Source organism: Papaver somniferum, chromosome 8, assembly GCF_003573695.1.
Source record: "Papaver somniferum cultivar HN1 chromosome 8, ASM357369v1, whole genome shotgun sequence".
NCBI lineage: Eukaryota > Viridiplantae > Streptophyta > Magnoliopsida > Ranunculales > Papaveraceae > Papaver > Papaver somniferum.
This window is the reverse complement of record NC_039365.1, coordinates 162,186,438-162,258,526: the sequence shown is the minus strand read 5'-3', so window position 1 is coordinate 162,258,526 and position 72,089 is coordinate 162,186,438. Positions and strand designations below refer to the sequence as shown.

The window sequence follows — 72,089 nt, the reverse complement described above, 5'->3', positions numbered from 1 at the left end:
CCATAAAATACGATTGTGTTTTCATGCCACCGAAGAATCGGTCTTTATTGTTGCCAACATAAACCGATTAAAGACATGTAAAAAATTTGAATTTTCACCGACAGTAATCGGTTTATATAAATGCACATGTGATCCGATTCTAGCTTGAAAAAAGATACAGAAAAAATAGCATTTCTAAGGCATGAAGAATCAGATTATATTGACCCCACACATAAACGGATTCCCTTATGGACCCTAGATAATCGGTTTATGTAAACATACCGAGTAGAACGATTGTTGGCATGTGTTTGGGTAACAGAATTATTGAGCATACATAAACTTGTTTACGATACACATAATTATAATTAAAACTTTAAGTGCATTAAGTTCAAACCAGGATCATCCAAATTATAAACCTTAACCATCCAAAAGATTGTTAAAAACTTAAACAACCAAGTATTAAAACTTTAAACTTTTAATACCTAAAACTTAAACTTATAAATCATGGAGCACCAACATCAGGAGCAACAACACCAGGAGCACTTGCATCAGGAGCATCAACAGCACCACCAACACCAGCATCAAGAGCATGAACTTCTGCATCATCCATGGATTAATATTCAACCATTTCTTCAAACATACCTTCCAAATGTATATGGTGATCCCTCTCAGCTGAAATCAAATACAGGAATGTCAATGACAACCTCCTGAAGGAGATTATATCATGTTTTGTTGTGATGGTGCTTCATTTGGCAACCCATGAGCTGCTGGATTTGGTGTTTGTATTAGAAATCGTACATGTCAGGTCTTGGGAACCTTATCTGTGGGGACTGGAATAGCAACAAACTACATGGAAGAGATATATGCAGTGGTAAGTGATATTAAATTGGCAGTCATGTGGAAAATTAAGAATATCATTGTCTCAGATTCCAAAACTGTTATAAATGATTTTTCCAGAGGAACAATGCGTTGGATAGTAAGAGTCAGATGGAACAATGCAGTGAAAAAACTGACAGATATTAAGTTCAAACATTGTTTCAGAGAAGTAAATTTCTCTGCAGACAACATTGCAAAGAAGGGAGCAACTTTAATGGAAGGAGAAAGACATATCCATGTTGGAAGAGGGTTTTTACCAAGAATAGAAATGCCCAATATGAAGTATTTCAGATTTTGTTAAACTTGTAGTTTGTTTGGGCCTTGTTTAGCCTCTATCTTTTATTCTTTCTAAATTTTCTCTTGTAACCTCTTTTCTCTAATATCAATAAAAATGGTGTGATTCAGGGAAAAAAAAACTGAAATCAAATCTCTCATTCACCTCGCAAACCTGATGACCTCATGGAGCTCTTCCAATGCAAGATTTTCCACCAGTGCCAGGGCTTCCTCCAGACACCATATGCAAGCTTGGATAGGCTTCTTTGTGGCATGGGTTGTGGTTCCCTATAAATGTCCTCATAGGTGAGATCTCGAGAGTAAAATGCAAGGTGGCCGAATTCCATATCTACAAAAAAAAAACCAATTTAACAATCGGTACATAACTAAATATACGTAATCCGATTCTCAACAACAAAACACAGATGAATGTTAAACATAACTAAAATAAGTCTTAGAAAGTCTAGGAATGTTGAGACATACAAATATTACTCCGAACACCTGAAAAATGCGTAGAAGAAGCGAACTACAACGATAACATCATCCCTCCACTTGAGGTTAGTAATACTGGCTTGAACTTGTTTCATTCCTAACATATCTTTCAAGTAGTGCATATTGAAAACATAACTACGAAGCTGTATATACTGTACATATTGTATAATACTCTAGTGATGTGACATGATCATACTACTATGATCATAGTATTAGGGAATTAGACTACGAAGTATAACGCTTATCCTTTGAACTTCATAGATATGACATCGACATAATCTTGTATATATTGTTATGATTATCTGTATAGGTTATGGTGAAGATTTCATCATAGGAAACAATATTTTATATTTTTTTAAAGGAAGTACATTCATGAACTTGTTTCGTGAATCGAATGGAAAATCATTAGGCTTTTTGGTCCGGCTATTTATTGCAAATATTTGGATGACCAATATGTGTGAGATGGTAAAACCTATCTTACCTTAGGTTTTGTATCTTGGTATAACTAATCACAGTGCCTGGTTTATGATTTGGTATGACTAACTTTTATTAATTGGTGTAACCGATCCTCAGTAATCACCATGTGATGGTATGATCGATTCTTGTAATTAGTGTGACTGATCCTAGTAATTGGTGTGACTGATCATGAGTGTGTGTGTGTGTAATAGATCCTTGTAATTGGTGTAACAGGTCCTGGTAACTGGTGTGACCGATCACAAGTAATACCATGTGTATATGGAACCGATCCTTGTAATGGGTGTAACTGATCCTAGTTTCTGGTGTGACCGGTCACAAGTGTTTCCATATTTAGGTATAGCTGATCCTAGTGATTGGTAGGACCGATTGAAACCATGTATGTGATTTGGTATTTGATAAATCACAGAGTAGTCTTGGAAAACTTCCCAACCAATTCTAAACTTGTTTGGAAGTGTGGTATAACCGATTCCAAGAATGCAAATCCATGTAAATATGAAATAAGTATTTGCAGTGAAAAGATGTCAACATACTTTGAACACGAGCAATAACTCTTATCATTTATTGTTCAAATATATTCCTTAGTACTCAAGGTGATCTTGTGCCGAAATAAACTAAGAATCTTTTAATTAAGGTTTTTGATTTTATATACATTAATTACCAGCAATTAACGTATAGCTCTAGAAAATAAAAATTAGTAATGTGCATTTACTAGTTGGATATTTTCTATTGAGAGATTTCAGAAATATTGGACAAGCATTTATTGGAATTATGAAAACCGAATTTTGCTACTAATTGCTATCTTGAGAATATATTCGGTTTTGGAAATTCATTGGTGTCCAAAAATGCTTGGTATATAAATACCTAAGTTTGCATTTCTAGCAAACTATCCTAAGAGCCAAACAAACTTCATTTCTTGTTGTTTTTGTTCGAACCGTCTATTCGGAGAAGAAAGTATCCTAATTAGGTGAAATCTCTTACGACCGCTCGTTTAAAGACTTCGGTGGAATCAAGAATCTCTACGAGTACCGTTGGTGGGAAACTAAATAATTGCAGTGTTATTAGTTTTCAATTGATTTGATTGAATAACGGTTGTTGAAACTTTGATTGCACCTAGTTTGTTTATGCTTGAGAATCTTCTGATATAAGATTCACTCAAACTAGATCAGAGTATTGACGGGATATTTAGAACTATTTGTAGATATAAAGACATCTTGTGATAATCCGTTGTTAACAGACTTCGTTCTGCGCGTGATTGATCACAAGAGATTCAATTGGTGTTGTGCAGGTTATTGAAGATTAAAGAAGATCTGGAGATGAATAATATTTCTTATTAGTTTTCGTATCTTGTGAATTGTGTGCACAAACCTTGATCGACTGGGATCCAATTAGAATCATATTTATTCGATTAATTAGTTGCATGAGATTGGCATTATCTATAGTTTCTCTTTGAGATCTATATCAATTGAGTGTGAATATAAACTTGACTATGTCAGTAGTTATTGGTTAGATTGACCCTCCAGACAAAGGAGTTTATTAGATTAAACATAAGAGCCCTTGTCAACGACTCATCTTATCTTTAGAAAAATTGATTAGAGTGGTTACCAAACAGATTCTTCGTTTGTTGTTTGGAATACAATCCAAAGGACTTGTTATTCACGTGCGTGACTCTAGAAGTCGAAGGCGCATGGATACTGAGGGAACTAAGTAGATAGGGGTAGTATACTTGATCTCAACTATACGAAGTTGGTATTTTATTTTGTATTGCGTCTTAATTCTGAGAGTATTCAAAATTGGACTAAATCCCTGGGTTTTTCTGCATTTGGAGTTTCCTCGTTAACAAAATCTTGCTGTGTCTTTTACTTTGTTTTCCTACAGAGTATCGGTTTTCCGAACCTATTATCAAGTACATACTTTGTTGTCGTATCGTCTCGATCTTGTATCCATAGTAAATCACACAAGTGACCTTGTTGTTGTATTGTCTCGATCTGGTATCCATAGAAGATCACACAAAGTGTGAACCGAGTTGTCACATATTGTCTCGACTCTTCCCATAGACAATCACATTCGGTAGAGGACTTGTAGGTTAATACGAAAAGATTGTGGTGTATTTGGGTACCCTCGTCTTTTCAAGTTGGAGTATCCACTTCTTCATCAACCTGATGAGGAGGTTAACGCAAGGATGGAAGATTTAGTTGGTCTGGTTGGATCTCCTCCCACATTAAACAATAATTCGTGCTTTGTAAGCTTTCAAAATGCAACCAGTTACACACCAAAAGAAGGTTATGGATGGCTAATGCAACAAAAGCAAATTGAAACTGAAGACGACTTCAAGTTTATATAGAAAAAAGAGGTTCCTCCAAAAGCTCAATTATTCATATGGCTTGTTGTTTATAATGAAATTTCCACAATTGATAATTTGAACAACAGAGGTTGTCAAATCTAGGAAACAAGATGCTGTTTCTGCAATAGGGATGATGAGGATATAAATCACATTCTGTTGCAATGTCAACTCTCTAAAGACATATGAAATCACTTCCCCAACATCATGGAATCGACTTGGACTCATAAAGTTGATATTAAAAACCAACTCCAACTTTGGCTTACAAATAAGGGGAAAAAGATAGCCAAGAAAGTCTGATGCATATTACCTTTTGCAATTACTTGGACATTATGGAGGAGAGATACATGAGAGTGATGGCAAAACATATACGAAAAGAATAAAATTAAAATAAATGCTAGTCATTGAAGTCAACATACTAGTTTTCAATGGGGATCACCGCATTCTTAGTTCATATTCTATAACTTCAGAGATCTCACTCAAAACTGGAAAAACACTCTAGATATCCATTAAAATTGTTTTGGCTGGTTAGCTTGAGCTGCCATTTTTGGCTGTAATTAGGATTGGTTTCATCAGGCCTAGATATTTTTTCTCATTGGGTGGCTAGTGGCTAATGAAGGAAAAAATAATGTAAAATTAGGTCTATGAAACAAATAAAATTGTAACCTTGATTTTTTTTGATTTATAATCCATTCCAAATCTCTTTCTCTGCAATTCAATTTCAGCAAAAATCCAAAAAATAAAAACCTTGATTGTTTTTTGATTTATAATCCATTCCATATAATCATACACACAAAAAACAGAAGATCAAAAGCATTCAGAACATAGAAAAACAAAATGCATACCTGATTAGGATTAAAAAAAGGAGTTGGCAGTGGAGATCGCATGAGTTAATTAGGTTTACGTGAGATCAAATATATTAGGATGATACAGATGTGTATATGGTGGAGAAGAAGGTGGAGGCGGAGCTAGATCGAATAATAATGGAAGAGGGGTTTTGTTTTTGGTTTACACGAGGTATTTATTTATTTTTCTGGCTGGAAAGACTGTTTTTAAGGAAAAAACGATTAATTATTTTATTTTGTGAGCGAAAGCCTTGTTTTTCTCTCCTTTGAAGAAAAGTGGAATGGAGCAATTTTAAGAGTGCGTGAGGGTTCCCGTTGAAGGATGAGGGAGGTATTTCCACCATTCAATGTGGGGGTTTATATGAGTTAGGATTTTAAAGGAGTTAGATGATTAAACAATAATTAATCATCCTTTCACCAACTGCTCTGCAAAGGAGTTTGGTAAATGCTCAGTCTAGCATCTGGGTACAACATGGTAGATCCATCACCCATGTATCCGTCCCTCTCCCGTCAATTGGTTGTCATCCATTGATCATAATTAGGGTTTTGAACTGAATGTTATATCTAGCATAATTCTAAATAGGTTCAAACACCAATATTTTAATATTGATCTAACAATCAATATTTTGATTAATTAATTATTTAATATTTAGTTCGGCTACCAATATTTTTAATAATATTTTATTTGGCATCATTGCCAATATTCATGGATCTAGCAGTATTTGCTCTAACTAGCAATACTTGCTCTGATCATCAATAATCAATCTGGCAATGCCCTAATTGCTTCAGCTAGCAGTGGGTCACGGCCAACAAGGTTCAGAACTACCATTTCTGGCAATATTGATTCAATTATCAATATTTCTCTTACTGATCCATCTATCAGTATTTAATTGGTTCATCAACCAACATTTGGTTAGTCAGTCGACCATTATTACAATCTCTCATCGTCATTCGACTGACTCATGACACATGGATCGATAAAGATTCATAAATGACTATTCTCATAAGTTCTCAGTGCATGGTTTATGATTGATCCATCAATCTCATAAAACCATCACCAAGTCTTTTGACTATCATTACTACTTCAATTAGAATAATGACATGTTATGACCTAATTCAATGTTTGTAGAGCATGTTGTTATTCCAACATTCCATGCTTCATTCATCATAACCATTGAACTTCAATTGATAAGACTCATAGTCTTAGGCCAAAGGTTGACTATTCACGTCTGCAAAGAAGACTCACACATGAGACATCAATTCATGTCACATGTGGGGATATCACTAGTGTTTTGGTATGGCGACATATAACACGTGCGATGTGAGGGACATCCACAATGAGAGTTGTGGTAAGTCGTTCTGGCAGTTAAAGGAGAAATTGGAAAGTGGATGACCGATAAACCAAGTCTTCCATGCAACGTGGAAGTGGTTTCTGCATGATCTCCCACTTCCCCATTCTTCCACTACCTTCAAATGTCACCACTTATAGGAGATTGATGTGCTGCAATAAATAGGTTTCTGAATCTACGCTTTAATAAGAGAAGATGAACGAGACTCAACGTAAGCAATAACCTACATCAGTCAAAAATTAATTATCAAACATTTTCAGAAGATTTCTCTTGTCTACACATAGAATCACCTTTATAGCAGTTCAATACATCACATCACCAACAGATCAATTTCCATTGATCTCTACACAATCTCAGCTTCTCCCTACAAACTGACCCTTATCCTCCTCTTGTGACCGAATTTTAGGCCAGGTCCTACAGATTAGTCTGTGAAACTCAAAGTATCCCCATGCAGTACAATGTTTTAAAGGTTTAGACGATTTGGTTCATCGAGTACCTGCTTCAGCAAGCACTTGCCTCCTCCACCACTTTTTTCCGAAACCCTCGCATGTCGTTTTTACCCGCAAACAACATGTTATACTAGTAATATTAGAAATGGAAGGTGTTAGATCATTGCTCGGTCGAACTCGCAAGCGTTATTATCTCAAGCTTGTTTGTCAAATTTAGTTGTCAACACTATATGTCTTGATTTCTAGTCTACTTATAGCTTAAGTCTCGGACTAGGATAGTTAAGTGTAGTTGATCTCCAGAGTCCACCATGATCATCATATGAAGACGAAGAACTACTCAAGGAACGAATGGAACTTCATCGACTAAAATATACGTGGAGACTTGAACTTATCTATCACTCAAAATTCTATCTAATATATCTCCTACTCTTGAGACAAAAGTCGTATAAGTATATAGATTTCAATTATACACATTTGTAATTTTGAGCCGAGTTTAACTCGCCTATCTATTTCTCAAAATATGTGTTGGTAAGCATTCGATTTGGCCAAGTTCATCTTTACGCGTGACGAAAGTCATGTTGACATTTCAATACCTTGAAAATCGCTTTGATGAAAAATAGTTTTTGAATAACAACTATATAACATCCTCTAAGAATGTTTCAATGATTGAAGTGTAGAGTTGAGATTATGTAACCATCTTTGGATATCAGCATATATAGTGTGTTCGCACATTAGTGTATAAATCCATGAACCGGGAACCAAGTGTATGCACGTGTGTGTACGAAATTGGTGAAGGAGACAGGTTAAGTATGCGTACGGGTACGCATACTAGCGGAAGTTCACTTCCGTGAATATCTGTTGAGTTTGGGAATTGACAAACTCTTAACCAGTCACCTTAAGTATGCATACTCGTACGCATACTGACTGAAGTTTTCTACCCGAGAATTTCTGTTGAGGTTGGAAACCAAAACCAACTCAAATACGGTTGCTTAGGTACGCATACCCGTATGCATACTTAAGCTGATTACTTTATCAAATCGGTCAGTTCATGAACTTAAACATTTAAATGATAAGGAATGCAATCTTTACAAACCGTGGCTATAATGTTCATGAATCGATTCAAGTGAATCAAACCGATTTTGTTTCAGTTGTGTCTTCCAAAAGATCTAAGCAATTGGACAACTCTTTAACTAGTTCATTTGAGTCATTTGAACTAGTTGTGGTAAAGAATAATATGGTTGATATGAAAGTGCTCATATGGCTAACCATTTGGTTAACTGTTGTGAACCAACTAAGTGTACATGTTTAGGTATGATTACTCAAACCTAAATGAAATACATTTCATTTGTGTATAACAAGCTAAGATTCAATCTAACGGTTGAAAGATATTAGCTTGAATCTAATCAGGTTTTCATCTAACGATGGATATTGAATGCTTTGTTACTAAGCTAACATTGATTGTAAACCCTGATTTGAAAACTATATAAAGGAGAATTCTAGAAACTGGGAAACCTAATCCCCACACCTCCTGTGTGATACTAGTTGTGTTAGCTAGAGTCGATTCTCCTTTAACCTTAGGTTTCTTCCCGAGACCCTGTAGGTTAACGACTGAAAGACATCATTGGGATTGTGAAGCCAGACCGGACTACTTTTCTTGTAGTTGTGTGATATGATCTTGTTGTATGTATCGTACGAGTACAATCATAAGATTGGATTGAGATTGATATCTCTGATAGGCAAGATAGAAAAGAAGTCACAAACATCTTCGTCTCATCGTTTGTGATTCTACAATATATTGTTTCGCTAGTCGATTTAGATTATTGTGAGGTGATCGGCAATTCTAGGTTGTTCTTCGGGAATATAAGTCCGGGTTATCGATTGGTTCCTGTTCACCTTGATTTATCAAAAGACAGAACAAAACTCATAAGTATTTTTGTGGGAGACAGATTTATCTATTATCGTAGATTTTTTTGTGTGATACAAATTTGTTTATTAAAGCCTTCGACTTTGGGTCATAGCAACTCTTAGTTGTGGGCAAGATCAGCTAAGAGAATCAAGTGCGTAGTATCCTGCTGGATCAGAGACGTAAGGAGCGCATCTGTACCTTGGATCAGTGTGAGATTGATTGGGGTTCAACCACAGTCCAGACCGAAGTTAATTTGTAGTAGGCTAGTGTCTGTAATGGCTTAATACAGTGTGTGTTCAATCTGGACTAGGTCCCGGGGTTTTTCTGCATTTGAGGTTTCCTCGTTAACAAAACTTCTGGTGTTTGTGTTATTTATTTTCCGCATTATATTTTGTTGTATAATAGAAATATCACAGGTTATGCGTTGTATCGATCAATTGTGAAATCCAACCTTTGGTTGTTGATTGATCCTTGGATATGGGTCTTTGGTACCATCCAAGTTATTTCTCGTGTATTCAGTTAGACTCGCAGATTTATGTTTGCTTGAGTAAGGATTGAATCGACAAATTAAGATATATCTCTTTGATATATCTTTCTTAAGATTGAGTCTAACTGTCTAGTTGATTATCTTGAAAGTATATTGGAGTTAGTCCATACAAATTGTTAATCGAAATATTGGGTGAGGTTGTTAAACCTCCGCTTTTTCAATTGGTATCAGAGCAGGCAAACACGTTAAAAGACCTTATAAGTCTGTGTTTGTAGCGATCTGACTCTATGGACAGAAGTGCTATCTCTATAAACGTACCACCAGTCTTCGATGACTCAAATTACTTGTGGTGGGAAATTCCTATGCGTGCCTTTTTCAAGCGCGTGATTTTCAATCATGGGTATATGTTGTTAATGGATATGATGTTCCTGTTGTGGCAGTAGGAAATGCGACCGATCCTAAAGATATTGGTGCATATGACGCTGCTGAGATACTTGATGCAAAATAAAGCTTCGACGGTTTGAATGCCATCATACATGAAATTACCCCAGATCTTCAGCACCATCTCACTACGTGCACTCGGTCTAAAGATACGTGGGATATCTTAGAAATCGTATTTGAAGGAAATACCAGTGAAAAGGAAGCTAGGCTTCAAAACCTAAATTCCGATTGGGAAAACCTTTGTATGGCAGATGAAGATTCATTTGATGAGTTTAATCAAAAAGTGTCTGAAATTGTTAATGCATCTTTTGCGTTGGGTAAGACTATTCCTGAAAAGGACGTTGTGATGAAAATTCTCAGATTGCTGCCATCTAGATACGATTCTAAGAAGCATGTCATCGTTGAGGGAAATAACCTTGATGCTCTCTCCAGAAATACATTGGTTGGAAAGCTAAAGATCTTTGATCATGAGCATACATCCAAAATCGGAAAGGATGTTGCTTTCAAAGCACTGAAAAATACTAAAATACTTGATAAAAGTAAAAGTGTTTGCATCTCTTAAGATGATCTTTCTGAGACTGATTCATCAGATGAAGATCTTTACAAGTCAGTCTCGTTGATCACAAGACAGTTTATGGACCTTCTTTTGAAGAGAAGTAAACGTTTCTCCAGAGTTAAATCCAGGTCATCAGATAAACCCCATAATCGTGTTCCTCCTAAAAATAGGGATAATGATGAGACTGATGACGAGGATAAGCCTCAGTGCTTTAAGTGTAAGGGTTTTGGTCATTTTGCAAATAAGTGTCCAAATCGGATGAAATACACTGGGAACAAAGGTCTTGCTGCAACTCTTGATGAAATGTCTGACAACTATGACTCTAATGAAAACGAAAAATCAAGTCTTGCACCTCTTTGTGAAAATATTGATTTTGATAATTGTAGCACTACATACATCAATCTTGATATTCTTTCAGAAGAAAACTCAACCAATCTGGAAGGTAAAATTGACCTGTCTGTTGGAAACTCTCTGTTTAATTTTTCAGGATCAACTATGTGCCTAGAAGCTTGCACATCACAGGCGCCTGAATCATCTTATGTGTTGACAGGCTCTTACTGTTCACTCAAGTGTCATGAACTTTCAAAGTGTTTCAAGTACAAACACAAGATGAGATATGTCAACAAGCTTCAACGAAGAGCAGATCGTCTAGAAAACAAGCTTAAACTTGCTCAGAAAACCGCTGAGGTATGTAAGATTTTATCTTCTTCAAAGAAGTTAGTTTCTAAAGATAATTCTAGACCACTAGAGAAGAAAGTATGGTCTAAACATTCAAAAAGACAGGGTTCTATGGATTCCGTCCAAAGAGGTTATGGTGGACAGATTGTTGTTCACCGCAGCACAACTTGATTGTGTTGATTAGTGCATCTTGTCTCATAAGCCTGATCAAAAGAGACATGATCATGCACACCTCAGGCTTTAAGAAAAATTTGTGTTTTCTTTCTTAGCATTGTGTTTTTGGAATTCCTCCATGTCTAATTGATATTGGAAAGGACTTACGTAGTCAGTCAATAAAAGAGGTTTATTCTCGACAATTATACTCTTCATAGGGTTTTGAGTTGTGCGTGTACGAACATGTATAAAGGCTTCGAAACCCTATATTCCTTTTCCTTCTCTGATACTCTTTATATCTTAAAACGGCTTGTTGAGTTTAAATTGTGAATTCCTCTCACAAAACCGTTTGTATATGGGTACTCCAAGCAACATGTCTTCCGATAGAAAAGATGTCAATATGATTTTTAAGCCATCAATCACTAAGGAAAAAGAAAAATCTCCATTACCTCCAACTTTGAAAAGAAAAAGAAGGAACGTGAGGAAGTCAAGAGATATTCCTTCAAACTCTCAGAAGTTTTCTGATGTTCTTGAAGAGTTGAAGGAAACAAGGAAGGAGATTCAACAAATAAAGGATTTTGTGTTAAGATCACTGGAAATTCAAAAGGCCCTGATTCAACATCATCAGCCAAGAAGGTTTATTGGTATTGACTCCTTTCTCCATGAACCATATGTTCCAACGGCTGTTGACGACAAGGAGTTTGGGGACGACAAAGAATTTTTCAAAGGTCTTAATGTCTAGGAAATCTTCTTATGATAATTTTATTCTTGTGCTATTAGGAAGAATAACTAGAATTTGGAATAGCCATTATTGTGATTACACATAGCTATGTCCAACGTTTTTCATCTTCAATATTTTTAGATTTATTTGTTTAAATTCTAAAATTCGTTTGGAAGATGATTTTTGCAGTATTAACCTTTATGGTTTTATATATTGCAATTTGCTATGGGATATGTGTTTGCGTCCGTTAACTTTCATTGTCCCATACTTTGTCAAAAGTTATCTCTTTCATATGTCGATATGCATGTATTAATAAAAGATCAATGAACTTTTGACAAACAAAAATTGAACCTATTGTGTCATTATGCAAATAATTGATGGAAGATAGGATGAATTTTTGTTTATAAAGATTATGTCTATTATATGTCGTTATGCAAATAGTGATAAAAATAAAATGAATCTTTGTCTAATCCGCAGTATTGATCTTCCCTGATCCATATTTTATGTAAATACTGTGTGGATCTGTAAGTTCTCTTATGTGAGCATTTCCAACTAGATTAATCATGAATTTTTTTGTGGTTAATTTGGTTGAGTATTCGATTAAATTAATCATGGGTTTTCTTGTGGTTAGTTTAGTTGAGATTTTTGGATACAAATTCATTTCCTTTGTGATTTTTGGTGTCCAAAGAAATCCTTCTTTTCTCGTAAAAAGTAAGGTCGCTCTTGTTGTTCTTTCGGGAATGACATTTTATGGGGGAGAGTTATTTTTGAACTTGTGCTTAATTTCCATATCTTTGTGGGGAGTGCGGCAGTGGAATATTATAGGGGTTATCTTGTATCTTTATAAACTCCTTGATGAATGCATTTAGCTTCGGCTTTATGATTGCATCTAAACAAGTTGATATGTGCTTTTCTTTGGTCTTGAAGCATCTCCATGGAAATTTTATTAGGATCCCACTAGTTTTCGTACCTTTGCCAATTTTATTGACAAAAAGGGGGAGAATTAATGTGTAGTTCACACTACAAATACATATGGTTTTCGGATCATTATGTAAGGGGGAGTGGTTTTCATGTTGAGATGAAATTATTGACTAAGGGGGAGCGATACATATCACCATATTATTGTTGTAGAAGTTGTGACCCAATTGAACTTTGATGTTGTGTAATAATACTATGACACTGTGTAACAATGATTGAGAGCTTGTGTTTTCTCATTGTTATGGCTACGGATTTCCAACAACGATGATGCTGAACTTACAAAATTTGGAATCATTGGATCACTTGTAAGTGACGAAGATTTCGAGTAATGTTGAAGAACAAAGGAGATCATGCATGTGGACGAGAAGCTACAAAGTTTTACTTATTTTGTAATCCATATGGATTGATAGTTTTGTTACTAAAATTAACAAAAGGGAAGATTGTTAGAGCATTGCTCGGTCGAACTTGCAAGCGTTGATATCTCAAGCTTGTTTGTCAAATTTAGTTGTCAAAACTATATGTCTTGATTTCTAGTCTACTTATAGCTAAAGTCTCGGACTAGGATAGTTAAGTGTAGTTGAGCTCCAGACTCCATCGCGATCATCACATGAAGAAGAAGAACTACCCAATGAACCAGTGGAACTTCATCGACTAAAAGGTATGTGGAGACTTGAAGTTATCTATCACTCAAAATTTTATCTATTATATCTCCTACTCTTGAGACAAAAGTCGTATAAGTATACAGATTTCAATTATAGCCGAGTTTAACTCGCCAATCTATTTCTCGAAATATGTATTGGTAAGATTTTGCTTTATCCAAGTTCATCTTTACTCGTGACGAAAGTCATGTTGACATTTCAGTATCTCGAAAATCGCTTTGATGAAAAATAGTTTGTGAATAACAACTATATAACATCCTCTAAGAATGTTTCAATGATTGAAGTGTAGATATGAGATTATGTAACCATCTTTGGATATAAGCATGTATAGTGTGTTCGCACATCAATGTATAAATCCATGAACCGGGAACCAAGTGTATGCACATGTGTGTGTACGAAATTGGTGAAGGAGACAGGTTAAGTATGCGTACCCGTACGCATAATGGCAGAAGTTCACGTCCGTGAATATCAGCTGAGTTTGGGAATTGACAAACTCTTAACCAGTCACCTTAAGTATGCGTACCTGTACGCATACTGACAGAAGTTTTCTACCCGAGAATTTCTGCTGAGGTTGGAAACCAAAACCTACTCAAATCCGGTTGCTTAGGCACGCATACCCATACACATGCTTAAGCTGGTTACTTTATCAAATCGGTCAGTTCACGAACTTAAACATTTAAATTATAAAGAACGCAATCTTTGCAAACCGTGGCTATAATGTTCATGAATCGATTCAAGTGAATCAAACCAATTTTGTTTCAATTGTGTCTTCCAAAAGATCTAAGCAATTGAACAACTCTTTAACTAGTTCATTTGAGTCATTTGAACTAGTTGTAGTAAAGAAGAATACGGTTGATATGAAAGTGCTCACATGGCTAACCATTTGGTTAACTGTTGTGAACCAACTAAGTGTACATGTTTAGGTACGGTTACTCAAACTTAAATGAAATACATTTCATTTGTGTATAACCAGCTAAGATTCGATCTAACGGTTGAAATATATTAGATTGAAACTAATCAGGTTTTCATTTAACGGTGGATATTGAATGCTTTGTTACTAAGCTAACATTGATTGCAAACCTTGATTTGAAAACTATATAAAAGAGAACTATAGCAACTGGGAAACCTAATCACCACACCTCCTGTGTGATACTAGTTGTGTTAGTTAGAGTCGATTCTCCTTTAACATTAGTTTTCTTATCGAGACCCCTGTAGCTTAACGACTGAAATACTTCATTGGGATTGTGAAGCCAGACCGGACTACTTTTCTTGTAGTTGTGTGATCTGATCTTGTTGTATCTATCGTAAAAGTACAATCGTAATATTGGCTTATGATTGATATCTCCGATAGGAAAGATAGAAAAGAAGTCATAAACATATTCGTTTCATCGTTTGTGATTCCACAATATCTTGTTTTGCTAGTCGATTAGGATTATTGTGAGGTGCTCGATAATTCTAGGATGTTCTTCGGGAATATAAGTCTGGCTTATCGATTGGTTCCTGTTTACCTTGATTTATCAAAAGATTGAACAAAACTCGTAGGTATTTCTGTGGGAGATAGATTTATCTATTATCGTAGAATTTTCTATGTGATACGGATTTGTTTATTAAAGTCTTCGACTTTGGGTCGTAGCAACTCTTAGTTGTGAGTGAGATCAGCTAAGGGAATTGATCGATTTTTTGATAGTGGTAAGAAAGGTTGTCGTTCACTCAGACTTGTTGAGAATTTGTTTTAAGACTTAATAAAGAAAATAAGGAAAATATATTAAAAAAATGGTGACAAGATGAAGAGATGAGCGGGACTCTGGATTCCACTGCTTTTCATGTTCATGGGATTCATAAATTAATCCTAGACATTTATAGCTCAAAACAAAAGAAACAATAAATTTATTCTTTGCCAAATTAGATTTCATAAAACATTAGTTGTAAGTTGTGAGCATGACGCATCAAAAGTAATTAAAACCAAGCATGCGACATCAAACAAAATAACAAATAATTAATAGAAATCATAAAAAAATTAAATTCTATGCAAATAGTTATAAAAGAATTATTTTAATTACCACATGAACGAAACAAAGCCTCCTCCGTCGTTCCAGTGATGGATCTAGCTCTGCATAATGAAAACACACTCAAAGAAATTTTTCATTGCTCAAAAAGTGTTTACAAAGGTGAAAAATGGAGAAAATAATGAAAGAACCGAGTTTGCAACAGTGCAGGGACGTTACAAACTCGCTGTTACAAAGCAGTGTTAAGAAAACTTATAGCTCAAAACTATTGCAGTACAACAGTCGCAAGTAGTGAGAATAGATCACCCTTTATAAACGACAGATTACTAGTGTTGTCTGTTCTTCTTCTTCACTTCTCCGCTAAAGATGAACACGTCTGCAACTTCATTTTTTTCGCTCTCCTCTAACCTCTAACTATCCATCCCCCTTCTATGACCACCAAGAACCCTTTAAATACATAGCAGCACCATAAGATCTCGTCCATAACTCGAGAATCACCTTCATTACTCAAGAATAATATTCTGTCGTATTTCGGGTATTATTCCCTTTTTTCTCTCTTCCACGCGACTGCTAGTGTTTCCACGATTCAAACACGTTGAATACGTGTTTCAGGAGAAGTAAAAATCTTCCCAGGATGTTACCTCCACGTAATTTCCACAGAATAACAGCAAACAAACCCGGGATAACTTTCCTTCCCTGCCAAACCACGAATATTACTCTCGTAGACCATGTTTACGCGTCACTGTTACTGCAAACCCTCTACCTGATTGAGTCAAATCATTGGAGAATATATCTCATCCAATCCCCTTACGTATCTTCCAACAACATACCAAAAGAAACCGAGAATATCTTCCACCCCTGTTTTGTAAATCAATCGTAAAAAACCCTTTATCCTTTGAGCCAAAGTCCATTATCAAGCCTGTATCGATATCAAAGGCTATCCCAAAGCCGAATCAGCTTGAGAACCCGAGTAAATTTCATCCAAAAACTCAACCCAGGAGTACGCAGGTGGTGAAGAAATTTTCCCGCCAAAACTATACTTCAAACAGTGAAGATGGTACTCCCCCTAACCAGAGTGGGGTGCGAATAGTCATGGAGGTGCCCCTTATAACTGGGATGCCCCTTATCCAAACTGGGAATCCGAATAGTGGGTGTCCTCCGGAGGTGCCTTAGACAACATTTGAGCCGATTTTTCCAAAAATGTTTATTGGCCAAAAATACCTACAAAGACAAAAAAAAAACATAATAAGTACAAAATCGAGTACCAATAATACAGAAAATTTAGGACAACTTAGACACAAAAATGTGTCTATCAGGAATCAAGTGCGTAGTATCCTGCTGGGATCAGAGACGTAAGGAGCACAACTGTACCTTGGATCAGTGTAAGATTGATTGGGGTTCAACTACAATACAGACCGAAGTAAGTTTGTAGTAGGCTAGTATCTGTAGCGGCTTAATACAATGTGTGTTCAATCTGGACTAGGTCCCAAGGTTTTTCTACATTTGTGGTTTCCTCGTTAACAAAACTTCTGGTGCCTGTGTTATTTCTTTTTCGCATTATATTTTTTTATATAATTAAAATATCACAGGTTGTGCATTGTATCGATCAATTGTGAAATCCAACCTTTGGTTGTTGATTGTGTAGATGGTGGAAATTCGACAAGGGTTAAGATCGTAAAACCATAATTGTACATGCTCCTGATCTGGCAATCAGATGAGTATTGAGGCTCATGTTTCTCATTGAAGCATGAAAGCTCATGCCACAAAATCTCTGACTGAGAATACTGTCTCTCAGAGTATATGTAGATGTGTAGTCTCTCAGCTGAGGCACGACACATCTCATAAATACTGAGCAATTTCAGTAATTAATTCTATATATAATCGAATGATTGAACGGATCCTAGACAACTTGCCTGCTAATATAGAGCAACAATGTCTTCAGGATGCAACAATGTTTTCCCTGACTATATAAAAGAGATATGACGTTTCAACAAGCTCATATCTCTCAATTCTCAGATAATTAATGCTCCTAGACAGCATGCTTTCTAGTATAGAACCATCAATTAATTATCTCTACTTAACTGAATACTCAGCAATATTCTACGATTCTTCGTAATATTTCGTCACTTAATTTGTGGTTCTTCCCAGTAGAATTCCACGGGTTAGTGATAAATATTCAACGTGCGGGTATCTGAGCCACTATCGAGTAAACCCTGACCAAAATGGTGCAAGTGTACTCAGCAATAATACACAAACGGGCACCTGAATGCACGAACGAGCATTCCAAACACGAAGGAACGATGAACATATGCAAAATAGGAAGAAAATAATAAATAATAAAATATTAATTGAGGCGCTAGGGGACTGGGCCCACCAGCTGGCCGGTCGTGCCGTGGCCAGTCCCATGCCCAATTTTGTATTTTATCATATTTTTATTATTTTCCTTGATCTCATGAAAATCTCTTCATTTGAGCAAATATCATTCGTTTCATGAAAACTCCTTAAATTCATGAAATTTCCTTCAAGTCATGAAAAATAATATAAAATTAGGGAAACTCGTGGGACCGGGCCCTAGCCGACCAGTCATGCCTTAGCCTGTCCCACACGCCCCTTACTTTATTATTATTATTATTATTATTTATGTTTCCCTCATCTCATGGAAACTCCCTGATTTCAACAAATTCCTTGGTTTCAACAAACCTCTTGATTTTATGATATTTCCCTAAAATCATGTAAAACATTATAAAATTGGGAAAAGTGCCTTGGGATGGGCTTTTGGCCGGCCGTCCATGGCCAAGAGTGCCTTGGAATGGGCTTTTTGGCCGGCCGGCCATGCCTTGGCCATAGCCGGTCCCACACTTCATGATTCCCTATTTTATTATTATTATTTCCATAATCTCATGGAAATTCCTTAACTTCATGAAATTCCTCGGTTTCATGATATTTCCCTCACATCAGGGAAAATACATAAAATTGGGAAAGGTGCTGCGGGACCGAACTTGCTAGCTGGCCGACCATCCCCTAGTTGTGACCGGTCCCACACCTTGCAATCTCCTATTTTATTAATTATTTTTCATCATCTCATGAAGATTCCCTAGTTTCAGCGAAACCCTGAATCCTTCATATTTTCTCAAAATGTTGCTCAAACGCGCATCAGAAAATATCGAAACTCTCAGGACTGAGACACGGATATTATGTTGACACGGGCATGTCTCCTTGACCGACCAAGGCCAGCCCTAGGGCTTGCAAATATGCGGTCCCACATGTTTTAATAATTTTGACCTAATTTACTCAGTTGCTCGTATTAAGTCCAAACTCTTCTCAAACAACTGGGAGTTTGCTCAAACAACTGGGAGTTTGCTCAAACGACCATCAGCTGGTCCCACGACCACCAAGAGCCGGTTCCATGACCCCTTGGTCGGTCCCCCATCTCTCCATAATCAGGTTTTACTACCTAACGCTCACATGAGCATTATTTTAATAAATGGTTAAACCAGCATTTAATCATCCTTTCACCAACTGGTCTTCAAGAGACTTTGGTATTTTTCTCACTTGAGCATCTGGGCGTTACATGGTAGACTCGTCATCCCATGTAGCCGATCCCTCTTTCACTGTGTGATTTTCACTAAATCATCAATTGATCAAAAATTAGGGTTTCGAATCCAGAGCTCTGCGAAAATTAATTCTGAGCAGATTCAAATACTAATAATTTTATGTTGATCCTGTGATCAACACTTTTATTATTATGCTCGGCCTAGCTGCCAGTATCTTAAATTAATATTTTATTTTGGTCCTGCCACCAACAATTCATCAGATGAGCAACATTTGCTTAGATGAGCAATATTTTCTCAGACTAAGGAATATTGGTTCAACTATCAATATTCAACAATTCAGCAGCACAGTTTGCTCGTTTTAGGTTATCAACATTTATTTGACAATGATACCTTTGTCTCAATAGACATGATTCAATTCATGAGTCTCAGAACATTTGCAAATCACGTTCGACTCAACAATACAAGGACTCATCGTCCCATAAAGTCAGCAACTGACTCCACAATCACGAGATGTCACATGGGGATATTAACTAGGATTTTGGTCTGGCGGTCTACGACACGTGTGTTCATATACACGATGAGAATGTGAGCAAGTCGTGCAATCAGTTGGAGGAGTTAGCAAAGTAGTGGATGGGAAATCAACCAAGTCTCCGCACGCTGAGCAACTGGTTTTGACACGACTTTCCACTTCCCCACTCTTTGACTTCAGCAACTGTCACACTTCATGGGATCAAGGTGTTTACAATTCCAGCAGTATAAAAGGCCTCTGAATCATGATTGAAAAAGAAAAGAATTTCTCGATGAGTTCATACGGACAATCTTTCGTCTACAAGAACTCATCGTCTGAGCAATCACTCTTAACTGAGTAAATTCAATCATTCAGAACTTTCTTACGCAGAATATACAACACACCTACAATCTCGATCACCATTGATCTCACACATTTCTCAGCTTCCCTCCTACAGATTAACCCATCCTCTCTTGTGACCAAATTGACTCTGGAATAACCATTGTCTTGGTTTAGGCCGGAGTCCTACAGATTGATCTCTCGAACATAAAGCACTCCCTTCTTGCAGTGCATCTGTGTGAGGTTGAACATTTGCTCGGTTCAAGGAGTCTCCTCCGCATGGTCATCTCCTCGATTCCATAAAAACCAGAAAATCGTTTTTCCCCATCTACAAATTGAAATTGATTGATCCTTGGATATTGGTCTTTGGTACCATCCAAGTTATTTCTCGTGTGTTCAAGACTCGCAGATTTCTGTTTGCTTGAGTAAGGATTGAATCGACAAATTGAGATATTAACTCTTTGATATATCTTTCTTAAGATTGAGTCTAACTGTCTATTTGATTCTCTTGAAAGTATATTGGAGTTAGTCCATACAAATTTCTAATCGAAATATTGGGTGAGGTTGTTGGAACCCCGCTTTTTCAAAAGGCACTGTTAATAGAAATAAGAATTAGGACTTAATAAAAAAGTATTGTTAGAAATATTAGAGATATATCAACTTTCCAAGGTGAAGAACTATGTTTTTATTTACAATGTCTTTGTGTGGGGCGTCTTTCTTCTATTTTATGGTAGAAACATGAAGGTCTATAAGCACACTACTCAAACTCTAAACCAGACCACACAAGTAGCAATCCTAATTTGCAAAGAATACCAATGGGTACAGACACATTTGATCCCACTAATACCCGACACCCTATCGATACCTCAACACCATACACCCACATCCCGCAACACCATTTTGGTATACTGGCAACCACCACCACAAGATCGGATCAAAATCAACGCAGATGCAACAATAAAAGGACACCCATGCCCGACAGGAGCAGAATTATTTGTTGCAATCACAATGGACAAATTGATGCAAATTAATATTCTTTGAATAATGTTCTTATTAGTAGGAAACAAAATTGATGCAGAGATGAAGTTGTTTTGCGTAACATGATTTCCGCAGTAGAACTTTAGTGATCTTATTAATTCAGTGATTGTACTTGACCGGATAGTGAAAGGTGTAACTATGGTAGATCAAACTACTAATAACTTGCAAGATTTTATTTGGTATGTTGTCTTTACTTTTTGGTTTTGCTCTGCTGGGACAACTTGAAGAAGCTATAGCATTGTGTATATATGTTGTAATAAAATGTTTGTTTTATTTATTTACTATAAGTGTTATAAGGTCTCTTAAATTTTGGGTAGGATGGATTTTGCTAGTAGGGTTTACAAGTTAGGTGAGTCTGGGAAGATATGCCTTTTTTTGGGATGCTTTGAATGCAAAGATTTAACTCCTGGATGTAAAAAAAAAAAGATGTATTTGGTTTACTGTTGTTTGACATCATGTTGTAATGAGTGTAATTATTACGTCGACGTGCAGCGCAAGTGTTCTCAACTTGTATTAGTAAATACTTCAATTCTTATTAGTCTTCAATAAATACTTCAATTCTTATTCATTTTTGTTTTAAGGAGGGGGATTTTGGATCAAGGGAGTGGAAAACTCATTCTCGACTCACCTAATTTGACATACTCAATACTTTCCTACGAGTCGGACAAAACAACCATCACACAAAGTCCCTGTTCAAACAGAATACTAATCTACCTTTTGTACTTCTTCTTCCTATTAACTGTGATGAACAATCATAAAACCTAAAACCCAACTGATCTATTTGCAAAACCATCAAGATTTCGAATACTTCATCACCCAAACATATATATATATCTTCGGAAAAGGTACAACAACGATGTTCACATCTATCTAGAGATTCTAGAATATGAAGGTTGAGAACAATTTTCAAAGGCAAGAAAATCATATGAAACAGTTTGTGAATATGTGTTTTTAGATTTATCATAATAGTCTATTGGAAACGAAATATTCTAGGTACCCAAGTGATTAAGCAATGATTCACTCTTTTTACAATTTATCTTTATTAAAAAAAAATCAGTTTGTAAAACCTTTGTTCGTCCATATCATTAGAAGAGAAATGAAACTATCACGTTTCCAATAATGAGCGTGAATACAAAATCTCTCTATCATGTGGATGATGGTGATTCCAATAATGAGCGTGAATACCAAATATCTTAATCATGTAGATGATGGTGAAATGCAACATTTCACTACCACTTGAGTGCCGGTAAAATAGAACATTTCACTGCCATTTTAGTGATGGTGAAAATATTAATTCTAAACAGCAAAAGCCTTAATTGAAAGTTTCAATAATCGTGGGGGTTAAATCTTGGAGCACAACGATAAAACACCCATAATTGATATCAGTCTTCACCAGCACGTCACTTGGAAAAACTGGGATGAATTGTCAATCTCTTTTCGCCTTTTTTTCTTCTTCAGTTGTTAGCATTTTACGGTCCCCCCCCCCCCCCCCGCCCCACCCACCCCCAAATTTATCCATAGTTTCCACAATTTTGTTAACATAGCCATAGAAAGATGGCTCCGGTGGTAGATCGACTTAACATCCTATGCAGTTCCGGTACTTTCTGCTCTTAGATGTTGATGGTGCTAGCTCGAAATGCAATTGGTATCAGGGGCATAAACGAGTTTATTCTTTGCAAGGGAGAGTTACAAACAGTGCAAACCTAAACATTCAAATTAAGTGTAAAATTAGGAAGACTATCAATCAAAGCTAAAGGAAAACAATGGACGATGAAATATTGTATTTTACCACAACTTGACTGGAATGGAAATGTCGTATTTCAACGTAACTTGGATAAAAGTGAATTGTTGGTTTTCGCTGCCACTATCCTAGTAGAGAAACTAAGTATTCAGGTTCCAAAATGTGGACATGAATGCTTCATTTCACTATCTCTGGTTCGAACGAACCAAGATCATACATATAGATTTTATTCATCTATAGTTCATACTACATAAAAACTGTTGGGGTTTTGTTCCGTGAAGCTTCCGGAACTTACCGGAACATAACTCGGGTGTTCCCCAAGTTATGTGGTTTCCTAGTTTAGGATTTCCTAATTAAGGTGTGAGTCTATTTTTGGGAGTTTTAAAACTTGGGGAGCAAGGATTTGTCTACTATATAAGAGGGCTTATATTGTGAGTACAAATCCATTCTCTTTTAGAATCCTCCCAAGAACGAGACTGGTCGAGGGTCACAACCGTTGTTTCCTACAATGGTTGGTGATGGGGTAAAATCTACGTGAGAAGAGTGACTCGAAGTAAGAACGGGTATGAAAAAAATCTAGGGTTTCTAGGTGTTCTTCACGTTCTTTTCTAAAGTCGAAGCAACCATGGCGGTGGAAGTTTATGGAAGAAGAAGAACAAAGGAAGAGGTAAACTCTTCATAATATGTCTTGTTGTTTCTAACATTTAGCACTAGTGGGTTACATAACTAGTTGATTATACGAAGTGTGTCGATGTAATAACTTGTTATGATAATGAAAGATTTTCGGGGTGGTTATGGCCGTGGATGTAGCCTACAAAGGATATGTGAACCACGTAATCTTTGTGTCGTGTGTGATTGTCTATTATTGTATTGATCATATATTTATGCTAGTATTATCCGATCATGCTAATCTACAGATGTAAGAGACCGAATCGAGCTAAGTTATCTAAAGTAAGATGTTTCATGGAATTGACTTCTACGAAAATATGGCGGTTCGAGATGAATGTAACCTCGGCTTCCCGACAAAAACAAGAACGAATCAATACATATCTGAATACTCCCTCCCTATAACAAAAGTTTCCCTCTCCGTAGATCTGAATACTCCCTCCCTATAACAAAAGTGTGTTTATTAGTCTTAAACCACACGGTAAAATCTCTAAACTTCAATACATATGGTCGAAAAAATTAAATAGAAAACTAAACTTTTAAGGTCACAAAAAAGTCAAGGGACTGAAAGTCAAAACATAAATAGCAGACCACTGCCATTTATTGGAAGTATATAATGCAGGGCTGCAGGTGTACTCACCGACCCACACTATGGACCCTGCCATGCACGTGATAAGTACGGTGGTATCATCTTTCCGAAGTGATGGCCTTGATGGGTAGATATATCTAATCAATGGTATGCAAATTATTCTCACCAGCCATGACATATGTGGCCATGACATATGTGGCTAAATACGATCCCTTAATAATCTATTGACCACCGTAGTCTAAGATTTTTCGCAATTTTCCGATGGTATGTTAAGAATTACTAAATCACTAATAGGTTGTTTGAATAGCACATCAAAAATAGTTTTTCGATTTTTAGAAATCGAATAGTCAAAAATCAGTTTGGATGTCAGATTTCAAAACGATTTTTAGAAATCGAAAATTTATTTTTTCTTGAAACAAAATATTACCTCCGTTCTAAAAAATGTTATTTTCACTTTTCTAAAAACGAAGAAAATAGTTTCGATTTTCACTTCTATTTCTGACTTCGATTTTTAGAGAAACGGAAATCAGAAACCGATTTGTATTCAAACAAGCTATAAATGTTCTATGTAGAGCAAAATACACCGCACGGCATTGCTACTACAAATCTGATCAAAAAAAAATAAAAAAAAATAAAGACATTGCTACTACAAATTTCGAGTATATAATCTTGTGGGGAAAGGACACGCAGTTAAAATGGACTCATAAAATGTCATTATCCTTTCAATCCCTAGTGCTAATTAAGTCCTAATAAATAGAGGTAGTTGTTTGGTTGAGAACAAAGACAGAAGTTAATGAGTTGCTAACAAACATTTTTGCTTAATCACGTACGCAATAGCTGAAATGGCAACTGGAACAACCAAACAGAGAACAGACAAATTTGAGGTCCCAATACTCCAATCCTGGGGCTGACCACTTTTCGTTAAGGTGATGGACACCCACTTATTGAAAAAGGTGTCCAAGATGACAGTGTGAAAGTAAAAACACAGTGGTGCTACCTTTGCCTTTAATATTTACGGCTGTAGAGTAGATAGATTGTTAAAATTTATCAGTATATAAATGCTAGTCTACGATCAACACATCTCTTACCCCTATACACAAGTACTGTGGATAGATAGTAACAAAAACGTAAACTAGAAAGAGAAAATGAGGTAGAAGAGAAAAACGAGCAGTTCTTATTTAGCTTTTCTTTCCTTTTTTTTTCACAACTGTTACAGGTACCTACATATATATAAGAGAGGTGCTATAAGGGGATAAGCATTACTAAGGGATAAGCATCCCTATGGAAGTGACACCTCAACCTACATGTGTTATAATTTGGTGATATGTGTGGGCCTCCAAGGAATGTGGTTATCCACGAACACGGACCTTATATAACACTCCCCTTTGGATGACCATCATTACAAATAAATTATCTCACAAAAACCTTGCCAGAAAATTCGGTAGGGAAAAAACTGGTTTAACGAAAAAGAGCATAACAATGGTAACTTCGAGGTAATGACGGTTGTCACGAATTTTCTTCTCTTGTAAAAACCGCGCCAGGAAAACCATTTAGGGCAAAACCTGAACGTCGGAAGCTCTCAACAATATTGCCGATGCAGCTTGTTTGGCTTCGCGTAAAACTTATCAGGAAAAACCGTGTGCAGTAAAAACCTGACTTAAACAATACTGGCAATTATCTGATAACTGCATCTCGAAAAAATCTATGGATATATACATCTATTTAGATGATGCCCACTGTTCTAAGTTGTTATCTCATTAAAAACCTTGTCAGGAAAATCCAGAGGGAGAAAACCTGAACTTAGGAAAACATGAGTTCTCATAACAATGATAAACCCGCAGATGCTGCCTCGTTAAAACCTTTCCTGGAAAAACCCAAAGGGACAAAAACCAAGATGAAGGAAAAAGAGTACAACATTTCAAACTGCGGATGGAGGTGGACTCGCATGCCTCATTAGAACCCTGACAAGGAAAACCCAGTGGGACAAAACCTTGACCAAGGAAAAAGAGTACACGACGTAATGTCCAACATACCCAATATCCATAGCCTTCTGTGGATTTACTCCCCCTGATGGGTAGGCATCTTAGTTGATCATTATGTTCGATAGTATTGCATTGAGATCACAAACCGTCTTCTATTGTCTTCAGCGCCTTCCTTTGCTTGAGAAACTTGGTCTGATTTTACTCTGTGCAATTTCTTAATGATCATCTGGTTGTATCAGCTTTTTATTCTCCACTAGCTTTGTCTGAACAATCATAGTCGATCGGAGGATGAACAAGTATCCTCTACTACTAGACTATTAGCTAGGAAAATATTTAGCTGCTTTATCAAACCACGAAGATGAAGGAGTTTTCTTCGGACCTGTGTCTCGATACTGGTGTTGGGTAAAACCAGTCTTACATGTTACTACAAATTTAATATCAGGTACCTATAACATATCTCAGTTAATGTACCCTTAATTTACACATCCATTGTGTAATGTAAACCACAGAGTGATACATATCCTTTGTTGAGATGTAAATCGATCAATCTTAAAAATAAGAGATCGAATGATTAGCTTATCCATTTAAACATGTATAAACCTTTATGGTTGACGAAATTAAAGGACTTCTAGATACAATGCTCAATCAAATTGAGCCCTTGTTTTACCGAGATTTTCCATCTCGAACTCCTGCTTTAAGCATTTTTGTGCTTTGGAGAACTCTTCAGGAGTTCCAATAAAGCAGATGTTGCATAAACAAATCTAGTAAATGCACAATTTATGAGCATATAAGATGGTTTACATATCCCTGGATAACATAAACATTCACTTAGATGATTGATTACTTTCTTCCTTGTTGAGTAAATGTATATGACATGGTGATTCAACTGATAGTTAAAACTTTCAGGAATTTATATGCAGTTTTCTGTATCTAGTCTTTCATACAGATCCGCAGTAACCACATCCACTAGATGCACATCGAGTCCTTAAGAGACTGCCGGACAAATACCAAAAAGGTAGTTGCATCCATAACATGTAATATGTTACAAAGCAATCCATCTCAGGTTCCTGTAAAAGACTTTGTGCCATTAGTTGACTTACTTTTGTCACTATGCACATACACCCACCTGTAGCCACTAGGGGTTACATTATCGGATGTCGGAACTGCAAACACCCGTTTGTGGCCAAGAGTAGCTCACATTATCGAGTGTTCGGGCTGCAATACCAAATTTATGCATTTTTGCAAGAAACTGTTATTCTGCTTTGATCTCTCCTGGTTTAACCAATCATACCTTTGATGACATTCCCATAGAGAGTGGTTTAAACCAACAACACCTACGGTGGTATCAGTGGATACTTTGACCATGTCATCAACAATCATTGGATTAGGATCGCAAATTTCTCTATTGCATGCATGCCTTATGGAAATCCTCTCATTTTGAGGTTTTACAGCCTTTGCAGAGACATTCTCTTATTAGGAGAACTATACTCAGAGAAATTAGATCTTCCACTGATAGTCTCTTTGAGAGAACTATCTTTCAACGATTGTGACTGGTTTTTCCTTTTAAGAGGTGCAGAATATATTTCAAGTCAACTAGTCATCCACGCTCAAGGTGTGTTCTACGTGGCACACTTACTACTACATTTACAGCTTCTCAAGGAAGCAATTTGATTTGCAATCTCTGAAGATGTCAAATCTTCGGCATGTCTTTCAGCGATGAAAACATAGAGATGAGATACATCCTGGTTTATCTTTGTGCAAACCAGCATACTTCACGCCGTTTTTCAGGCGATAGCCTTTCCTCCTCCAAACGGTGGGAAGACTTTGTCATCAAATTTGCAAATCTTGTAATAGAGTAGTAACAACAGTGGAATATAGCACGTCTCAAACAGAAAAACATGACAATGGTTACATGAGTAATAAGTTCAAAGTGCACAAGAACATAAAATGTGTTCACCATCAATGCCCAAAGCATTACTAGGATGATACAACATCAACGGATGACAAACAAGAGTTTCATTTAAAATCTATATGAGTATAGATACACAGTTACCACCAGGTGAGATGTCGAGTCATTTATGACTACCAGACCATACTTCCATCAACCTAGTTAGTGTCTGCGGAAACTCACTTTCAAGGGGTGGCGCTGTATAACTAGCGACCTCAATCAGTTTTCTCACTACGCTTTCACATAAGCATTAACTAATGCTAAGACTAAGTTTCAAGAGCTTACACAAGGGAGAAAACTCTTCAATATGAACTAAGGTCCATGTCTGCCAATCATATAAACTTTGTCGATAATTCCTTTACAAAGGGGATATCTATCCACAACGATTTCAGTAGCTACTCTGAATATTATCGACAACCAGTTAACAATCAGTTAATAACGATCTCACATCCTTCTCTCGAGTAAGAGGATACTTTAATCCATTGGTACCAAATCTGAATATGCGGATATCCTTCTCCTTGAGATATCGACGCAAATTATGTGGATACGCTCCTCGTCAGGAGTTATCAACTCATCAATCAAAGAGAATATGGACGTTATCTGATTAGATTAGCATACCTCATATAAGAGGTTTTCGTCTATGCTGATAAGCATATTCTCAGACGAAACAATCGCTGCGATTCCATGGCATGCCTTGCAAGGAATTTCTTACGCCGAATCAAGCAAGCGCACTCTTGCTATATCTAGCAACAAAGTAGTCTCTAACACCTTAGGCATTTCTCGGTGTGAGAATTTAGATGAGATACAATTGGATTTAACCAATGTCGTCGACGATTCTCCCCCTGATCCTTAGGCGGGATGTCTCATCAACATAATTATGTGGATACGCTCCTCGTCAGGAGTTATCAACTCATCAATCAAAGAGAATATGGACGTTATCTGATTAGATTAGCATACCTCATATAAGAGGTTTTCGTCTATGCTGATAAGCATATTCTCAGACGAAACAATCGCTGCGATTCCATGGCATGCCTTGCAAGGAATTTCTTACGCCGAATCAAGCAAGCGCACTCTTGCTATATCTAGCAACAAAGTAGTCTCTAACACCTTAGGCATTTCTCGGTGTGAGAATTTAGATGAGATACAATTGGATTTAACCAATGTCGTCGACGATTCTCCCCCTGATCCTTAGGCGGGATGTCTCATCAACAGAACATTCAGTTCTGCATGACTCAACCTATCAAGGGAGCAACTGGGTGCAGAAAACAATAATAACACACAACCCAGGAGAGGTAACTGATCAGTTTTCATCTCTCGTTTACTGTCCAGCTGGGATAATTTTAAGAATTTACATTTCCATGTAAAATTAACAGTAAACTGTAAACGAATTTTGTGGCCATAGACATTATCTTAATATCAGTACCAATCCTGCCAAGACGACTGATAGAGATCAACAACAATGAACGGAATTTCAAATGCGCGCATCGTGTCTTTTATGTCACAACGATAGCAGAGCTCTTCCAGGCTCAAAGATGGTTATTCACTCAATCATTATGCTACCATCCCGTGTTATTCCACTTATGGTGGTACGGTGCTCATCAGGTTCTTAAACCCGAGAACTATTGTGGTTCTCATATTCAAATATACCTACCACAATTGTATTTTCCTTCTTCGCCAAAGATAAAGTTATTTGCATAGGTACTAGTGCAAATTTAATTCACCAAATTCAGGATTTTAGGTAAAGGCTCAGGCGACGAGAAGACATGATATTAACCCCAAATATCATTTAAAGAAATGCGGCACTCATTATCGCTCGACTTTTGTATATATACGAGGCACAACTAAAATTATGCAGCTCTCGTTGTTGTTGTCACAACATATACAAAGTGCAAATTGCACACTAGCTTCTTAAAGCTCGTCGATGCATATAATTGGCGCATATTATGCACGTCGTAAAGCAAGCTGGAACACATAAGGGCGCAAAATATGCGTCTCTCCTTATTGCTCACCGCAGCATTTTATACGGTGCATATATCTTCTCTAAAATCAAGCCGAACTATTTTCCACAAAAATCAATGGTGAACAAGGAAGAAAACATTCAAAAATGCAATATATACGGTTCTAGCATAATACCGACAAATCTCCAATTTCGTCCATTAGGCTCGACGAAATATTAATTTATCAAAGTTGAAATATGAACACATTTCTTAAAAGAAACGGTCTCGATATCAATTGCAGGTCATTTCAAAGACCGCTGATAGAGACTGGCTAACCATGTTAACCCGGTGTCCATTTTTCATCGCATTCCACTCCTTATGTGGAACTACTTTGAATTCTGAAGATTATTATAGCGAAGGAATATTAAAATTTTGCTATCCCCAAGGATGCAACAATTCCTTGCTCTGCCAATATATAAATCGTTAACACCATAAAATTCATTGGTGTACCAACAAAGGTGATTTTATTTTCTACGTTATCCAAAAGGACGTGTAAAAACTTTCCGTTGGTTGGCTAAGGAGGAAAATAGAAAAACTTACAAAACTCAAATATTTGGCTATATTCGGAGATCGAATAATTTCACAAATGCGAGTTGTTGCTAATACTTACCTATTTTGGATATCTCTTCATATACCGTATAATTTTTGTGCTCTAAATAGCACACACAAGGAACAACGAGATGCCTAATTTCCTTTTTAACAAGTCCTAATCAAAATAGGAAACGAAGTTAGACACTACAAAAATTTATGCATAAAACTACTCAAATAAATGAAATATGCAAGAGTCGAAGAGAATTATGCTTTTCCGTATCGTCAGCCCCACCGAGTGCCATCGAGCCGTTAAAATTTATCAGTATATAAATGCTAGTCTACGATCAACACATCTCTTACCACTACACACAGGTACAGTAGATAGATAGTAACAAAAACGTAAACTAGAAAGAGAAAATGAGGGAGAAGAGAAAAACGAGCAGCTCTTATTTAGCTTTTCTTTCCTTTTTTTTCACAACGGTTACAGGTACCTACATATATATAAGAGAGGTGCTATAAGGGGATAAGCATTACTAAGGGATAAGCATCCCTATGGAAGTGACACCTCAACCTACATGTGTTCTAATTTGGTGATTTGTGTAGGCCCCAAAGGAATGTGGTCATCCACAAACACCGACTTTATATAACAAAGATGTTTTAATTGGAATAACTGTTACTACGAAGACGCTCCAAAAATAATTGGCTAGAAAAAATACAATTTAACAGTGATGTCCTCTCCTTCTTTTTTGGTTCAGGGTTCAGTGATGAAACTTTTTCTTTGATTAATGAATTGTCCCAAATTCCCAATTGGATTTGCTTTCGGGAAAAACAATCGAATTTTTAAGGTGTCTAAAAATGGCACTCAAATTCAGACAGAAACTTGGCACCAACATAAGGGCATATACGTGCACCCAATTAGCACACCGTGTACCTGTTTTATTGTGTCTGTTTTTCCTTGAACATGCACTCCTATTGGTAAAAGTGATTTCATTTTTCATTCTCTTTAATTTAAAATTATGGGGTGTTGTTTCAATAAAGGTGGTAGCAAAGATCTTGAATCTGATTTTGGTGGTGGAGTATGAAAATGAAGTTTAAAAAAAAAAAATTAATAATAATAAAGAATTTTTTGAACCCTTCTTTTTAACATACTCCGACAACTACATTTTATTTCCTATACCAGAGGCCATAAGGCATAAGAGAAGGTGTTAATCCCTAGCCTCATGCTACAGGATGAGATATCAACCAACTTGTCAACTCAATGGTTGGTTGTTGGAGATGATTTAAAACTCTAGAAACCGACCATTTAATTGGTGGCATCTTTATACCACCACCCTCATTAGTCATGCATGGTCTAGAAAGTCAAGATTAAGTTAGTTGCAACTGTTGGATTTCATATTGGTTTTATGACTACAACCCACATTCATTACTGATGAATATACACTGAAATCAAACAAAAAAACATTCACATACAAGCTTCTAACCTAAACAACTGCTGAGGATCACTGTTTAAAACTTTAAATTTCAGTACATTTTTTGTTGTTACTCTCCCCATACAGAGTAAATGTTGTCACCAGAAGACATCAGAAGACCTACATCTGTCCATTAGGATTTACCAATATTTTCAAACACTGCATTCAATGTAGTAAGGCAGGGGGCAGTTGTGATTTTAAATAATCAAACCTTCTCTTCCTAACAAGAATCTTGTAACTTCATGGACCTAAGAATTCACTATAAATAACTCTTTATATCTCTAACACTCTTCAGTACAAGTTTACAGTTTGAAGTTGTCGGAGATATTTCAATACAGAATTTAGTAAAAATGAAGTTACATTTCATACCCATCTTTGCTTCTCTTCTTGTAAGCTTTTGGTTTCTCCATCAAAAGAATTTACTACTTCCTTTATAGTAATTTGATCTTTGTTATGTTTGTTTTCTATCAATTTTCTGTTCAGGTAGTAATGAGTTGTGATATGTTTTGCTGCAGGTTGTGGTAGTAGCGACTTTATGTGCTCAAGGAAGTTATGCAACTCATCCTTCTGAACTCTACTGGCAAAACATGTTGCCAAAAACCCCAATGCCCAAAACTGTTCAAGATCTTTTACGACCTGGTTTGTTCTCTAACCTGAGCTATGTACTTCTACTACAGTATGTATTTTACAAGGTTTCACTTGAACTGCATCTTTTTTAATTTAGACTCTAGATCCGACTTAAATGACTTCCCAGATTAGTGTATCACAGGAAGAGAACTTAGGCTCAGAGGGAGCTTCAGTAACAAAGCCAAAATTTCCAGGAAGAGAATGTGATAACAGAACTTGAGGATTTACTCTTCTTGTTCACTTCAAAAAGAAGCAAGCGTTTTGCTTCTAGTAGTTATTTTTTTACTGTTTCTGTTCATGCTTTTCGAAGTTTTTCTGTGTTTTAGTTGAAGAGCTAACTTGGAGCCAATACTGATATCTCATTTACCTAAAACCTGCAGATCTTGTAGAAGAGAAAAACACTTATGTTGGCGTAGGAAAAGGTGGTGTCAATGTGGATACAAAGAAACCAGGAGGATCAGGAACTTCAGTTGGTGTAGGTAAAGGAGGCGTGGGTGTGATCACAAACAAACCTGGAGGATCAGGAACTTCAGTTGGTGTAGGCAAAGGTGGCGTAGTTGTTGTTAACCGGAAACCCGGAGGAAAAGGTACCGCAGTTAACGTTGGAAAGGGTGGTGTGCACGTCGGTACTCAGAACCCAAAATCGGGTAGCGGCACAACCGTAAATGTCGGACATAAAGGAGGAGTTGGAGTTGACACTGGAAAGCCAGGAGGAAGAACTAAAGTGAATGTAGGAAAAGGAGGAGTTTCTGTGAACACTCGCAAGAAAGGAAAAAGACCAGTCACTGTTTATGTTCATCCTGGTCCCAACCCGTTTCAGTACAACTATGCAGCATCTGCAAACCAACTCCAAGATGATCCTAACTCTGCTCTGTTCTTTTTAGAGAAAGATTTGCATTCTGGAAAAAAGATAAATTTGCAATTCGTTAAAACTACTAGTGGAGCTACATTATTACCTCGCCAGCTCGTTAAGTCGATACCATTCTCCTCAAACAAGTTGACTGATATCTTGGACCAATTTTCAGTCGACCCCTCATCAGAAGAAGCAGATGTTATCAAAGACACGATCAAAAAATGTGAAGAACCTACAGTAGCTAAAGAGGAGAAGCATTGTGCAACATCACTAGAATCGATGATTGATTTCAGCATTTCAAAGTTGGGAAAGAATGTTAATGCCTTGACAACTGAGATCAATACAGAAGCAACAAAGAAACAACAGTATGTCATTCAATCAGGAGTCAAAAAGATGAATGGTGATCACGCTGTAGTCTGCCATGGGCAGTCATATCTATATGCAGTTTACTTCTGTCATGCAACACACTCTACTAGAGCCTATACTGTACCATTGGTTGGAACCGATGGCACAAAAGTCAAGGCGGTTGCTGTATGTCACACTGACACTTCGTCGTGGAACCCTAAGCACTTAGCCTTCCAAGTACTTAAGGTTAAGCCAGGAACTGTTCCAATCTGCCACTTCCTGCCAGAGGATCACATTGCGTGGACAATCAAGAACTAGAAGGTCACATACAACTTTCCTTCATAGTTACTTCTGTTAGATTCTGGGTTTCATTGCAAAAGTATACACATAAGCACTAAACTGAAACTTAATCTACTTTTCTTAGCACCTGTTGTATGTAGGATAGTGTTGTAAGTACTTCAGTTCAGTCTTTATCCTATGTTTGGTTATATATATATATATTGAAATAAAGAATACAAGAGTTGATGATGTTCACTTAAAATTATCAATAATAATAATGTTGTACTTATCTTATTGGTTTTTCTAAAGGTGTTCTTTGATTCCCATTGATGATTACTAGATATTCTGAACAATTAAAAAGAAAACTGAACAAAAAGATTAGTGAATTGGTGAGTTCTAGTTAATCTTCCTTCAGATGAACAAAAAGAAAGTGTATCTAAAGTACCCTCAACTAACTGAAACGAAACCATGTGGTTTCGCTTATTCTGATCCTTACCTGAATGGCTGAACTACAGTAGAACTGAGCAACCTTAACCAATTTACTCTTTAGGTTGTGCCTAACACCATAGGACCAGAGTGCATGGCTATTATCTGACCAGACCTCTTTTTTAAGTTTTTGTTTCCTAAACATAAAATAGAAGAACATGTGCTGGCTAGATCCATGTCGGCATAGGGTGTTACAGGGCTTTCATTCCTTGCACGGTCGATACAACCATCCCATAAGCCTATCAGGCAAGCACACCTCCAGAAGTCAGCGCAAAAGCCATTAGCTGCCATCTCTACTAGATGGTAACTCATTTCTACGTCAGACGGCTAAAAGATTAGAGCAAATTTCAAAGAATAAAAAATACAGCATAATCGGTCTCTAATTCAGCTCATTTTCAAGTTCTTGTCATTAACTGCCCTTTTTGTTATGCATCATTGAGCTTAAGGGAAAAAAAATCAGCTCAGACCGTTGTGTATACTAATGTGCAAATCATTTACAATGTATGATGAAAAAACAATGAGGATTTCTGGACATGGCAAAAAAATTTACAGCAGATCTCGTGTTCAATGTAAATTACCTTAAGAAAAGAAATACCTCATGCCGCCGTCTGCTTAACTTCTTTGAGCTATTTTTGTTTGGCCACTGTCAAACAAGTCAGGCGTGATGATCAGTTTGTAAATCATCTACGACGAAACCAGAATACAGACCACAGAACATGCTAGCTATATCACATAGACCACAGAACATGCTAGCTATATCACATAGTCGCAACTTCTGTACCTTTGTCAATACAATCAGCAGTTAATCTCTAGAATGAACCTCGTAACATAAAATAAGTATATGTATCCTTTCCTCAGCTGCCTTTCCTTGCAGATATCTGAAGATTCTGAACATCTAATTTTCCAAATTCAAGTCCCATATGATTGTTCTGAAAAATGTACCCCTACGTGAACTTCGATTCTTCAAATATGCTGGTTTTAACCTTCACATTCCAAGATCAGCAGATGAATTATATACTCTCCAATAGCAGGACTAGATGTAGACTTGGTCGTTACAAGGGCTTCATTTTCTCAACTTTCAGACAGTTTAAGCAGTATACATCTTACAGTTTTCCTGATTAAGATACACGCTCGGAAGTTAACATTGGCACCATTATGCCACTAATGAACCAGTTCAGTTCAAGTTTATTGTTGCATTTTTACATATCCTCCTCGAATAAAGTGGCAGGCATGCATTCATCTACCTTATTTCCTGCATGGCTCGGGACAAGGTGTTTCGCACTTCATGAAGGTATGTATTTGTGGAAAGGTAAAAATCCTTTTTAACTTCAGTGTAGATTCAGATTTTGAAAGCCTAGTCTACTTCCGGAAGTTGTTTGTTCTTTAAAATGGCCAATGAGAAATTGACTTAGCTACTTCGGACGTTTCACATCAAACAACCCTCCTTCACGAACATCAGCCAAAAAAAAAATCCAGGAATATTACTTGTGATATATAACTGTTGTATGGCTTCCTTACGATGCATGAAAAGGTTCCAATGAACCCCATGTTTTTCCAAACTTTAGTTTTGCTTGCAGAGGAACTGAAATCACAAGAAGAAAATATACCTGTCAATCATCAATACAAATAAGATGAACCGATCAAGTTTCATGGGTAAGCTCTCTTACCCAGAAGCGCTGCAGCAGTTTCCATGCTCCCTTGCAGCAATAATCCAGCTTCCCGTAGGACAGAAGGATCTACTTCCAGTACAAGTTCATCATGTACCTGCGAAGCAATTTAAAATCTTCAAGGTCCTCGAATTGCATAAGAAAGAGAAGGGCCCATTCACAAACAAAAGTACACGCACGCACACACACATATGAAGAGAGAGGGAGGGAGGAGGGGGAGACGGAGACGGAGAACCAACTTTTGATATATGAGGGCACAGTATTAAAAACTAACGAACGTATTTTAACAACCTGTAGAACAAGCCGGCAGTGGCCTTTTAGCATGGGAAACTGTTCTGCAAACTTTGTAGCTGAATCAGGTACAGGACATCCCTCAGTAATCACCGAGTGAATATTTATCATTGCAATCTTAATTATATCAGCAGCAGATCCCTGGAAAGGCAGATGTCAGTATCAACTATCAAGATAACTTGAAGATACACAAAAGATTCAGGACTATACCTGGCAAATAGAATTAACAGCTTGTCTCTGGGCTTTTCCTTTTTCTTTGCTGGTTCCCAATTTTATTTTGGATAAGAAGCGCTTTCTCCCCTTAAGAGTTGTGACATATCTGCATTTAAAGCAAAGTCAAAGCTACAATTTTACCAAAGGAAATAAACACATCTAACTACAAATCTAAAGAAAGAAAGCCCCACCCACCCAGAAACATATTAATGGAAAATTAAGATTGACCTACCCTTTCTGGCGGCAAGATTCAACTGCTTCTTGAAGCCACGAAGCAACACCAGGGAAAGAACTCTTAAAGCTTTGAATTTTTTCGGCAGCATTGTCTGAGCTGCAATCTAGTTGTTCGGCAAGCGTCTTAGGACCCATTCCATATAGGATACCATAAACCAACTTTTTTGTTTGATCCCTCTCTTTGGAGCTAACTTTAGATTCTTGCTGCCCAGTCCATCTCGCAGCTAACATTGTAAATACATCACCATTTGGCTTACTAAGAAGCCGAATTAACGAAGAATCCTTGGAGAAATGAGCCATCAATCGCAATTCTATTTGAGAATAATCTGCAGTCAGCAACAACCAATTGTCCTGCCACAACAATTTTGAGATGTGAGGCAAACTACATGACCCCAAATCATGATTTCTAGGTCAAAGAATGGATTTTACCTGAGTAGGCATAAAATATTCACGTGCATTGATTAAGTGGCGAGTAGCTTCTAGATCACTTCCAGTTTTGTCCTTGACACACGATTGGAACTCAACTTCATGTTCAACACACTGTAAAGAATCCACAATTTGAGACATAAATTGGAAGACTGAAGCATATAACTCAACACTCACGGATATCAAATAAATTATAACCTGGAGATTTGGCTCCTCCATTGAAAGACGCCCAGTTGCTGTTGAGGTCTGGAGCCAATGACCATGTAATGTGTACCTCTGTGACCTCATAGATAGCCTCGACAGAGAACAAATCGATCCTAACGTACAGTTTAATAGCTTTGCCAAAGTTCGATGCTCTTTAATCACGGAAACAATAGGATGCTGATGCCTGAAATGACAAAAGAATTACTTATTGCTAAAGAACTGGACCTATAAGAACACAGTTCGGGAAGAAAAAGAAAACAGTAACTAATAAGCAAGTTCAGAAAGTTCTAGAAAAAAATAGTTGCATAAATAAGAAGAGGAAGATATTTAACATTACAAAACCTTAATATATCCAAGGTTTGCTTATCAGTACTTGGATGCTGTTTTCCTTTGGTTTGACCTTCAGGTATGGGCAGCTTCAAGTGATCAAAGAGTATATTCGCAATATCAGCAGCTGTGTACAATGAGAAGTTCTTTCCAGCTAGCCTGTAAGCTTCAGCCTCAAGCTCCTTTAACTTTTTTCCCAGTATCTGCCTTGCTCGAAGGCATCCTTCCATGTCGACTCCTATTCCCCACAGCTCCATATCCGCAAGAATATTAACCTATTATTAAAGCACAGCAAATTAAAAGACCCCAAAAAAGCACAACTTTATGATAAATAGGCAGAAACATGTTTCAAAATTAAGCTGATGATATTTACAGAACTTTTGTAAATGGTAGGGATCACGTAATAGTTACCAGTGGATTTTCAATGCTAACAAGAGCTTCAACAAGTTCTTCTGAAACAATTAACTTCCACAAGACAGAACCTAGAGCTCGGATCTGAGCAACACGACGGCAGCAGCCATCATGGGCAGCTCGGCGCATCTGGTTCTTCCACCTACCATACCGATGGGCAGCGGCAGCCACCTCAGGGGATAACCTTTTCTTTACTTCCTGAAACAGTAAAACCTCGGTAAGCATCATGAATCATCATAAAAATACGCAATGATAGTGGATATTCTTTTAAATACGTAATGATTGTGGATATTATCTTAGAAAAAAACAATGATCACAAAAATAGTATGAAGGATCAGTGGAATATCCAAACTTAAGATCTTAGTGAAAATTCACTATGCACATGAACTACCTTTTCGAGATTCGGGTTGGAGCTTCTCTCTTCATCGGGCCATAGTATCCATGCTACAATAGACATGTCAATCACATCTTCTACATATACCCGGGGAAGCAAAAAGAATGAGTTATCAACTAGTTGAATATCCATTTCCTTCTGCGTAAAGCTCACTCTACCAAACCGATGAATCCAAATGCCAGGGTTCTTTAACACCTGCATCTGAACTTTTAGGTTCCAGCCTATTTTCTTGACGTCTCTTCGTGCCATGATCTTAGCTATCCTACTCCATCTATGTTTAACCATGTCCCACTGATGATTTGGAGTTAGAAAACCATACTTGCCGCCATTTATGCTCCCGGGCGGATCTTCAGGTTTCCTGACGCCGGAACAAGTTAGATCCCTTGACAAATTCAAATAATACACAGATGAACTTTCCCAACAAATGGACAGTCCATGAATTTCAAACGGTACAATAGAGTTCAGTTCTGATCGTTTTGTGAAGTGAACATCAAAATAAAACTCGGTGATTGTATCCCAGAGATCTAGAAATGAATCAATTCCGCCAGGCAGTTTACTTGCATTAACAGGACCTCTCTCACTAAGGTTCTGACTATCATTGCTAAATGCAGTTTCTCCTCTACTGCTATCTATTACCTGTTCATGTTTAAGGTGACTACCAGCTATTGAATTATTATTGCTAGCGTCTACAAACTTCCCAGCTACTGTATTGTTCTTGCTAGTGTCTACAGTTTGTGCAGATGTTGGTAACACAAAGTTTTCTCTATGAATGACACCTGATTGGATCTGATCATCAGAAGCTAAGGATAAACCTCCAATCGGTACTCCAAGGATTTTGCTGCTGGCCAATGCAACATCTGAGTTTACCTCATTTGAGGTGCCTAACACAGTATCTGATACCTTCATTGACTTCCCTCGTTCAATGTGTTGCACAGCAGCGTCAGAAGCCTCGGCCCCTTCGGTAGCAAGTTCGGCTGCAACATTTTCTGTGGGTTCGATATCGATAAGGTTACAATTATTGTCATCCCCAGAGGAGGCCACTCCGCCTTCGTCATTAATGGGATTCCCAGCAACATTGCAAATCAAGGGTTGTCCAAACTGAGGAACATCAATCCCAAGAGATTTAAAAGCTGAAAAAGCAGCTAATCTTGCCTCTTCAGCTTTGTCAAGAACAATTTTGCGAGCACCATTTTTTATTTTCTTGGCAACTCCTGATTGTATACGCCTTTGTGCTGAAGCTGTTAATCAACAAATGAACCAACCATCAAGATTAGCAAAAAAAATTTGGCTGGTGTATAAAGTAAGGGGGAAAAAGCACATGGGAAACTAATAAAAAATTCAAAGATAACCAAAACCGTGTACAGATTACATGGGTAGATCCTTCATTCACATAAATAAAAATATATACAATGAACTACAAACATCTATCTCACAAAAACTCACCTTGTTCAACCCAAGACGAAGATTCAAAAAGAGCTTTGACTATCTCAGGAATAGATGCCTCAGCAATGGCTTGAGGTGTACGTAAGCCAGCTTTGTAGAGTGCTCTAGCTCGAGAACCCTATAATGTAAGTAACATTTTTTTCAGTCTCTTTTAATTGTTGCAAGCTTCTAATGGTACAGCTTAAATGAACACATATACAAGTACAAGATGAAATAGAACAACATACACACCTTAACATATGGGATATTAGTCAGTTCTACAATCTCTGCTCGTACTCCAAACGAAACTCTATTCTGGAACTTCGAAACTAAACCTTCTAGATCATGCCAACCAAGTCTCTCACAAAACAACGTAACCATTGAAGCAAACCTTCCAGCATTTTCTTGGAGGGACTGTACCATCCCTCTAGCCACTCTGTAAGCTTCACACACATCACCCACAGGTGCCTCCTGCACTCGAACAGGAAAATAGTTAGAGCTTTATAACACAGATAATAAATAAGTATAGTATGAAAAAACAAAATATGTCTTGTTGGAAAAACAGGAGAAAGAGAAGAAAAAATAAGAACTTCTCCCACTATAGCTAGCACCTGAACAAGTCTTGATAACATTAACGCCACATAAAAGCGTCTACACACACGAAGAGTTTGCTCATCCGAAAGCTTGTTGGTACCACCAACAGATAGGTTTTGACATCTTCCTTGCAAGCCTTTCTTATTCTCTCTTGATTTCACTGAGATGGGTGCACCATGAGCCATTCGCATCAAAAAAGGTTCTCCCACTCCAACACGATTGCCAACTGACTGCACATGTGACAAACATATACACATTCAAAAATTAAAATACACCAAGTAAATTTGAGCAATGTCCATACAAAATTGTTGATTTACTTGCTCAAGAAGAGACAACTGCATGAACCTCTCGTAGAACAACTCCCAATCTGGCTCAACGTCTACATTAATGGGTGTGACCAAATAAACTAAATGCAAGTCGGATGCAAGCACAAATCCTTCCCTTGCCCTCGAAAGATCATCCAGAACAACCTATTTACAATATTTTATTAAGTTACTATGAATATATGTTAGTAAATCCAATAAGCTGTCTGTAACAAATACAAAAATCATGACAGAAGTTTAAAGTATTGAGAACTTTACAAGGGATTCTTCAGGGCTTAGAGAACTTCCAAAGGATGCACGCCCAAGTGGTGTGGTGCTGTACAACTTGGTCTCTTCACTCCATTCAAGAAATTTCATATGGCATAGCCACCGAAGAGAATCCTGAGCTGACTTGACAACATCTTGAAATGGTTTTGTTGAATTGAGAAGTGTGCACCTAACATATCGATGAATATCATTAGCAGTTTGCACAATCCCGCCAGCAACAACCTCCAAAATTGCATGAGTCATTCCGTTTTTATCATCAGAGAGGCAAGATTGCAAGGGGGGGCAGCTATCATTAAGAATAGCGGTAATTCTTTTAATCTCCTCTGATTTGCAAATAAGTACCTGGTTGATGAGAAATAACAAACATAATAGCATAAGCTGATGGAAAATGAAAGACTAAGCTTCAAAACAAAACAAAACAAAAAAAAATGATCAGAAACGACTGCACAACTGAACATTAAACTTCCATATTTCTGCACAAACAAGTAAACTATGTGTTGAGCCTTGTAACGTACACTTTCTCCTTTGGTGTCAATTCCAGTACGACCAGCACGACCGGACATCTGTTTGTACCTTGTCCCATCTAGGAAATCACGGCCAATCTTCGGCTGTCGAAATATTACTCTCCTAGCAGGTAAGTTAACCCCAGCAGCTAATGTGGACGTAGCAGTTAAAACACGTACTAGTCCTTTCCGGTAGCAGGTTTCGACAACTTCTCTTTCTTCAACCTATTCCAACATTAAAAAAAAAATAATAATAAAAAGATGGAAGCTAATACTATAGTACCTTTATAAGGAAAACATCGAACAGTAGATAGGATTCACTAATAGGGAAGTCTTATCAATAAGAAAGCAATATATGACTTAACATTCAGATTTAGATGACAAAACTTTACCGTGAGGCCAGCATGGTGGTAGGCAACTCCAGACGGCAGAGTTTCTTCTAATACAGGATCCAGTCCTACAGGAGACCTTTTAAGGGCATCAATAGCAGAAGAAATGTCACTCAGTTCACTTTGATCATCATTGTTGCTGATGGGAAACTTCTTCAGGAACTTAGCAACATGCTTTGCAGTTGACTCACATCCTTTTCTACTCGAACAAAATATAAGTACTGAATGACCTTCTTGAACCACCTGGACAATTCGATCATTACTAGTCAAAGCTGTCCGTCAAAACTGTGAAGAGGATTTCTGTTATCAAAGCTGAAGAGGAACTGTAGGCACAAAGAAGACGTACCTCATTGCATAGTTCCACAACGTGGTCTGGATCTTTACCACCAAGATCAGCAGTTTTAGGAATTGTTCGAATAAGTTCCATCTTTTTGTTATAAATACTGCTCCCAACTTTAATGTATTCTTCAAGTGGAACAGGTCGAAATTCTGTCTGATACAGTGCTGCCTGCATTATTAGTGGGTACCGATAATTAGTCAACCTAGAGATCATGCAAGAAAATTCCATCAAACATCAAGACCTTTGGCAGTTCTACTACAAGTTATATCAAACTATCCAAGGATACCCATATGAATATTTAACATTCATGATTCATCAGCTGAAGTCATTATTATGTTGGCTGCTGATTTAGACAAAGTCGAATAACTTTGACTCTTTGAGACCAGGTAGGTAAGCAAACATAGCAGTTGTGGTCTATATGTCCAATAGATAAGTCATATTTGCAATGCATTCACTTACTTGAAGCCAATCAGCTACAGCTGCTACATTTGGCATGGTTGCACTCATTCCAACCATCTGCAACCCATGAGCGGGGTCTCCCTTTCCGCTACTCGAACCAGAGCTTTCTCCACTAGATGATTCTGTATTACCTTTCCCCACAGCATACCGAAGTTTGGTCAACATCAGCTCCAAAAGATACCCTCGATGCTGATCACCAACCTATCAGAACAGATTACGATGTTACAAATGTAATTTTATTCACTCAGGCGTAACATATCAAAGAGGCAATTGTAAAAAAAGTTGTTAGATTACCATGTGTAGTTCATCTATAACGATAATTCCAACTTCAGAAAGACGCCCTTCTTCCAACAATCTGTTAATTAAAAAGTTTGCCTTCTCAATTGTACAAACAGCTACCGAAGTATCTTTAGGCAGTGATCCACCTCCTTGGTTTCCGTAGAAACTGCGTACATGCTTACCCAGAGGCTCCAAAAGTACTTCCAAATGTTCTGCCTGTATGTAGTAAGAATAGTTACTATAACAAAAGTAAGAAAGTGATAGAAGTGACAATCTTCATGCAAAAAAAAGGCACCTTTTCTGCACAAATTGATACATAGGGCAGCACAAGTAATGCAATTTTTCCAGTTGCTATGACTCGCCGGAGCATCAAGATTTCAGCCACGAAACTCTTACCAGCACTGTGATACAATGCACAAGCTTAAGCATCAGACAATCACCCAATGTATTAACTACAAAATTAACCATGACCATCTTATTCATAGCCCCCTTTTCATCCTACGCTACACATGCACTTCAACTGGGTGCACTGCATCATGTGAATACCAATGAAATACATATCTTTAGACACAAACTGTCTATTTGCTTCTTTGCATCTCTGGGTAATATAAGTCGTAAGTTCCAGTGACATTAGAACCCCTCCCCTTGGAACAAACTTGCGGCATAAAAACATCAATGCTAGTGGTGCACATAACAACAAAATAAGGTAAAAAAGGAAAAAGAGTACCAATCTATCAGAATACAATGTAATTGTTTCTAAGGAAAAATATATAATTATCCAGTGATATCTTCCTGTTAAGTGAATTAATCCATATAATAGGTGCTTGTTGTGGAAGACAACTTAATCTGTGACCAGAATACATCATCATTTTCATTAAAAGATTTTATATAATATTATATAGCCAATTGCTTTTATAAGTATCACCTTGTAGATGCACAATACACAAGATTTCTTCTCTGCAAGACTCCGTCCACCTTGAGGCAGTCAACCTACAAAAACAGACAGCATGAGTTACTTGCATTTCGTATAAACAGAACCAGTTCACAACTACATTGGAGATACTCAGATAAAACAAAATTAGGTGCCTCAGAACAGAAAAGTCAAATATAATATCTTGCAAAATACAAAAAATAGCAATTATTGTGTCATGGAGTAAAGTAAAATAGTAAGCCAGTCATTATGCAGTCAATGGATGAAGTTCTAAGGCATGAATACAGGTCAAGTAAGTTTGAAGGAATTGCAAATTTATGAGAGCAGTATGAAATGGTCATAAGAGAATCATGAACATGATAAGGTGAAGTTAGATTGCAACACAGAAAGGTAAGGAGAGGATAAAAGGAAAGAGCATTTGGAAGATAGAAAATGGGCTTTCATTAAGTTTACTTTAGTGTTTGGTGTGAATGATGCAAAGGACTCAGCTTAACACGTTAGCAGAGTTTAAAACTAACCTGCCAAGGATACAGCTTCGAAATGCCCTTTTTCATATATATACCGCATAACTCTGGGGGAAGCCAGCTGCTTAGTTCCAAAAAACCCTTTTCTCCCAGAGAACTCGATGGAGTACATGATTCAGAATTTTTAAGATCAGAAACAAAAGTATTCCTAATATCTTCTGTTTGTCCTGCAGATGGGCTATTTTTATTCTCTCCACTCCGTAAGGCCCTGTTGCTTTCAGCTGCCACAGAAGTGAAATCCATCTTTTGAACTTCGAGTTTTTCTCCACTGCCAGAACCTGGAACAACGAGCTCCGTATTTGAGGATATATGAATAGAAGATTCAATGTTCCCTTCAGAGGAATTGAACTTATTTGGCTGAGCAGTTCCGCAACGAGATAGAAAACTAGTGGTCTGCAAAACTTTGCGTTTAACAGAACCAGCATCAGAGTGTCCACCACCTTTATCATTATAATCCTTCGTTTTACTGGTAGAAAATGGATGAGAAGTACTCTCCTCCAAGTTTTTATCATCCTGTAAGAAATCGAAATGCTTGACGGGTAAAGGAGACACCTCTTTAGCTAACACAAATTCTGAATTCTCAATGGTTTTCTTCTCACGCAATCTGTAAGAATTCCTTGCTTCTATGAGCTTGGCTATCTTTTCTTCAGACTGACCCTTTAAAGCACTAAGTTTGCGCACTCCTTCGACAGACATTTCGTCTTTGGGAATAAAAATACCATCAGCAAATTGAATTGCTTCGTTCCAAAATGACTCTCCAGGTGAAAAGATGGAGCTTCCCTGAACTGACCTAGGTGTTTCAAGCGCCTTACTTTTCTGTATATCAGGCGTGCATAAATCAACCGCATCTAACTTTGATTTAAGCTGCTCACTGCCTTTTGTCAAGCTCCCATGAATATCAACCGGTTTATTTTCAGAAGCATCAGGTTCTGCAGGACAAACAGAGACTACTTCTTCCGTTGCATGTTTCACACCTTCATGACATTCCTTAACTGGGGAAGCAAACCCATCTTCCAATCGAGATTGCTCCTGACTGAGGACACATTGTTTCTTCTTTCCCTTCTTGTCTTCCACGTCTAGAAGAGATGGGCTACCACTCCTTTTGTACACATTCGATTTCCGTTCCAACGATGGGCTTACCCTGGATGAAAGATTACTGCAAAGCATATAGAATTAGAACAACACATTCAGATTCCTAAAACACAGATGAAGTAACTGAAACAACAACCATGTAAAAGACCATATACCTGCAGTACAGCGGCAAAAAATGAGCAGCAAACTGTTGTAGTTCTGCAGGAGCAGAACTTATTGTTTCATCTAAAGCAGCTCGATTTGGACCATCATCCACCACTCCAAGAGAGACATCTGCTTGTTCTTTAACAAACAATGTGTCTCTTTTAATTTGTGTCCTCGAAGACGAATCCTCATTATCCTCCACCAATTTTCTCTTAATCTGACTTGTCCTCGACGAAGCAACAACACCAGAGACCCTAAACTCATCATCCTGAGATGATTTTACCAAGTAATTCTCCAAAGAACCTTTAGCAGTAGGAGATGTTCCACTTAGTCCACCTTTGAAATCTTTTTCTTTTCTTAGTCCAGGCGATATCGCTTTCTTTTTCTTTGAAGCATAAAACTGTGGTAGCAGCAGCAGCAAGTACCCACCACCATTGACAAATTAAACCCAGAAAAATTAAATTAATTCGAAAACCATGAAAATAAAAAGAATGAAATTACAAACAATAAAACATGAAAAAACCCAAATTGAAGGAATACCCAAATTCCATCAAAGAAGAAGAAGGAGAAATATCCAAAATTTGGGATCTAGGGTTTCAAAGAGTAATAGTAAGAGAGGGGGAGAGAGAGAACCTGGTCAATTCGTGTTCGATTCGAATCAGATGCCATGACTGAGTAAAGAATCTCGAAGTTGAATCAGAGGCTTTACTGAATCTTGGTCGATGGAGGTGAAGACATTCGAAACCCTAGAATTGGAATTGAACGTTTGAAATTTCAAAAGACCGCCAAATCAAAAATCAAAAATGCTCAAAGTTTGCATTTTTATTATTAAAGCTACTGTTCTTATCGGGAGGGTTTCATTGTGCGACGAGATTGCAGAATATTGAAGCACTTGGGTTTTGTGCTGTAGATCTTCTTGATTGAAGATGGTGACCTAGACAATCACTAATCTTACGGTTCAAAATCTATCTATTGTGTACAATGCTTTTTAGTGCATGACCGGCACACCCTAGGCGGATGACACCCGAATCACTCGATAGCCAAATATCTGTAGGATTAAATGCGAACTGATTATGGAAATAAATTGTCGAAAATATGTATCATTAGCAAATGACGTCTATTAATGGGCCGCAGTGGGTGAGGTTTTGGGCTCACAGAAAGACGAGATAGGGTCATGAAGACATGGAGTAGTAAAGAAAAATGAATGATTTTTTTGGAACTATAATTTTGGGCATACCAAAATCTTCCAAGGTATACTGAATGAAGACAAAAAAGGTTGTGAAATAGCAAAATCAGATAACCCCTTAACCCAAATTTTTTTTAATGGCAAATCTGCCCTTTACGTATTAGTGTTAATAATCTTGATTAGTGATTAAATATTTTGTTTAGTGATTAAAATAATTTTCAGAATTATAAGAGTTGTTTAGATGAAAAATTTGAGGAAAAAAAAAATCAAAGTTTTGGTTTGGTTAAGAAGGAGAGAAAGAGAAGGAGAAAGTGAGAAAATTCTAATTCTTGATTCAATGGAGGATGAGGAGGGTCATATATCATCTAAAAAACCTAGGAAAATGCACATCAACTACACCAATGATTCCCAAACCATTGGAGGATGAAAAGGTTCGACTTACATTTATGAGCCGAACCGATCCCTTTATGAACAGTTCGGCTAGATGAAACTGTTTAGGTATGCGCCGAACATTTGCTAGACACTAGTTCGGCTTGTATAAAATTTTCCTAGAAAGCCGAACCTATTCCTGAGAGTTCTGGAATAAAAAATTTTAATGGTTCGGCTTATATAATGAAAATCGTATCAGCCGAACTGTTCATATACACTTTCAAGCTGAAAATTTGAAGAACCGTTCGGCTTAAAAAACAACAACATTATGCGCCGAACTTTGGTTCGGCTCACAACGCAACTAAATTATGCGCCGAACCTAGGTTCGGCTCACAACTCACCTAAATTATGCGTCGAACCTTGATCTGAAACCTGGATATTGACAACTAATGAACAGTTCGGCAAGCTGAAAGTGTTATTGTTATGAGACGAACCAACTAGTTCGGCTTGTTTAAAAATATCATAATGAGCCGAACCTAGTCCTGTGTGATCTGGAAGAAAAATTATATGAGGTTCGGCTCATAGATGTAAGCCGAACTGTTCATCAATGGGTTGGTTCGGCTCATAGATGTAAGCCGAACCTATTCCTGAGAGTTCAGGAATAAAAAATGTTAATGGTTCAGCTTATATAATCAAAATCGTAGATTTTAACCCATTAAAATCAAGTAGATTTTATCTTCATCTTCAAGAGAATGAAAATACGAAGATAACGCAAAAAGAATGAGGTCATTCCGACATTGGACGAAGAAGTTATGATCAAAACAAGATCGAAAGAATTCAGTCTACAGCGAGAAGTTCGGCCGATAACTCATCAACACGAGTCAGCCGAACCTAAAGCCTATAAATCAATATTTTCGAAGTGTTTAAGGGTGTATAGGTCATTGCATACCCATTAGACACCCCTTATCAATACACCCTGGTTAGGAAAATGACTTTGTATGCCTATAAAGTTTTTGGTATGCCCAATATTATGGTTCTTTTTTTGGGCACTACTCAAAAAATGGAGGGGACTACTCTTCATTTTTTGGGTGGATATTTGAAGTAATTTTGAGGCACCCCTTATATATTTATCTTTTTAATACCAAATTTGTCCTTGATAATAAAATTAATTAGTGTATTGATTAGTGAGTTAATTAATGATTAGTGAGATTAAATTAATAATTTGATTTTTTTCAAAAGAAGAATTATTGAGAAGGGAGAAGAAGAAGATGAAGATAATAATGAAGATAAGGGTTTTGGAAGAAAAAATGTTAGATCTTTTTCTTTAAGAGCCACAACAAGAGTACAGTAGAAACTCTATAAATTAATGTTGTTGAGACCACCAAAAAATATTAATTAAGCGAGATATTAATTAACCGATGAATTAATAATTATTAATTTATATACTAATTAATATCTTATTAACTTATAGAGAAACTTATTATCTAATAATTATTTTCTAAATACCGTAGAATATTAAATTCTTCAAAGCACCCTTCAATCTCTCATTTTGCTTAATTGTAAACTTCGATCAACATATAACAAAAGTTTAGACAATTCAGATCAACAGTCAGACGGTGAAATCACTCAAAACTTGGAAAATTTGATCGAAAATATAGGTTATCGCAATTCAATGAATATCAAGATGTCCTGAATATCCGGAAGAAAATGAAGTTATGCAACTATTAATTGATGAAAAATAATTGAGAGCGGTATGGAACTCATTAAGATGGGAAAGAAGATGATGAAGGTTCTACAAGAGATCCCCCTTCACGAAACGAGGTCGTTAAAGCGGCAAGCACGTTAAATAATTTCTTTTTGAGTTATGAGAAAACAACACCAGAAATTCTTACAATGATAACAACACTTAGGGATAAAATTCCATGTGATATTGATTTTAACAGAACACATAAGACAATTGAATCATTTTTAAAATCATCTTCATAAGTCATTAACGTATTGAAAATATATAATGAATTATTAATTTATATTTCATATGGGGACTACATTGGTAATCAAAAAAGTATTATTTAATAATTTTAGCGAATGATTAATTTGGCATGTTGTCCCCGACTCGGGACCGGCTAAAAATATTATTTATGAGAGTTTATTAAATAATCGAGTATTAATTAAAGGAGTTTCTATTGTATGATGTTTTGGGTACTCACGGATACTTCAAATTTAGTTAACAGTGCTTGAATTAGCCAAAACATTCCTAAAAATGAACAATTTACAAATTGATTTTGGTTTGGTTAACAAAGTTCGGTTACGACATTTGAAGAACAGGTAGCCGAACTCATCTGCAAGTGTAGTTCGGCTAATGTTTCTAAAAACACAGGTAGTCGAACTCAGCTTTAATGGAGTTTTTTCTTTCAGGGAAAAGTTGGGGTAGGAGAAAAAAATTGCGACGTAACCAAACTCAACATATAGGTTTTCAGAGAAAAGTTCGGTTAGGAGAAAAAAATTGCGACGTAACTGAACTAAAAGTTCGGCTAGGAAAAAAAAATGCGACGTAACCGAACTTTCCTCTGAAAGAAAAACCTCAATTAAAGTTGAACTCGGCTAGTTCGGTAAAGTTTTTCACATAATTCCTAGCCGAACTTCTCTCTGCAACTTCCATTTTCAACTCATTTTGATGATTACTTGTCATTTTTTCAACCAAAAACGAATGACAAGTAATGGGTTTGTTATAATTTTGATTTTGATTTTGTTTTTTTAATGATTTAAATTAAGTTATATAAAGAGGTGGTTGTGGCGGTGGTTCGAGGCGGTCGGGCGGTGGTGGTTGTTAATACCGAAATTCTCGTTAGGTTCTACCCGTCCTAGTATACCAAGATGACCTCACTTTTCTTAGAATAGTATGAGAGAGAGTTGTCTTTCCATTGTACCTTGTCCTTTCTTATATAGACTTTCCAAAAGCCCCTCCTTTTTATGACATCTTGCCATGTGTCCTAAACCTCCTTAATTACTGCTAATGTCATCCCTTCTCTAACATAACCTCTGTAACACCCCGATTTTCGGGCCCGGATCATGCCCGGATCCCATGCCTGAAAACCCGAAGTGCTACTTCGATACCATAGCCGAAGCCCGGCTACTAAGCCCAAGCTCGTTAAGTAATTCATTTGGGCCTAACTAATTTATGTTCATGTTATAATTTCAATCGCAGCGGAAAACTTAGAAAATTATTTGGGAAGATCTAACCGTTGATTTAACCTAAATTTAAAACAACCGGAAACAAAACATATTTTTGTTCTCAAATAAAAATATTAACATCGTTCAAGTCTTAAGATTTAATTAATAAGTAATTATTTCAATACTAAATTGTAAAACTGAAAACAGACAAAGGTAGATTCATAGAATTTTACAGGCTTCATACGAGTTCTAAAATTCATTATATTTATGTAGATTAATCCGCACTGCTAACACTATTGTTCATAAATTTTCTAGAATTGTTAGTTGAAGATTAACAGACCGAGACCACAGTCAAACTCGTAGTTGACCAAAACTGCAGAAAAACAAAATTGTGACACTCTGTTTTAGAAAAGTTATATTAAATCGCGCACAACTTAGAATTGGATGAGTCTTGTCATTTTAGAAAGATAAAACATAGATGATGATTTCCCCAGTGGACAATAAGATCTAAAAACCAATGTATCATAGCTATTAATTAGGGTTTTTATAAGACTATTTAAAACGGTTAGATATTTTCTGGATTTAACACTCGTATAAAGAATTATTTTAAAAATAGTTATACAACTCAGAAAATTCTATAAATTTTACCAAATGTCTCTTAAGATGGTTTACATTTATTATAAGGTAATTTAAAATGAAGATCAGTCAACTAAACATCATACAATAATTTACAGCTTCAAATCTAAAACTAATTACATATTTGAACTAGAATTTTACGCATAAATAACAATCTTAAGGACTTAAAATTATTCTCTAAGCTCCACGTTGATCAACTCCTTGTCATGCGTCAAACTGGAATTTTTGTCATAATACGACGTGAGTTGTGACACTCAATAGGCAAAGAAGCAGCAAAACATTTTATGCAACATTTTTCAATTCCTTTTTAAAACAAAAACTAGCATGATTAACAACACAGCAAACCCATGGAAACACCACATCCATAAACAACAATAAAATCAATCAATCCGTTCGTCCAAGGGAGACCCACGTGGGTTTAGGGACACAAAACCGTTCCCAAGAATATTTCGTATCTCATCAAAAGTATTTTTAAGAATCACAATTTATGGACCGCAGCCCGACAATCATATTCGTGCTCACATCATCATCAATAGCATCCTAAAAACTTGTAAATATGAATTTAATTAACAAAATCATAAATAAAAAGAGTTTTTGATTGTGTTGCGCCTACCTCGAACGTTAGCAAATAATACTAAAGAGTGATGCTAAACACCGATCCAAAGAACCCAAGCTTTTCACGTCCACTAACACTTTTTCTCTTCCTTTTATGATCTCCATTTCGTGTAACACTAAGATTTCTAGACGGAGCTGCTCTCCGCCGCAAGCAAACTTAATTTCTCTCTGTTGAAAATCTATTCTTTATTGTTATCTCTTTCTTCATATGTACGTCAGAAAAGAACTACCGACTACTAACCCCAAAGGTCTTCTAGTCAACCTCACTCTTCCAAACATTCCGCATGCTATCACGGGGATTATTTCTATTTTCAACCTAATCAAAAATTCACTGGGTGAGTATTCAATTTAGAGAAGGTCCAATCAAACACGACATGCAGCAGGGTGATAAAATCCAACCAATCATAATGTGCCATGGTATAAGATGATAAACAAAAATTCCTTTAAAAGACACGTTTTTGCATGTCAAGAATCCAAAAAGGATAATCAGAATTATATTCACATTAATTTCCCTTTCATTATTAATTACCTATTATATATTTTCTGCTGTCCATTAATTTTTGGACAAGTGTCCACATTAGACCACTACAAATAATTACCTACAGACTATACAGCTAGCAAAAGCATCCTAATATATATATGTATATACATACATATATCAAGGCATTAATTTAGTATTTTATGTATACTTCTTATATATAGGCACACCATGTCAAAGCAAGTAGATGAGATACCAAAACAATTCCTAGGGAAATTACTAAAATATCCTATTATAGTAAAAAGACTATTTTATCCTTACCAGTAAAATTGACATAAATACCCTTAAAGTTGGGATGGATATTACAACCTCCTTCTTCCTTGTTAATTTCTTCATTGTCCCTTTCACCTTATGGATTCTTCTTCAATGGATTTAGGCCTTAGTCCCCAAATCCCCATGTTCCATGTGACCTTTCTCTTCTTTGGGGCACCCTAAACCAGTTAAGGGGAATTATTTTTCATGTATCAACATTAGTCCCCTGACTATGAGGTTAATCGTAAGATAACTTTATAGTCACACTTATATGGTCGAGTCAGCATACGCATTCCTTTGCGCATGGAGAAGATCGCCAGTTGCTGCCTCGTGAATAGTGTCTTTTATATATATATGTACAACTGGTATCTCCTAATCTTATTTCTTGATCTTTCCTTCTTCCCTTTTCCTTTTGTAAGCTACTCGACTCACATGGTTGACTCTCTTCACAGGTACGTGCTAGTCTTAGCGCATATTCCTGCGTTAACCTCTGTGATGTTCAAGCATGATGAACTGAAGCGTCTTCTGCTCGTGAAGGCTGAAGTCGAAGCGCTATGGGAGCGGAGAATTACTAACAGACATGGCGCGAATACTAAATTTAGGCAGGCATATGAAGCTTATCAAACCGCGCTAGACACGGAACCATCGGGCAGTGTGTCGCCAAAGACTCAACGCGCTCTTAATGATGCCGCTACCGCTCATGGCGCGGCTAATCAATTATATGCAGACTCCCTGGATATGATGGCTACAATAGACCGGGTTATTTCAGATTGTGGCCTCTGGATTTCCAAACGAGTGATGCGGCCACTCCTCGGTCACACTTTGGTCTTAACAGCGACCACTCTGCTTGTACCTCATCCTTACATTGAGGACGAACTAGCTCGTCTTCTAGTTCTAAGGGAGGAAGCAAGAATGTTATGGACCCTCCGTTCGTTCCATCAGAACAAAACACGCAGAGAATATGAAGAACATGAGGACACCCTTTCACTTTCCAAAGGGGCTGGGGCCGAGGATAAGATCATTCAGGAGATTATGAAGCGAGTTCACGAGGATGATCAAGATTTGCGCTTGGCCGACACACAAGTCAGCGACAGTCGCTTGATGGTGGAGGCTTTGGACGTGGATATTGCTCGCTGCCGTTCATTATTGGTAGACTAAATTGTTATTATTATTACTATTATCTTCTTCTTTTTTTGTTGCTTCTCCCCTCTTTTTTTTAGTATTTCTCTAGAATTTTGGGGTTTGAAATTGTGAAGGCATTCAATTTTCCCAAGACGTGGTTTCTCGAGATACATCCCCCTTTCAATGCTATCCACGTGTCAGCTGTGGTTTTTGTGCTCATTGTAATCGTTCATGATTCTTTATAAATATGCAATATTGGCTTATTTAAGCTCCAACTTGTCTGCTTCTTTCTTTTGTTCTAAATGGAATATGTTCTTCATGGTTACTTTCTTCCGTTGGCATCGATACCCTCGCTGGTTGACCTTCGATACAAGGATGAGGAACTCACGAGGCTTTTTTTAGTAAAAGCAGAGATTGAAGCGCTCAAGGCGCGGAGGGAGATTGACACGGATCCCAAGCGGGGCCAATTTTCTGATCAATACGATACGTTCCAGATGGCTGAAAGGGTTCGGGCGAAGGGATGCGTATATGTACAAATCCGCCGCGCGTTAGACGAGACGGTTAAGGTCCGTCAAGTTGTCGATCATCTCTTTGAAGAGTCCGTTGTTATGATGGCGGGTATAGATCAATCCATAGCTGACTGTCGTTTGTCTATCTCTGAGCGGGCTTTCCCTCACTTGCATGGGTGTAATTTAACCCTTGCAGCGATTTCCGCGCTTGTTCGCTCCTTTGATTTTCCTGGTGAATTGAGGCGTTTGCTCCTTATGAGGGGGGAGATAGATATGCTATTGGATTCCCGAGTGGTGCACGTGGACATGATGCGCACGATTTATCATGATCGAGAGGAAATGTTAGCCACTGCTCGTAAATCAACGGTTCCCAGCGAAATAAAGGAGCTCGCTAAATTGGATGATGAAGCCGATCATGCATTGGCTACTGCTATTGATCAGCGTGAGGAAGCGTTATTAATGGTGCAGTCCGTAGATGCAGACATTGCTCATTGTCGCGTGTTACTATCAGATAAGAATGAGTGACAGAAGACTTGTTGTCGTTGGTTTAATTTATTTTTTTTATCTTTCCTTTGTACTCGGGTATTTATTCTATATTGTGTATTTCACTCTGCCTGCCTTCCTCCTCTCCCTCTTTTTGTGAGGGTTTAATTAAGGATATGCTTATGTCATCCCCCTTTTAACAAGGAAGCTGGGTAAGAACTTGTGATAAAGCGTATTGACCCTCTCTCCCCCCCTTTTTTAGCGGGGATTGGGAGGGCCGGATGTATGTTAAACGCGCCTACTCCCCCTTCGTTTTTCTCAACGGGGGTTGGGAGGGCGGGATATATGTTACGCGCGCCTACTCCCCCTCTGTTTTCTCAACAGAGAACTGGAAGGACGGGATGTATGTTAAACGCTCCTACTCTCCCTCAGTTTTTCTCAATAGGGAACTGGGATGATAGGATGTATGTTAAACGCTCCTACTCTCCCCTCTTTTTTTTTTTATTGATGGGGATCCGGAGGTCGGGATGTATGTTAAACGCGCCTACTCCCCCTTCGTTTTTTCTCAATGGGGTTGGGAGGGCGGAAGGTATGTTAAACGCGCCTACTCCCCCCTTCGGTTTTCTCAATGTGGTTGGGGTGGGGGTGGGGTGGGGGATATGTGTTAAACGCGCCTACTCCCCCTATGTTTTTCTCAACAGGGAACTGGGAGGGCAGGATGTATGTTAAACGCGTCTACTCCCCCTCAGTTTTTCTCAACAGGGAAATGGGAGGGCGGGATTATGTTAAACGCGTCTACTCCCCCCCAGCTTTTCTCAACAGGGAACTGGGAGGAAGGGATGTATGTTAAACGCTCCTCTTCCCTCTTTTATTTTTCGACAGGGAACTGGGAGGGCGGGGTGTATGTTAAACGCGCCTACTCCCCCCTTCGTTTTTCTCGATGGGGGTTGGGAGGGCGGGATATATGTTAAGCGCACCTACTCCCCCTCTGTTTTTCTCAATAGGGAACTGGGAGGACGGGATGTATGTTAAACGCGCCTACTCCCCCTATGTTTTTCTCAACAGGGAACTGGGAGGGAGGGATGTATGTTAAACGCGTCTACTCCCCCTCAGTTTTTCTCAACAGGGAACTGGGAGGGCGGGATGTATGTTAAACGCGTCTACTCCCCCCCAATTTTTTTCAACAGGGAACTGGGAGGACGAAATGTATGTTAAACGCTCCTCTCCCCTCTTTTATGTTTCGACAGGGAATTGGGAGGGCGGGGTGTACGTTAAACGCGTCTACTCCCCCCTTCGTTTTTCTCGATTGGGGTTGGAAGGGTGGGATATATGTGTTCAATTGATTAATCAGGTGGCATTGGCATTCCCAAGGTCTTTTGTAAATTTGTCGGCCAATCGGGCACCATCGGCATTCCCGCAGCCTTTGAACAATCGATCGGGCGCCATTGGCAATCCCGCGACCTTTTGTCAGTCGATCAGGCGCCATTGGCGTTCCTGCAAGCTTCAGTAAATTTGTTAGCCGATCGGGCGCCATTGGCATTCCCGCAGCCTTCGTTGGCCGATCGGGCGCCATTAGCATTCCCGTAATATTTTGTAAATTTGTCAGCCGATCGTGCGCCATTGGCATTCCCGCAGCCTTTTGTCAGTCAATCGGGCGCCATTGGCATTCCCGCAACCTTTTGTTAGTCAATCAGGCGTCATTCGAATTCCTGCAACCTTTAGTAAATTTGTCAACCGATCGGGCGCCATTGGCATTCCCTCAGGCTTTTGCCAGTCGATCGGGCACCATTGGCACTCCCGCAACCTTTTGTCAGTTGATCAGGTGCCATTGGCATTCCTGCAACCTTTACTAAATTTGTCAGCCGATCGGGCGCTATTGGCATTCCTGCAGCCTTTTGTCAGTCGATCGAGCGCCATTGGCATTCCCGCAACCTTTTGTCAGTCGATCAGGTGCCATTGGCATTCCTGCAACCCTTAGTAAACTTGTCAGCCAATCGGACGTCATTGGCATTCTTGCAGCCTTTTGTCAGTCGATCAGGCGCCATTGGTATTCCCGCAACCTTTTGTCAGTCGATCAGGTGCCATTGGAATTCCTGCAACCTTTAGTAAATTTGTCAGCCGATCGGGCGCCATTGGCATTCTTGCAGCCTTTTGTCAGTCGATCAGGCGCCGTTGGTATTCCCGCAACCTTTTGTCAGTCGATCAGGTGCCATTGGAATTCCTGTAACCTTTAGTAAATTTTTCAGCCGATCGGGCGCCATTGGCATTCCCGCAGCCTTTTGTCAGTCGATCGGGTGCCATTGGCGTCCCCGCAATCTTTGTAGATGCTACGAATCATATATCAAAAGTTGGCTTTTATTCTAAACGAAGGTTTTTACATTGAACTGTTTATACATAAAACTTCTTTAGCTATTTACCATTGGTCGGTGACTTAACCTTTGTTCCATTCATGCGTCTGAGCTTGTAATACCCGCTTTCTGCTACCTTCCTTACTTTGAAAGGTCCTTCCCAGTTCACGGTGAATTTCCCTGCACTAGCATTTCTTTGCACATGAGGAGCGATATTAAGGACCAAATCGTCTACCTCGAATCTCCTTTCCTTGACATTCTGATTATAATAATTTGCTGTGCGTTTCTTGTATGCCTCGGCAAACCATTCTGACCGGGCTCTCCTCTCTTGTATTGTATCTAAATGGGTAAAGCGGCTTACTTCGTCTGGGGTCGTATGACTAGACATTGCCACCCTCGCGGATGGAATTGCAATTTCTGTCGGCAATATCGCGTCCTCCCCATAGACTAGAGAATATGGCGACGCATCCGTGGAGCTTCGTTTCGAGATTCTGTACGCCCATACCACAAGCGGGAGATGCTCATGCCACTCTCTGTGGTGGTCCTCCACCGTCCTTCTCAAGATCCGGATGAGTGTCTTATTGCTCGCCTCGGCTTGCCCGTTCCCTTGAGGATAGTAGGGGGTTGACGTATGAAGCCTCACATTATATTGGCGTAACAAATCTATTACGTCCTTGTTTACGAATGACTTTGCATATCCTCCTTGATAATCATGGGCGCGCCAAACCTGCAAATAATGTATTCCTTGATAAATGATGCAATAGTTGCCCCGGCATAGTCTTTGAGGAGTATCGCTTCGACCCATTTCGTGGTGTATTTAGTGGCGGTTACTATGTACTTGTGGCGCTTCGAGGACATTGGGTTGATCTGCCCTACAATGTCTAAATCCCAACTGTGAAACGACCATGGTGTTACCACGCTATGCAGCAGGGTGTGGGGTGTTCTGATTAGGTCTCCGTGTGTTTGGAAGTTGAGGCATCTTCTCACATGTTCTGCGGTATCGCTTTCTATAGTGGGCCAGTAAAACCCGCCTTCATAGAGCTGTAGAAACAACTTCTGCATTCCTTGATGTTCTGTATTGTGGGACCGAGTCATTAATTCAACGGCTTCCTCGTCCGATAAGCACATTAACATGGATTTATTGTAGCTTCTGCGGTAGAGGATCCCCTCATGTATGAAAAAGCACGCCGCTTTCTTTTGTATTCATAGGGCCGCCTGCCTGTCACTGGGTAATTTTCCGTTTTGGATGAAATCCATATATGGTTGTCTCCAATCTACCCCGTCGACTGTGTAGACCTAGGCGAGTTGTGGTGGGGCTTGGCAACCAGCGCAACTGTCTTGGAGGGCCGCTTCTTGCGCCGACATACTAGGACAGTATACTCCTCTCCTACGAAGCTTTCTGTAGAGGTGAAGTGCTGCAATTTTCCCACATGTTGTCGCGTGTAGCTCCTGGAGTATTTTTTTCGCTTCTCTCTTATTTACACACCTGGAAAGAGATCCCCCTGTTGCTCGATAGTAAAGAGCTCCTTGGATCAATACGAATTGTTTCAGAGTTCGGGTAGGTATTACACGATCCTATTCCGTTTTGGTCAGATCATCGATGTAAGTCCGCCTCCAATCATCTGCCTCTTCGAAGGCCATGTCTTCTTTCCAGGTGTTGGGCAGCTCATTCCTCCTAACTGTTACCGTGACTTCTTCCTTATCATTTATTTGCATCTTGCTAGCTAGTTTTTCCAGGGCATCTGCGTGTTTATTCTTGCTCTGCCCGTATGATCCAGGGTCGATCCTGTCTGACTTATCAGGTTTTGAGCCTCTGCTAGATATGGATCTAAATGTGGCTCTTTGACGTGGAAATCCCCGTTGACTTAGTCAGTTACCAACCTCGAGTCACCTTTTACCCCGGGTAGTAAATATCCTCGTCCGTGAATACGATAGCTTCTTTTAAGAGAGGATCGTAGGGATTTCCCGCCGCAATCGCTGCTATAGATTTGACTGCTTCCCTGCTTTGATCTTCGCTAAAACCCAGCGAGTCGAAAAACTGTTGAGCCAACATCATGCCCGCGAACTTGCTAGCGATGCCGTCTGTATTTGTAAACGCGTGGCCTTCCATGACGATCTCGCATGCTTCTTCATCCTTTTCCTCCCAGGGTTTCCATTCGTCTCCGCTGGGGTCATGAGAAAGCATCATTACTTGATTTTGAGTTGCTTTTCCTCCTTCTGAATCTCCCATTTCAATTTCGCCCACTTCCATTTTCTTCTGAAACATTCTTCTTAAGTTATAGCAATCGATCGTGGGATGATGTACTCTACGGTGGAAGTGACAATATTTGGCGTTGCTCTTCTGGATATCGTTGGGTTCCGCCTTTGTTGGAGGAAACTGAATTTCTTTATTCGCCACCCACTGTTCTAGGATCCCGATGATCTGCTCTTTGCTACAAAATAATGGGAGAGGAAGCGGTTCATCCATGTATGACTGATTTTCTTGTGCGCCCCGGCCTTTTTGGTTGTTGTTTGCGCGGGTGTTCCTTGGTGTTGTTGAGACATTTTTGACTGTGTTGCGCCAGACATAATCTGAGTTGCTCTCTTCAATACAGTCGGCGATTCTTGTTGCCGCTTCTTCCAGCTCGGCAAAGGTTGGGAATCGTAAGTTCACTAGGATTTTCTTGAAACATGTTCCGCGTACGCATATCTCCACTAGTGCATCTTCTTTAACGTCTTCATGGCAATCCAGCGTGAAATAACGAAACCGAGTGATATACTTCCCTATGTCTTCCCTTAACCGCTGGTTACATTTAATCAAGTCGATGGTCGTGACTTTCTTTTTGCGGAGTAAAACTTTCTGAGGAAGTGTATGGACAGGTCCGTCCATGAGCTAATGCTTCCGGGATTTAGGTTATCATACCAAGAGAAGGCCGTCTCAGTCAACGACTTCGGGAATTCTCTTAGATATAGTTTCCCATCAGAGTCTTGATCGTTCATTGAAGCGATGAATCGGCTAAGATGTTCTCGCGCGTTCCCTTATCCATCGTACACTTTGAACTTTGGTGAAGTATAATCCTCCGGATATTGATAGTCCACGATCTCAGGGGTGTACGGGCTTGCCATAAAATCATAATTGTTTTGTTTTACCACTTTGTAGTTTGTTTCGAAAAACTTGGCCATCGCCTCCTGCGTCATCATGCTGTGATCCTCTCCTTTATCCTCCGCGTTCTCTAGAGCTTCCTTGGCGCTTTGCTCGTTTCTAGCTTCTTTCGACACCTCCCAATCCAAGCTCCTTCGCTATTCTGAGTCCTAGGATCAAAGCTTCATATTCGGCGACATTATTACTGCAGGGGAAGTCCAACTTGAATGAATATGAGATCAATTCTCCTTGTGGTGCTTCGAACACTACTCCCGCTCCTCCGATGGTATCATATGACGATCCATCAAAAAACATAGTCCAAGGCATGTTAATATCAGCGGCAGCTACCTCCTGGCACCCGGTCGTGAATCGCGTCATCTCCTTCTCCAGGATACATATCCATTAGGTCGGTGATCTCTTTCCCTCGTACTCCTTTAGGTCGCTGATAATCGAGTTCGAACTCCGATAACTGCAACAACCATCGGGTTGTTCTCCCAGTCATAACAGGCTTAGAGGCAAGGTAAGCTATGGGGTTTGTCGCGGCTACAACAATCGTCTTATGCATCAGAAGATACAACCTTAGTTTCTGTGTTGCATAGATGAGGGCTAGGCATGCTTGTTCCAATCTTGGGTATCTCAGTTCTACGTCTCTTAAAACTCGACTCACGTAGTAGATGGGTGATAATTTGTTTCCTCCCATATCTTGCGCCAGGACTGCCCCTATGGCTGAGCTTGTGAATGCCGTGTATAAGTAAAGAGGCATTCCTTTTATTGGTGGTTTGAGAACTTGGGGGACGACGAGGCATTGTTTTAATTTTTCAAACGCGACCTGTTGGGTTTCCTCCCATTTGAAGATGGCCCATTTCCTTAGTAGGGGCAAGAACGCCGACATTATCTGAGCCAAACCGGGCACGAAGCGTCGTATATAAGATATCCGTCCTATAAACGCCTGGAGCTCTTTGGCATTAGTTAGTGGTGTCATAGTCATAATCGCCTCGACCTTACTTGGACCCACCTGAATCCCTTCATTGGTTACAACGAATCCCAGGAACTTTCCCGACGTTACCCCAAAGGCGCACTTAAACGAGTTCATATTGAGTTGGTAATTCCTACATCTTTCGAAGACCTTCTTTAGGTGAGACTCGTGGCTCTCAGTCTCCGAGGTCTTAACTATGTCGTCTGCATATACCTCTACCGCCTGATGCAGTAGATCGTGGAATATGGATGTCATGGCGCATTGGTACGTGGCACTGGCGTTTTTTAGCCCGATGGGTATCACAACATAGTAGAAATTCCCATGTGGAGTTTGGAAAGCAGTCTTCTTTGCATCTTCCTCGGCCATCTTTATTTGGTTATATCCATTAAACCCATTCATGAAAGAGAAGCGCGTCTTGCCTCTAGTTGCGTCTAGCGTTAAGTCGATGTTAGGTAGCGGGAAATCATTTTTGGGGCATGCCCGATTGAGATCCCTATAGTCTACGCAACACCGGATCTTTCTATTCTTCTTCTCCACTAGGACGATTTGGCTAACCAGGTTGGGTGCTGGATAGGTTTGATGAACTTGGCCTTCAACAAGCGCTTCACTTCTTCCTTTATTTCAAGAGCGTTAGCCCTCGGGAACTCTCTACTTCTTTGTTTTATCGGCTGGAATTCTGGAGACACTCCAAGGTTATGAGCTACGAGGCTGCTATCTAGACCCAGCATTTCGTCATAATCGTAAGCGAAAACATCTCTATATTACCTGAGCAAGGCGATCAATGCTTACCTTTCTTCCGCGTCCAAGATTTTACTGATCATGATCGGTCGCTTATCATATTCTGTTCCGATGTTAATTTCTTCTAAGTCATCCATGGTGAGGTCCTTAGGAGCCCGTTCTTCTATGGACTGTGTGCTCGCATTAAGTAGTTCCCGTAATTCTTCATCATCAATTTTATTGTATGGTAGCTCGCTTAGGTTTGATCGTCTGAGGGTGCCTCTACATAGGGTGTGTCGAAGTTTTGCGTGCTTGTAGATGCTCCCTCGGTTAGTTTCTATAAACGGTACATGTGCCCCCCACCTGGTCTTGAGAAACACTGAAACCTAGGTTGATCTCCGTGTTTCCGCTTTCTTTCCTCTGGGAACGTCATTCTGGACGGGATGAAGACTGAATTGGTTGGCTCCGTCTTCTCTTCCTCACTCCATTTTGGTAGCGGAGTAAGTTTCACCGCGGGGATTTGATCCACCTCCTTAGCCAAATCATAAAAAACCGCATCTTCCATGTAAGCTTCTTCGGGGTCAAAGGGGTGGCTCGTGGCTGGTATCCGAAATTGCCTTCCTCCTATGTTAGTCTTGACCCACTGATGGTACGTTGACACTACCAATTTATCGTTGAGTAACCACCCTCGGCCTATCAGTACATGGAACTTCGTGTCGTCTTCTAGTACATAGAAAGGGGTAACCCTCGAATGAGACCGATCTTCATAACCAAATGGACTATCCCGATGGTTGTCTGAGTATGTCCTCCAAATCCTTTCACCGTTGTGGTTCGCATTTTGATCACCGACTGTTATACTCCGAGCAAGTCTAGTGTATATGTAGAGATTAAATTTAGAGATGCGCCACCATCTACGAAGGCCCTCTTCAAAGGAATCTTATTGATATACACGTTCAAATACATGGGTCTGAGGTGTTCTCCAAATGTTAATACCGGAATTCTCGTTAGGTTCTACCCGTCCTAGTATACCAAGATGACCTCACTTTTCTTAGAATAATATGAGAGAGAGTTGTCTTTCCATTGTACCTTTCCCTTTCTAATATAGACTTTCCAAAAGCCCCTCCTTTTTATGACATCTTCCCATGTGTCCTAAACCTCCTTAATTACCGCTAATTCCATCCCTTCTCTAAATGACCTCCTTCTTCCTTGTTAATTCCTTCATTGTCCCTTCCACCTTATGGATTCTTCTTCAATGGACTTGGGCCTTAGTCCCCAAGTCCCCATGTTCCATGTGACCTTTCCCTTCTTTGGGGCACCCTAAACCAGTTAAGGTGATGAGCGATTAATTCTTACATATTTACTACCCAAAATATATATTGTTGGTGTTTATTTTGGTATTTATTGTGTTTTTGTAGGTAAATGAATAAAATTGGCTCTTCCAAGAAAATCGGCTAAACCTAGGATTCCAAGAAGAAAATATGGACTACGGAGTACAGGGGTCGTGGATACTTTTGGATCTAAATGGGATAGGCCCAATTTAAGTTAGTGAAGGAGATGATGGACTAAAGTTGGTTTAAGAAATTAACATGCCCGGGCATTTTGGTCTCGTGGATTTTGGGATGAAGGACTTGGTGATTAGTTCTCGAAGGATTTAGGAGATGTCACGTAAAATGAAAAATCCTACTCAATAATTAATGTACGAGGTATGTCGACATGGTGGAGGAAGAAAGGAAACTAAATATCTTTTGCAACTAAAGAAGATTGATTTTGAGCATAATATATACTTCACCACATTAATACATGACATCTGTTTTGGAATTGAGATAATGACAAAATGAGTACTTACCTCGTACATAAGATCAGTATGCGCTCATATAATATTTTATTTCCCACGAAAAGAAAAGCAAGTGGTCGGACATGTGGCGAGTCTTTATTAGGTGATATTGTGTATTCTTAGACAAGTGGCACACTCCCATTGGACATGACATGTGGAAGAGAATTAAAAGAGGAAGGTTAGATTTTGTTGAAATCTATATATTGATGTCGAGAACAGGAAACCAGGGGAATTATTGGAGAGCCGGTGAGCCGGTAGCCAGTTTCACAATTTTCTTTTATTTTTTCTATTTAGTTTTCTTTATAATAATGAGGAACTAGAATCACATGCTGGGATTATGGAGGAAGCGTTGTTCCAATAATAAAGTGGTATTTTCTTATTAATTTATTATTGCAATTTTTTTATGATTATTTGCACTGAACTATAATTGATTATAATATTTTGATTAATTAGTTGTGTTCTCTCTTGATGGTGCATGCTTAGCTTAGATCTCTTGATGTTCCATACTTGCATTAACAATTAATATTTTGGAAATCTAATATTGGCAATATCTAAGAATCAAATTGAACGTATGAATTGCATAAATATTGTTGTTAACTGAATCACTTAAAAATTGGTCAATGGTGGAATCCATAGTCTCAGTTCTTTCCATAATCTTAAATCTTAAATCAATCTTCACAAGTCCGAGAGAACGACACCTTCTTACCACTATATAAAATTCGATCAATTTTTGGCGCCGCCGACGCGGATTTTTTATAGATTTGTTTTTAGATTTTATTTTATTTGTTCTTTTTTACGCGTTTTGGTATTTTTGTTTGCTTTCAGATTTGGAGCTAAGCTAAAAGAAAAGAGAAAGTGCTGAAAAGAAAGGAAAAGCCCAAAAAGGAAAGAAAAGAGAAATCCAAAAGGAGTGAAGAAGAAGATTTTGTAAATAATTTTATTTTTATTTTTTTAGAAACTGTAATTAAGGTTTTTATTTTTGTAATATTTTATTTTTGGACATTTTTTTTTCTTCTTTTCTTTTGGACATTGAACATTGGACTTTATTTTAAAACCCTACGGAAGGGTAGTTTTTAATAAATTGTTTGCAGAGAAGGACGGCGATTATGATATCGCCTCGGACCCTCGGGTTCGTACATGACATAGGAGTCGTGGCCCGAGTTGACTTGAACGGTTCATCCCCCGTCTGGAACGGGAGGTAAGAATTCTAAACACCCGCGAATCCCCTGTCAGCGGGTTTACTGGATGATTTTGTATGCATATATGTTGAGGACCTGAAATCGGAATTAATTTCTTAGTAAAGGGCAAGGCCTGGACAAATCAAGATAAGGACTCGTATTTCATCACCGTTTCCTTCTTGCCTCCTTAGGAACACGTAACCTACGCGAACCTAAGTCTTAAAATTTGGACTAGAACGAGACCGATAGGGTAACGAGCTTATTAGGAAAATCGTTCGGAAAATATTGGTTACTCTTTTGAGCATACTTTGAAGTTCATGATGGTTTCTGTGAGTTGAATACGCCGTCTTGTAACGCCGGTGAGGCCTTGGGTATCAAAGCTCCACTGAGCTTCCCTCGTATCTATTCAACTTACTTTAACTCGGATTGATTCCAGAGAGGTTTCTCAGATTGTAACGAATTCCTTTTCGAAAGAATAAAAGCTGGTCTAGAAACAATCTAAGGGAGCCTTCATGCTTTTTGTTTGCTAGATAAAATAGGCTTGTTGTGGTCGAGTCAGCCTTCTTTGTGTTTGTTTAGAATTCCCTTGCAGTTAGGATGTCGAACTGGTATAGCCAATACAATGATTATTCGACTGAGCAACATGAACATTATTCTTTTTATGACCATAGTGTGAATAGTGGTTGGGAACACCAAACTTTTGAAGGTTATGGCTCATACCATGGTGAGCCCAATTACTATTCACATGAATACCGGTCATACGAGCAAAATTCCTATAATTCCTCTTCTCTAGATGAGGCACGTAAGATACTTGAGTCAACGCGTAAGTTACATGAGTCGACACATAAGTCAGCGGATACATATGACTTAGTTATAGACGAAAGAACTGTAACAATGAGTGAACCTTCTTTAGAAGATAACCTAAGGAAGTTAGCTGAGTCAACATGTAAGTTAACTGAGTCAACACGTGAGTTTGCTGAGTCAACACGTAGGCTTGAGTTAGAGACGGAAGAAAGAATTGCTCGAATTGCTCTGAATTGCCAATACATTGCTTCAAAAATCAACCTTGAAAGTGAGGAAAATTTTTATTTACATAATCAAGATGACAAGGATAGAATTGGAAGCAATACTTTAGATGAGGTTCAACCATTTTCATGTTATTATGATTATGATGAGGATAGTGCTGATAAAGAATCTGAAATATTTAGGCATAGTGATCAGGAATTTGTTACTCCAACTGATCTTTATAATGATAATATTATTTCTAGTTCAAATCCAAATAATTTTAATAATTATTCACCTATTCAAAAGGACGATGATTTGACTAAAGATAAGACTTCCTTAGATGATGTAGTATTTCCTTTTGATTACGAAGGCGATGATAGTTTAGAGGAGCGGGTTTATCCTGAGAATATTGTTTTCGAGTCTAGCGATTTAGAAAGATTAGTCTTAGAAAAACAAAATGAAATCGTAGAGATGAGTGAGGATGTACCTGACTTAGAAGAATCAATTGACCATTTTCAGGAATCTGATGACCTTGAAACTAGGGAAGTTGTGACTAGTCTTTATAGAGACACTGAAAACTCTAAGTTTGGGGGTGATTTTTATTCTTCATGTGCTTTAAATCTTACAAAGGTACCTCACTTGGAACTTAACATATGTTCCTCAACCATTTTACAAGATTATTTTCATACACGTTTTCCTGAACCTAATGATGTCCAGAAAGAAGTTCAGTTGTTAGAAACCCATCCTCTGGTTGATGTGGTTAACCCCGGCTACGATACCTCGATTGACTTTGTTTTCCCACCAAAAACTTTTTCTCTAATTGTGGGAACTTATGAAATTCAAATGTGTCAGATATTAAGTTTCGAGACTAAACCTAATTACTTTAGGAGATTATGGTCGACATATTTGTTTAAGGAAGACCACCACTCTCTGTGTGGTCAGTTGTGTAAGTCAAATTTGATTGACTTTACGGATCCACAATTATTTAGGTTATTATTATGTTCTTCTAAGTTTTTATTTGAGTTTTTCCAGACTCTAGAACCTGAACATTCGGATCTAACTTTTGAGGAAATGCAACCCAGGAAAATATGTTATCTAGACCCAGTTATAAAACCTGAACCTGAACCACATCTAGATGTAGTTGTCTTAAACAGGAAACTAGACAAGGGTTTGCTTTATTTGTTAACTTTCTTGGCATGGTGCAGATTCCTTTTACTTGTGATATCTCTATTTGGTTTTGGTGATCCGCAGTTATTACGGCTATTACTTTGATTCTATAAGGTGAGTAATCCTTTCTTAGTCTGGCTGAAGACTTTAAACTTAACACTTCTTGGGAGGCAACCCATACTCTTGCAACACGGTAATGTATTTCCTTAACTCTTTTGCTTCGAGTGGTAACAGTTTCTCCTTGTTCATGCTTTTAATTTTATCTTTAGAACATTGAGGACAATGTTAGATTTAAGTTTGGGGGTATGGGAGAAACTTTTAGTTGCAATGAATAAACTTCAGAACCTAGAAATTTATGCTTATTAAGGTTGGCACTAACCAATCTAAGTGGATGGGAACATCTTGGTTATAGGAGTTGAGGAACCAATCTGATTAGATGGAAATATCTAAAGAGTCTATTCATAAAAGCACAAAGCTCAGGTGTTAGAATTAAAAAAAAAAAAACAGGGTAGTTTCGCCATATCTCGTTGAATCCTAATCCTTCTTTTTTTATTTTTTTAAGTGATTTGGTGGGGCACACGATTCAAGTTTTTACCATTGCTAGGATGAAATATAGTGATTGAGATACCAAAAAAATAAAAATGAGACCAGACCATCAGACCAACCGGAATAAATTCAATAAAGTCGACCACTGGTGCCCTTGTATATGCCAGTTGTGTTGACCTAGAGTTAGGTTTATCGACCACTGGTCCCCATGTATATGCCAGTATAGGTTCATCTTGGCATAAGCCATTAGGATAGGTTCATCTAGAGTTAGGTGTTGATATTAGTCAGACCGGTATCTCAGTCCATTAGGATAGGTTCATATTGGCAGAGGCCTTCAGACAGATATGGGAAACACCGTTCACTTTAAACCATCTATTTTTTCTCTTTATTCATCTTCTTAATCTTTCCATGTGATTGGTAAACTCCGGTTATGATGTCCAGAAACTATCTGAGTAGAGCTCTGTCACTTATATATGAATTTTAGTATGATGAGTGCAAACTCGTGTATAACAATTGGAATTTCGCATCAGGGTACTTCGTCCTGTAGTCAATGAGAGTATGCCAACCAAGGATATTCTTTAGTGCCTTTCAAGGTTCTGCATAGATAGCTAGGGTCTGGAGTAAAGGTTTTGTGGGTACACCTCTGGTAAACCCTCCCGAGACTATAACTCGGTCACTAGGGCCACCTAGTGAGTTTTTATTTTCTAGAATAAATTTGCTCGAGGACTAGAAAAATATAAGTTTGGGGGTGTGATGAGCGATTAATTCTTACATATTTACTACCCAAAATATATATTGTTGGTGCTTATTTTGGTATTTATTGTGTTTTTGTAGGTAAATGAATAAAATGGGCTCTTCCAAGAAAATCGGCTAAACCTAGGATTCCAAGAAGAAAATATGGACTACGGAGTACAGGGGTCGTGGATACTTTTGGATCTAAATGGGATAGGCCCAATTTAAGTTAGTGAAGGAGATGATGGACTGAAGTTGGTTTAAGAAATTAACATGCTCGGGCATTTTGGTCTCGTGGATTTTAGGATGAAGGACTTGGTGATTAGTTCTCGAAGGATTTAGGAGATGTCACGTAAAATGAAAAATCCTACTCAATAATTAATGTACGAGGTATGTCGACATGGTGGAGGAAGAAAGGAAACTAAATATCTTTTGCAACTAAAGAAGATTGATTTTGAGCATAATATATACTTCACCACATTAATACATGACATCTGTTTTGGAATTGAGATAATGACAAAATGAGTACTTACCTCGTACATAAGATCAGTATGCGCTCATATAATATTTTATTTCCCACGAAAAGAAAAGCAAGTGGTCGGACATGTGGCGAGTCTTTATTAGGTGATATTGTGTATTCTTAGACAAGTGGCACACTCCCATTGGACATGACATGTGGAAGAGAATTAAAAGAGGAAGGTTAGATTTTGTTGAAATCTATATATTGATGTCGAGAACAGGAAACCAGGGGAATTATTGGAGAGCCGGTGAGCCGGTAGCCAGTTTCACAATTTTCTTTTATTTTTTCTATTTAGTTTTCTTTATAATAATGAGGAACTAGAATCACATGCTGGGATTATGGAGGAAGCGTTGTTCCAATAATAAAGTGGTATTTTCTTATTAATTTATTATTGCAATTTTTTTTATGATTATTTGCACTGAACTATAATTGATTATAATATTTTGATTAATTAGTTGTGTTCTCTCTTGATGGTGCATGCTTAGCTTAGAGCTCTTGATGTTCCATACTTGCGATTAACAATTAATATTTTGGAAATCTAATATTGGCAATATCTTAGAATCAAATTGAACGTATGAATTGCATAAATATTGTTGTTAACTGAATCACTTAAAAATTGGTCAATGGTGGAATCCATAGTCTCAGTTCTTTCCATAATCTTAAATCTTAAATCAATCTTCGCAAGTCCGAAAGAACGACAACCTTCTTACCACTATATAAAATTCGATCATAAGGGGAATTATTTTTTTCATGTATCAACAGTAGTCGGTGGCGGTAGGTGGTGGTGAGCGGCGGTGGTGATGGGAGGAGGTGGTTATATATATATGGGTTAAGGATAGGTTAGTGATTTCCACATTTTAGGACACCCCTTATAATTATAGGGTAGATATTTTATCACTTAATAGTCCCCCACCATTTTTGAGTAGTTCCCAAAAAATCGTTCGTAGTAAAGCATATAAACTCATATCCAACTATCATGATTTTAATACCAGTTAATTTATCCTCGATTTTAGTACTGGCTAATTTATCCTTGATTTAATTAGTGTTAATTACGGTGATTAATTAAACTAATTAATATTAGTCTAATATTTTGAAAAAAAAATGATTCTGATGGAGGCGTTGAAGATTTGTTTGAACTTTTTTGAAAACCTTTAAAGAATATATGAGTTATTTCCCCAAACTACTCAGAACCTAATAATTAACTCCCAACAACAATTTTGCTGATTCAAATCCGTTCATATACGTAAAAAAGGTTGGATCTTTTTGCGGTTGCAGTTGGGATATATTATCGACCCAGACGTAAATTAAAGCTTACGGTTTGGGATTAAAGAACTCCTAATCGTAAGTCACGCTCATGAAAAAATTTTGGTCGTAATTCAGTCCAGAATCACCTGTATTTGCATTACGGCTGGGTTCACAAGTTTAGAAGGTAACTTTCCTAGCTATAAGTGATTATGTAGTTTGAAAATTTTAAAGTTTCAACATACATATTCCGATTGAAATGTAAGAATCCTTTCATTCATTAAACCACATGACAACCCAATAAATACTTACTTGATCTGCATAACAAATATTCTCTAACATCCCCTAAAATTTTATTAGGAAAACCTTCATGAGGGAAAAATGAGGATCTTAGTTGAAATTTGCACCTTTTCAATTTCTTCTTTCCTTCCTAACCTGAGCTACGACTTCAACGTCAGTCTCCCCTCTAAGTCGAAGTTGATCGTAAATGTGAAGTAAATCCATACACTTCTCAACTTGTTTGCGTATGTCTCGAAATAGAATAAACGAATCAACTTATCGTTGTTACTTCTTGTGTTTCATTTCTTCTTATTTTCTTTTCTTCTACTTTTAACAAAGTTCAATACATATCATATACAAAATATTGTTCAAATATGTACAAACAAGGAAAAAAATGTAAGGAAAAAAAAAATCACGGTTGGGAAAATTCGACACAGCCCTACGGTAAATGAACTTACGGTCGAGAGATTTGAACTTCTCAGATGTAATAATAACTTACGGCTGTGATATTGGACGTGAACGAGTCGTGATAAAATTTATGGTTGAGAAATTTTGAACTTCCAGCTGTTTAAACAATTTACAGTTAGTGTTAGAGCATAGCTCGGTTGAACAAAACATAACCGCGAAACTGTGTATGAATCTCTAGTTAGACACAGTATTAAGGAATACAATACGAGGTTTATTGTTTAACCATTAAACTTTGTATATAAGACATCGACATGATCATATGAATGCTATTGTGATTATGTATAGGTATGAGTGAATATTTCATCCCAGGAAACAATATTTTACGTTCGTTTAAAGGAAGTAAGTTCATAAACTCGTCTTGTGAATCGAAAGGGAAATCGCTAGGCTTATTGGCATTGTTATTCATTGCAAATCTATTTTGAATTACCAATATGTGTGTTTAGTATAACCGCTCATAAACTTTTTTATGTATCTTGGTAAAACTATTCACAAGGCATGACTTATGTATTGGTATGACTTTTATTAGTGAAACTGATCTTAAGCAATCACTCAAGATGGTATGATCGATGTCTTGTAAATAGCAATTTTTATCTAGTAGTTGGGGAACGGATCCTAGTAAGAGGTGCAACAAATTTAAAAGAGGGAATCAATCCTTGTAAGAGGTGCAACACGTTTTTAGTAGATGGGGGAATCGATCTTATGAACATGTGAAACAAGTTTGTTGTTTTGGGGGAACCGATCCTATGGACATGTGCAACCGAATACAGGTAGTTACCATAAGTTGTGTGGAACCGATCCTAGTACCTAGTCAACCGAATTTTGGTAACTAGCGTGACTATGCACAATACTCACATAGAGGTAGAACCGAACTTGTTTTGGTAGAACCGCGAAACCCATAATTGGTGATTTGATAGGATAATCAATCAGATAGTTCTTGGAATTCAGACGAACCAATTCTAAACTTGTTTAGAAGTGTGGCAAATCGTTTCCAAGATTGTAAGTATGAAAAAAGACTTGCAATGTAAA

The 72,089-nt window shown here is 38.0% G+C and overlaps 2 protein-coding genes across 2 annotated transcripts; one reads left to right on the top strand and one right to left on the bottom strand.

The window, feature by feature from the left end:
- The first annotated feature begins 32,255 nt into the window (after positions 1-32,255).
- On the top strand, positions 32,256-34,423 carry LOC113303780 (BURP domain protein RD22-like). Its single transcript, XM_026552864.1, has 3 exons — positions 32,256-32,414; positions 32,541-32,664; positions 33,033-34,423. Exons 1-3 carry the CDS (start codon positions 32,376-32,378, stop codon positions 34,166-34,168), a joined length of 1,299 nt encoding a protein of 432 aa, XP_026408649.1. The 5' UTR covers positions 32,256-32,375; the 3' UTR covers positions 34,169-34,423.
- Positions 34,424-35,038: 615 nt separating this feature from the next.
- Positions 35,039-46,827, bottom strand: LOC113303779 (helicase and polymerase-containing protein TEBICHI-like). The gene is made up of 25 exons (XM_026552862.1): positions 46,683-46,827; positions 46,061-46,449; positions 44,808-45,969; positions 44,284-44,348; positions 43,654-43,759; positions 43,374-43,574; positions 43,080-43,280; positions 42,627-42,788; positions 42,284-42,523; positions 41,904-42,116; positions 41,380-41,730; positions 41,116-41,268; positions 40,816-41,028; positions 40,457-40,675; positions 40,226-40,343; positions 38,780-40,020; positions 38,389-38,586; positions 37,993-38,252; positions 37,645-37,834; positions 37,450-37,560; positions 37,019-37,371; positions 36,784-36,892; positions 36,574-36,714; positions 36,283-36,379; positions 35,039-36,197 (listed from the first exon to the last, which is right to left on the bottom strand). The coding sequence occupies exons 1-25, from the start codon at positions 46,716-46,718 to the stop codon at positions 36,130-36,132; spliced, it is 6,597 nt and encodes a 2,198-aa protein (XP_026408647.1). The 5' UTR covers positions 46,719-46,827; the 3' UTR covers positions 35,039-36,129.
- Positions 46,828-72,089: the final 25,262 nt, after the last annotated feature.

Excerpts from the sequence above, each read along its gene's own strand:
- LOC113303780 (XM_026552864.1), top strand. The coding sequence starts at position 32,376 with ATGAAGTTACATTTCATACCCATCTTTGCTTCTCTTCTT. Across the intron at positions 32,415-32,540 it reads CCATCTTTGCTTCTCTTCTT|GTTGTGGTAGTAGCGACTTT; the intron begins GTAAGCTTTTGG and ends GTTTTGCTGCAG. Across the intron at positions 32,665-33,032 it reads TCAAGATCTTTTACGACCTG|ATCTTGTAGAAGAGAAAAAC; the intron begins GTTTGTTCTCTA and ends TAAAACCTGCAG.
- LOC113303779 (XM_026552862.1), bottom strand. The coding sequence starts at position 46,718 with ATGGCATCTGATTCGAATCGAACACGAATTGACCAG. Across the intron at positions 41,269-41,379 it reads TAAGCCCTGAAGAATCCCTT|GTTGTTCTGGATGATCTTTC; the intron begins GTAAAGTTCTCA and ends TATTGTAAATAG. Across the intron at positions 41,029-41,115 it reads AGTTGTCTCTTCTTGAGCAA|TCAGTTGGCAATCGTGTTGG; the intron begins GTAAATCAACAA and ends TCACATGTGCAG.